The sequence below is a fragment of the Arachis stenosperma genome, chromosome 4, assembly GCF_014773155.1.
Source record: "Arachis stenosperma cultivar V10309 chromosome 4, arast.V10309.gnm1.PFL2, whole genome shotgun sequence".
Lineage (NCBI taxonomy): Eukaryota > Viridiplantae > Streptophyta > Magnoliopsida > Fabales > Fabaceae > Arachis > Arachis stenosperma.
The window spans coordinates 89,438,160-89,510,248 of record NC_080380.1 but is presented as its reverse complement, the minus strand read 5'-3'; the positions used below and the strand labels follow the sequence as shown (position 1 = coordinate 89,510,248).

Here is a 72,089-nt window from a genome sequence, read left to right as displayed (position 1 = left end):
TCTCTTTCCAAGTCAAAAATGCTCAAAATCTACTCTAAAGCCCAACCAAGCATTTTGTCAAACACTTGGAAGGCATAAAAGGAAAGCATCATAGAAGGGAAATAAAAATAAAATCTACTACTACCCAATGCAAGAAATCAACAATAATAACTCAAACAAGCATGAAAAGAACATAAAACCTCAAATTGCATTAAAGGAAATCAAAATTAACAAGAGTGTTCATAACATAAAAATGACATAAAACAGAAATTAACAAAAGGAACTAAGAGAACAAGGATGTAGAAACAAGAAATTGAAAAGAAAACTAGATGAAAACAAGAATTAAAACCTAAATCTAAGAGAGTTTGACCTAAATCTACCCTAATTCTAGAGAGAAAAGGGAGCTTCTCTCTCTAGAAAACTACCTAAAGCATGGTCCTAAGCTAATCTAATTGCTCCCTCCTTGTTCTCCCTTCAATTCTGCATCAAATAACTTTAGAAATGAGTTAGATTTGGGCCTGGATGGCTCAGAAATTGCCCTCAGCGTATTCACTTTCATGAGGTCACGTGACCAATGTCACGCGTGCGTGTCGCCTGGTAAAGTTCTTTTTCACGCGTACGCGTGGGTGACGCGTGTACGTTGATGGCAAATTATCTCCTTACGCGTACGCGTGGATGACATGTGCACATAGCCTTGAATCCTCCAAATGCTCATTTTTTCATGAATTCTCACTTTGCATGCTTTTTCTTCACTTCTTTGATGCCATTTTTGTCTTAAAAACCCTGAGATCACGCAACAAACATATCAAGACATCGAGTGGAATCAAAGTGGATTAAATTTAGCTATTTTAAGGCCTAAAAAGCATGTTTTAAACCATTAAGCACAATTAGAAAAAATTCACAAAATCATACTTTTTCATTGAATAAATGTGGGATAAGTTGATAAAAATCTCATAAATTCAATACAAGATAAATCACAAAATTAGGGTTTATCATGCATCATAAACATTCATGATTTAACCACATTTGTGATGAGTTTGTAATCATGGTATGCTTATATGGATGAAGCCCTTGGTTTGTATTAATTGATCATGGCATATTGTTTTGACGCTGGATGAAACTAGATCTTTATTGGACTATCTTTTATTGATTTATGAATTTATATGACTAAATTTAAATTGCATGTTTGAGCATGAGAGTTGAATACTTTAGAGACCTTAACACCCAATAAGTAAGCTCCCATATTCCTGTGCATGATGGTTATAGATCCGCTGAAATATTCGTAGTGCTGTATATTGAATATGAAATACAGCTAATAGTATTATTATTATTATTATTGAAATTATATTTCAAAAAGAAAATTAAATAGGCAAGAGTTATCAACTGATGGCCGACTTAATAATACTTCCTGCATGTTTAGGTTAGAATTCACATATGATCATACATGATAGACACTGAATGAATTAATAAAGCAACTCTAGTCACTATTGGCTCTAAAACCGAGGCCTGAACTATGTGCATGGTAGTTGTATCTATTGCATGTTCATCTATGTCATGTACAGTGACTACGTGAAAGAGAATAGATAGTAGTTATAATAATTATACAAGAGGTAAAGTGAAATAATTAATTCAATTACCATTCTTACTATTTTCATGCATTTGTTTCTAAGTTAAAATGGGTAGAATGATTGACTTGATTTCTATTTTTTGTCGCATTGTTTGTGATGGTTAGTGCGGTTTTATGTACATGATATTTACTAAGGATTTATGTTTTTTTTTTTTGGATTGTTGTGTTTATTTTGGAATTGTAGGCAACGCAACTGTTGGATGTTACTGAGGTTGGAAGTGAAGAGATGGATCTTGGTTACCAGGTTTGGACTCTAGTTTAATTTTGTGTAATTATGATCTGCATGTTTCATCCGAGCATTAATGGTATTGCATATTTTTTTTCAACTGATACGTAGTTACCGGATCATGGTTGCCTTTGGGAATATAAAATACCAAGAGTTGGAATGAGATTTTCACAGTTACAGCTAGCTCATGAATTCTATATTACATACCCAAAGAAAGTCGGTTTCGCAACTAAGATAAGGACGACAATATGTGACAAGATCATAAAGGAACCCGTTAACCAAGCAATCCATTGCAATCGGGATGGTCTTTGTGGGTCTCATGTCTAAGCACCAACACAGAAGAACATGATTTTAGCCACCGGATGCAAGGCAAGGATATATGTCAAATTTGATAAGGAGAGGCAATAGTTGGTTTTCTTTAAGGTAGAGTTGAGGCACTCGCACCCATGTTCAGCGAAGAAGGCGGTGCACTACCATGAGTATAAGGAGCTGACCATGCATGCGAAGTGCGTGATCGAGGATAATGATGAGGCTGGGATTCGAACTAACAAGACATTTCTACCATTGGCAAATGAGGCTAGGGGGCCGTCAAACCTTTGATTCTCATAAAAGGATTTAAGAAACTATATCACAGCAAGACTCCGAACCAGCAACGTTAATGCGGATGTTAGGAACATAATGAACTACTTCACGAGAATGAAGAACATCAATCCGAACTTCTTCTACATGGTGAATTTGGATGACAAGTGTAAATTTAGGAGTACAGTATGGGTGGATGCAAGGTGCAGGGCGTCGTATGAATATTACAGAGACGTCATGTCATTTGATAGCATGTATAGTACAAACAGGTATGACGTAGTTATTTTGTTTTTTTTTTCTTTTAATTTTTTATATTTGTACGGTCGTGACTGGGATTTCGTATCTGTGGTAGTTATTTCATGTAGGCATGGATTACCATTTGCGTCGTTTGTCAGCGTCAACCACCATGGTAAGTCGACCCTACTCAGTTGTGCTCTGCTGGGGAATGAGGAAACCCTAAATTATAAATGGATTTTCAGCCAATGGTTGAAGTGCATGGGAACTGCTCCACAGGAGATCATCACCAATCAATGTAGATCCATGTTCGGTGCAATTAGAAAGACCCTTCCTGATACACGCCACCGTTGGTGCATCTAGCACATTATGAAGAAGTTACCACACAAGCTTGGAGGTTATTACCGGTACAGAGAGTTGTATGCTGACCTCACCGGTATTGTGTTCAATTCTCAGACGGTCGAGTCATTTGAGGATAGCTGGGTTGACTTTATAGATGAGTACAACTTACATAACAACACATGGTTGTCAGGTTCGTTACTGTGAAGTTACATTAGGCGCTTTAATTGATAATTCTTTGGTTCTGGGCTTTATCTGTTTTATAATAATGAGTTCAGTTTAAGGTTTCCATACTAAATATAATTTTTTCTCTGCGGGCCTTTATGACGACTGACGTATGTGGGTCCCCGTATTTTTCAGGTGTGAATTTTGGGCTGCTATGAGGAGTACGCAAAGGAGTGAGAGCATGCACGCTTTCTATTGTGGAATCTTACACAGTAGGACAAGTTTGGTCCAATTTGTTCATGAATATAACAATGTGCTTGGAATCAAGGAGCAGAGGGAATTAGAGGATGATGCTGCAAACTCGAGGGGGGTTATCCCGTGTGCAACGAGCCACCTATGGAAAGACAGTTTCAACAGGAGTACATGACAAGCATGTTTAGGGATGTTCAAACTGAGTTTATGAAGAAGCCTGATTGTAGAGTTTCTGTTGTTGCTGAAGATGGTGCAACAGTATGCATGAAGGGGGAAGAGAAAAACCTAGTGAAGGATACTATTCCTTACATTCCATACGACGTCTAATTTGACCGTTCAACGCATGAGGTTCGTTGTGAGTGCAATCTATTTGAGAGTTCAGGTGTGTTATGTTGTCACTGTCTTTCAATTTTCCATTCGTACAAAGTGTATAAAGTACCTACCTGCTATGTTCTCCCTCGTTGGAGCAAGAACATAAAGTGCAAACATATTTATGTCAAGAGTAGTCATGATGTTAGTCGGTCGAATGAGAGTCATACTGCATTCAAGGGACTATGTGCAAACTTCTTCAACATTGCTTAGGAGTTTGTCAACGATGACGATGAAACAACCTTACTGCATGCTGCTCTAGAAGAAACAAGAGCCAAGCTAACCATGCACCGTGTCAAGAAGAGGTCAAAGGGGGTTTCGACAACCCACGATATCATTGGCTCACAGAGTTCGATCACGGTGGGTGTAGATGACATTCAAGACCCCTCAAAGGTCACCACAAAGGGTCGGGCAAAAAGTAAGAGACTTGACACTTCCTTGGAGAAGTCCTTCAAGAAATCTTCTCGGAGTAAGAATAAGAAGGTTGCCCCGGTATATGATTGTGTTAATCTTACATTGGATGATTACTTTTGTATATTACCGTGCAAGTCGTTGACTGGTGTCATCTCTGTGTTGTGTACCAGGTTGTTCGCTTGGATAGATCTGGAAATATAGAGTTTGGTGCTCAAGTTGGCCACAATGAGCCCCACCAATTTGGTGGGTTCGTGTCTTTATTAAGCTCCTTCGAAAATAGTTAGTTTCTGTTCGACATAACTTTCAGTACGTAATTCATGTATTAGATACTATAGTCAAAAACGGTATAGCGGTATGGAATGAGTGGGTTTATTTTACAAAACTATCGGTTTCATGATTCATTGTTATTGTTGCAAGGGATTTTGTAGTGATTATACTATTATTTATGCGCACAAATGTTGGATGTTCATTTCTATATATTACTGATGTTCACCGCTACTGTTAACATGGATGGTTGGTTTTAGGGGCTTCACCCTGCATTCACTTTAGCATGTAACAAAAATGAATAACGGGATCTAGACTCAAGGTTAAGGACCAATGTTTCGACACTTCACAAAGAATTCACCGAATCAAGACATAATAAGCGGATGTTCGTTCCAATTAGTATCTGGATGGTTATTTTATAAAATAAAATGGATAGTCATTTTGAGTATATGATCTCACTTATTGATTATTCGATTATCTCTATGCACAAATGTTGGATGTTCGTGTCTACATGTAACTGGATGTTCACAATCATTGTACACGTGGATGTTTGGTTTGGGGCTTCGCCCCATGATCACTTTGGCATCTGTTCAAAATAAATCACGAAAACTTGCCCCAAGGTCAAATTTCATAATGATTAACAAATTCAAGTCATTCTACTTTGGAAAACAAAACAAAAATACATGAATAAAGACACAATTAGGTGGATGTTTGTTTTGATAAGAATCTAGATGGTTACTTTCGCATACAGAATGGATGTTCACTTTCAATCAGTTGTTAGTATGTCATGACTGAGTGAATGAAGAGCCACACATTCATAAAAATAAATTCAGTTCGGGGCTTCACCCTATGATCACTCTAGCATCTATTCAAAATGAATCACGAAAACTTCCTCCAAAGTCAAATTTCATAAATACAATAATTAACAAATACAAGTCATTCTACTTTGAAAAACGAAACATAAAGCCTTGAGTAAAGACACAATTAGGCGGATGTTCGTTTTGATAAGAGCCTAGATGGTTACTTTCGCAGACAGAATGAATGTTCACTTTCAATCAGTTGTTAGTATGTCATGACTGAGTGAATGAAGAACCACACATTCATAAAAATAAATTCAGTTCGGGGCTTCACCCTGTGATCACTTTAGCATCTGTTCAAAACAAATCACGAAAACTTCCCCCAAGGTCAAATTTCATAAATACAATGATTAACAAATACAAGTCATTCTACTTTGGAAAACAAAACATAAAGCCCTAAGTAAAGACACAATTAGGCGGATGTTCATTTTGATAAGAATGTAGATGGTTACTTTCGCAGACAGAATGGATGTTCACTTTCAATCAGTTGTTAGTATGTCATGACTGAGTGAATAAAGAACCATGGTGCACGAAATTGCAATAACACTTTTGCAATCCCGCACAACTAACCAGCAAGTGCACTGGGTCGTCCAAGTAATACCTTGCGTGAGCAAGGGTCGATCCCACGGAGATTGTCGGCTTGAAGCAAGCTATGGTTACCTTGTAAATCTTAGTCAGGATATCAGAAATTATCAGGATTGATTGTAAAAAGCAAAAGAACATGAAAAAGGTACTTGTTTTGCAGTAGTGGAGAATAGGCTGAGGCTTTGGAGATGCTCCATCTTCCGAATCTCTGCTTTCCTACTGTCATCTTCATCAAACACGCAAGGCTCCTTCCATGGCAAGCTGTATGTAGGGTTTCACCGTTGTCAATGGCTACCTCCCATCCTCTCAGTGAAAATACGTCCCTGATGCTCTGTCACAGCATAGGCTAATCATCTGTCGGTTCTCAATCAGGCCGGAATAGAATCCAGTGATTCTTTTGCATCTGTCACTAACGCCCTGCCTTCAGGAGTTTGAAGCACGTCACAGTCATTCAATCATTGAGTCTTACTCAGAATACCACAGACAAGGTTTAGACCTTCCGGACTCTCTTGAATGCCGCCATCAGTTCTAGCTTATACCACGAAGATTCCGATTAAAGAATCCAAGAGACATCTACTTAATCTAAGATAGAACAGAGGTGGTTGTCAGGCACATGTTCATAGTTGAGAATGATGATGAGTGTCACAGATCATCACATTCATCCGGGTTAAGAGCAAGTGATATCTTAGAATGGAAACAAGCATGATTGAATAAGAAACAGTAGTAATTGCATTAATCCATCAAGACACAGCAGAGCTCCTCACCCCCAACCATGGGGTTTAGAGACTCATGCCGTGAAAGGTACAAGAAACGTGTAAAAAGTGTTATGAGGTCATAAGGTACCGATTACAATGTCAAAAGATCCTATAAATAGTAAACTAGTATCCTAAGGTTTACAGAAATGAGTAAATGACAGAAAAATCCACTTCCGGGCCCACTTGGTGTGTGCTTGGGCTGAGCATTGAAGCTTTTATGTGTAGAGACATTTTCTGGAGTTAAACGCCAGCTTTCATGCCAGTTTGGGCGTTTAACTCCAAGTTTTATGCCAGTTCCGGCGTTTAACGCTGGAATTTCTGATGCTGATTTGCCACGCCGGTTTGGGCCATCAAATCTTGGGCAAAGTATGGACTATCATATATTGCTGGAAAGCCCAGGATGTCTACTTTCCAATGCCGTTGAGAGCGCGCCAATTGGGCTTCTGTAGCTCCAGAAAATCCACTTCGAGTGCAGGGAGGTCAGAATCCAACAGCATCTGCAGTCCTTTTCAGTCTCTGAATCAGATTTTTGCTCAGAACCTTCAATTTCAGTCAGAAAATTCCTGAAATCACAGAAAAACACACAAACTCATAGTAAAGTCCAGAAAAGTGAATTTTAACTAAAAACTAATAAAAATATACTAAAAACTAATTAAAAGATACTAAAAACATACTAAAAACAATGCCAAAAAGCGTATAAATTATCCGCTCATCACAACACCAAACTTAAATTGTTGCTTGTCCCCAAGCAACTGAAAATCAAAATAGGATAAAAAGAAGAGAATATACTATAGACTTCAAAATATCAAAGAAACATAGTTCCAATTAGATGAGCGGGACTAGTAGCTTTTTGCCTCCGAACAGTTTTGGCATCTCACTCTATCCTTTGAAGTTCAGAATGATTAGCATCTATGATAACTCAGAACTCAGATAGTGTTATTGATTCTCCTAGTTAAGTATGATGATTCTTGAACATAGCTAGTGTATGAGTCTTGGCTGTGGCCCAAAGCACTCTGTCTTCCAGTATTACCACCGGATACATACATGCCACAGACACATAATTGGGTGAACCTTTTTAGATTGTGACTTAGCTTTGCTAGAGTCCCCAATTAGAGGTGTCCAAGGTTCTTAAGCACACTCTTTTTGCCTTGGTTTACAACTTTATTTCTTTCTTTTTCTTTTCTTCTTCTCTCTTTTTTTTCGAAAAAAAATTTTTTTTTTTGAATACTGCTTTTTCTTGCTTCAAGAATCAATTTGATGATTTTTCAGATCCTCAATAACAGTTCTCTTTCTCCTCATTCTTTCAAGAGCCAACAATTTTTAACATTCTTAAAACATCAAATTCAAGAGACATATGCACTGTTCAAGCATTCATTCAGAAAACAAAAAGTATTGTCACCACATCAAACTAATTCAACTAGTTTCAAGGATAAATTTCGAAATCCTGTACTTCTTGTTCTTTTGTGATTAAAGCATTTTTCTTTTAAGAGAGGTGAAGGATTCATAGGACATTCATAGCTTTAAGGCATAAACTTTAATTTTATTAATTATGAATTAAGAACAAGACTTAGAAAATAAATATAAGATGAAACTAGAAATAGAAAAACAAAATAAAATAAGAAAAACGAAAAAAATAGGTTCCTAATGATAGAGGTTTTCACAGAGTTAGGACTCAACAACCTTGATTTTGAGAAGTGGATGCTCCCTCAGCTTGGGAGGAGAGCTTTTGGCGTTTCATCTCTTGAATTTCACGCCCCTGCTTCTCTTGTTCCTTCAGCAATTTGCAGAGCATGCAGTTTTGATTCTGCTGTTCTTCCTTCAGTTGCTCCATAGTCTCTTGCAACTTGTTAATAGATGCTTCTAGGTTGGCCCAATAGCCAATTTCAGGGAATTCAGGGAGGAACTCATGCGCCCTCCTTTTGATAGAGTTGTCTTGCACTTGTCCTTCCATTGACTTCTTGGTGATTGGATGTTCAATGGGTATGAATTCATCTACTCCCATCTTCACCCCAGCCTCTTTACAGAGCAAGGAGATCAAGCTTGGGTAAGCCAATTTGGCTTCAGTGGAATTTTTATTTGCAATTGTGTAGATCTCACAAGCAATCACATGATGAACCTCCACTTCTTTTCCAAGCATAATGCAATGAATCATCACTGCTCTCTTGATGGTAACCTCAGAACGGTTGCTAGTGGGCAATATGGAACGCCCAATGAAGTCTAGCCACCCTCTTGCAATTGGTTTGAGGTCTCCTCTCTTGAGTTGGTTTGGGACACCTTTAGAATTGGTTATCCACTTAGTTCCAGGGAGGCATATGTCCTCTAGAACTTGATCCAACCCTTTGTCTACTCTCACCATCCTCCTATTAAAGGAGTCAGGATCATCTTGCAGTTGAGGCAACTTGAAGATTTCTCTTATTTTGTCCAGATGGAAGTACATAACTTTCCCTCTGACCATGGTTCTATAGGTATGGTAAGCGGTTCCAATCATTCTCTGCTTATCTGTCAGCCACAGATTTGAGTAGAATTCCTGAACCATGTTCCTTCCAACCTTTGTCTCAGGATTGGTTAGAACTTCCCAACCTCTGTTTCGAATTTGCTCTTGGATCCCCGGATATTCATCTTCTTTCAGATCAAATTTCACTTCCGGGATCACTGACCTCAGACCCATTATTTTGTGATAATGGTCTTCATGTTCTTTGGTTAAGAACTTCTCTTGATTCCAAAGATTCTTTGGATTAGTCTCTTTCTTTCCTCTTAAATTGGTTTGTTTTCCCTTAGGAGCCATGATCTTGATGAATCTTGGCTTAGTGATCACGGAAAAGCACACCAAACTTAGAGGTTTGCTTGTCCTCAAGCAAAAGAAAAGAGAGAAGAGAGGGGGAGGAAGAGGAAATTCGAATGGTGTGATGGAATGAGGGAGCCAAACGTGTATTTATAAGGTAGGGAGGGGAGTTTTCGAAAAAGAAGAGAGAAATTTGAAAGGAGATTTGAGAAGATATGGACAGAAATTGAGAAAAGGGTGAAATTTTTTAACAATGTTTGTAATTGATTTGAAATAAATTTGAAGAATGGTTTTGATTTTTGAAGATTTGAAAGTGAATGATGAATGATTGAAGTGTGATTTTGAAGAAAAGTATGGATGAGAAAAGGAAAGTTTGAAAAAATTTGAGTTGAAAACAAAAATGTGGTCCCCCCCACCTTTCTGGCGTTAAACGCCCAGAATGGCACCCATTCTGGCGTTTAACGCCCATTTACTACCCCTTTTGGGCGTTTAACGCCCAGCCAGGTGCCCTGGCTGGCGTTAAACGCCAGAAATCTTTTGTCACTGGGCGTTTTTCAGAACGCCCAGGATGCTGCACACCTGGCGTTAAACGCCCAGAATGGTGCCCATTCTGGCGTTTAACGCCCAAAATGGCACCATTCCTGGCGTTAAACGCCCAGAATGGTACCCATTCTGGCGTTTAACGCCCAAAATGCCCCTTACTGGCGTTTTTTCGCCAGTAAGCTCATTTTCTCTGCTTTTTGAGCTGAATCCTTCTGTAACTCTGTGAATTCCTTCATTTTTGATACTTGCCTCTGTAAGAACTAATCATATACCCTCCTAATGACTGGGTTGCCTCCCAGCAAGCGCTTCTTTACTGTCTTTAGCTGGACTTCTGCTAAGAATCACTCAAGTCTCAGTTTTGAGCATTCCTGCTCAAAATTTCCTTCAAGATAGTGCTTGATTCTCTGTCCATTAACAATGAACTTCTTGTTAGAATCAATATCCTGAAGCTCAACATATCCATATGGTGACACTCCTGTAATCACATACGGACCCCTCCACCGGGATTTGAGTTTTCCTGGAAACAATTTGAGCCTGGAGTTGAAGAGCAGAACTTTTTGTCCTGGCTCAAAGACTCTGGTTGACAATCTCTTGTCATGCCACTTCTTTGCCTTTTCCTTATAAATTTTTGCATTTTCAAAGGCATTGAGTCTGAACTCCTCTAGCTCATTTAGCTGGAGCAGTCTTTTCTCACCAGCTAACTGAGCATCCATGTTTAGGAATCTGGTTGCCCAATAGGCTTTATGTTCTAGTTCCACAGGCAAATGACAGGCCTTCCCATACACCAGTTGGTATGGAGAGGTTCCTATAGGAGTCTTGAATGCTGTTCTGTATGCCCACAGAGCATCATCCAAGCTCTTTGCCCAATCCTTTCTTCGGGCCATCACAGTCCGTTCTAGGATTCTTTTTAGTTCTCTGTTAGAGACTTCTGCTTGCCCATTTGTCTGTGGATGATACGGAGTTGCCACTTTATGGCTAATTCCATGTCTAACCATAGCAGAGTGTAGCAGTCTATTGCAGAAATGAGTGCCCCCATCACTGATTAGTACTCTGGGAACACCAAACCTGCTGAAGATGTGTTTCTGGAGGAATTTCAGCACGGTCTTGGTATCATTAGTGGGTGTAGCAATTGCTTCTACCCACTTAGATACATAGTCCACTGCCACCAGAATGTAAGTGTTTGAGTATGATGGTGGGAATGGCCCCATGAAGTCAATTCCCCATACATCAAACAATTCTATCTCTAATATCCCTTGTTGAGGCATGGCATATCCGTGAGGCAGGTTACCAGCTCTTTGGCAACTGTCACAGTTACGCACAAACTCTCGGAATCTTTATAGAGAGTAGGCCAGTAGAAGCCACACTGGAGGACTTTAGTGGCTGTTCGCTCACTTCCAAAATGTCCTCCATAATGTGATCCATGGCAATGCCATAAGATCTTTTGTGCTTCTTCTCTGGGTACACATCTGCGGATCACTCCGTCAGCACATCTCTTAAAGAGATATGGTTCATCCCAGAGGTAGTACTTTGCATCTGAAATTAATTTCTTTCTTTGCACATTGCTGTACTCCTTGGGTATGAACCTCACAGCTTTATAATTTGCAATATCTGCAAACCATGGAGCTTCCTGAATGGCAAAGAGTTGCTCATCTGGGAAAGTCTCAGAGATCTCAGTAGAAGGGAGGGACGCCCCAGCTACTGGTTCTATTTGGGACAGATGATCAGCCACTTGGTTTTCTGTCCCTTTTCTGTCTCTTATTTCTATATCAAACTCTTGCAGAAGCAACACCCATCTGATAAGCCTGGGTTTTGAATCCTGCTTTGTGAGTAAGTATTTAAGAGCAGCATGGTCAGTGTACACAATCACCTTTGATCCCACTAGGTAGGATCTAAACTTGTCAATGGCATAAACCACTGCAAGTAACTCTTTCTCTGTGGTTGTGTAGTTCTTTTGTGCGTCATTTAGAACACGGCTGGCATAATAAATGACGTGCAAAAGCTTGTTATGCCTCTGTCCCAACACTGCACCAATGGCATGATCACTGGCATCACACATTAATTCAAATGGCAATGTCCAATCTGGTGCAGAGATAACTGGTGCTGTGACCAGCTTAGCCTTCAGGGTCTCAAATGCCTGCAGACACTCATTATCAAAGATAAATGGAGTGTCAGCAGCTAGCAGATTACTTAGAGGTTTGGTAATTTTTGAAAAATCCTTTATAAACCTTCTGTAGAATCCTGCATGCCCAAGAAAGCTTCTGATTGCCTTAACATTGGCAGGTGGTGGTAATTTTTCAATTACCTCTACCTTTGCCTTATCCACCTCTATTCCCTTGCTTGAAATTTTGTGCCCAAGGACAATTCCTTCAGTCACCATAAAGTGACATTTCTCCCAGTTTAAAACCAGGTTAGTCTCTTGGCATCTTTTCAGGACAAGTGATAGGTGGTTAAGACAGGAGCTGAATGAGTCTCCATATACTGAAAAGTCATCCATTAAGACTTCCAGAAATTTCTCTACCATATCTGAGAAGATAGAGAGCATGCACCTCTGAAAGGTTGCAGGTGCATTGCACAGACCAAAAGGCATTCTCCTATAGGCAAACACGCCAGAAGGGCAAGTAAATGCTGTTTTCTCTTGGTCCTGGGGATCTACTGCAATCTGGTTGTAGCCTGAATAGCCATCCAAAAAGCAGTAATAGTCATGACCAGCTAGTCTTTCTAGCATTTGGTCTATGAATGGTAAAGGAAAATGATCCTTTCTGGTGGCTGTATTGAGCCTTCTGTAGTCAATACACATACGCCACCCTGTGACTGTCCTTGTAGGAACCAGTTCATTTTTTTCATTATGAACCACTGTCATGCCTCCCTTTTTGGGAACAACTTGGACAGGGCTCACCCAGGGGCTATCAGAAATAGGATAAATAATCCCAGCCTCCAGTAATTTAGTGACCTCTTTCTGCACCACCTCCTTCATGGCTGGATTTAGCCTCCTCTGTGGTTGAACCACTGGTTTGGCATTATCCTCCAACAGGATCTTGTGCATGCATCTTGCTGGGCTAATGCCCTTAAGATCACTTATGGACCACCCAAGAGCTGTCTTGTGTGTCCTTAGCACTTGAATTAGTGCCTCCTCTTCCTGTGGATTTAAAGCAGAGCTTATAATCACTGGAAAAGTGTCACCCTCTCCCAAAAATGCATATTTCAGGGATGGTGGTAGAGGTTTGAGTTCAGGTTTGGGAGGTTTATTCTCCTCCTGAGGAATTTTCGAAAATTCCTTTACTTCCTCTAGTTCTTCTTGATCAGGTTGGGTATCTTTGAAGATGTCCTCAAGCTCTGATTCTAGGCTTTCAGTCATATTGATCTCTTCTACCAGAGAGTCAATAATGTCAGCGCCCATGCAGTCATCTGGTGTGTCTGGATGCTGCATTGCTTTCACAGCATTCAACTTGAACTCATCCTCATTGACTCTCAGGGTTACTTCCCCTTTTTGTACATCAATGAGAGTTCGTCCAGTTGCTAGGAATGGTCTTCCTAGAATGAGAGTTGCACTTTTGTGCTCCTCCATTTCCAGCACCACAAAGTCAGTGGGAAAGGCAAATGGCCCAACCTTGACAATCATGTCCTCTATTATGCCTGATGGGTGTTTAATGGAGCCATCAGCAAGTTGGAGGCATATCCTGGTTGGTTTGACTTCTCCAGCCAACCCAAGCTTTCTGATAGTGGATGCAGGTATTAGATTGATGCTTGCTCCAAGATCACATAGGGCTGTCTTGGTGCAAGCGCCTTCTAATGTGCATGGTATTATAAAGCTTCCAGGATCTTGAAGCTTTTCTGGTAAGCTTTTTAGTATGACAGCACTGCATTCTTCAGTGAGAAACACTTTTTTAGTTTCTCTCCAATCCTTCTTATGACTTAAGATCTCTTTCATGAACTTAGCATAAGAAGGTATTTGCTCAAGTGCCTCTGCAAACGGAATCTTTATTTCAAGAGTCCTTAGATAGTCTGCAAAGCGGGCAAATTGCTTATCCTGTTTCGCTTTGCGGAGTTTCTGAGGATAAGGCATCTTGGCTTGATATTCCTCAACCTTAGATGCTGCAGGTTTATTCCTTACAGAAGTGGTTGAAGAAGCCTTGTTAGAGGGATAATTATCAGCACTCTCAGGTGCCTGATCCTCCTTGGGCGTTTGAACGCCAGGAATGGGTGAAGATTGGGCGTTAAACGCCAACTTCTCCCCCTTTTCTGGCGTTTGAACGCCAGAACTGGGCAAGGAATGGGCGTTTAACGCCAACTTTCCTTCCCTTTCTGGCGTTTGAACGCCAATAATATTCCTCTCTGGGCTCTTATTGTCCTCAGAGGGATTTTGAACAGTGGTTTGGTTATCCTCTGTCAATTGTTCTTTGTTTGGCTTCTTGCTCCTTTGAGCAGTGGTGTTCAGTGTTTTCCCACTCCTTAGTTGAACTGCTTGACATCCTTCTGTTATTTGTTTAGATATTTGCTGTTTTGCTTGATTCAACTGCAGTTCTATGTTCTTGTTAGCAACTTTAGTATCATGGAGCATTTCTTTAAATTCTGCTAACTGTTCTGTCATCAGGAGCAATTGTTGATTAAGCTCATTCATCTGTTCTTGAGGATTAGGATCAGTGACTAATGCCATGACCTCCTCTTTTGGAACGAACTCATTGCTAGAATATAAGTATTGGTTTCTAGCAACAGTGTCTATAAGCTCTTGAGCTTCTTCAATTGTCTTCCTCATGTGTATAGATCCACCAGCTGAGTGGTCTAAAGACATCTGAGCTTTTTCTGTGAGCCCATAGTAGAAGATGTCTAACTGTACCCACTTTGAGAACATTTCAGAGGGGCATTTTCTAAGCATACCTCTATACCTCTCCCAGGCATTATAAAGGGATTCATTATCCTCTTGTTTAAAGCCTTGGATGTCCAGCCTTAGCTGTGTCATCCTCTTTGGAGGGTAGAAATGATTCAGGAATTTGTCTGATAACTGTTTCCATGTCTTTATGCTTGCTGTAGGTTGGTTATTCAACCACCTTTTAGCTTGATCTTTTACAGCAAATGGAAACAGTAATAGTCTGTAGACATCCTGATCTACCTCTTTATCATGTACTGTGTCAGCAATTTGTAAAAATTGTGCCAGAAACTCAGTAGGTTCTTCCTGTGGAAGACCGGAATACTGGCAATTTTGCTGCACTATGATAATGAGTTGAGGGTTTAGCTCAAAGCTGCTTGCTTTGATGGGAGGTATACAGATGCTACTCCCATATGCAGCTGTAATGGGGTTAGCATATGACCCCAGAGTCCTCTTGGACTGATTAATTCCACTTAAGTCCATAATGGACAAAAGGGAAATGAGAATGATTGCAAAGAGATAAATTTTGTTTTTTTTTTTTTTTTTGAATTTTAAACGAAAAATTAAAATAAAACAAAAGGAAATAAAAAATAAATTCGAAAATCAAAAAGAAAATAAGATCAAAGCAAATTGAGAACTAAATCAATCAGTTAATTAAAAAGATTTTGAAAATAGCAATTAAAAAGATATGATTGAAAATTTTTATGAAAAAGATTTGATTCTTGAAAAGAGGAAAGAGAAAAACAACAAAAAGACACCAAACTTAAAATTTTTTATAAAATCAAACACTAAATTTTCGAAAATTTTAAAGGAAAAACACAAAGAGGACACCAAACTTAGAATTTTTATGAATCAAAAAGGGACTAAGAACATGCAATTTCGAAAAACTAGAAGAAAAAAAAAAACAAAAGCATGCAATGGACACCAAACTTAAAATATGAAACTAGACTTCAACTAAAAGACTCTAAACCAACAAAAATAAAACAGTCCTAATCTAAGCAACAAGATAAGCCGTCAGTTGTCCAAACTCGAACAATCCCCGGCAACGGCGCCAAAAACTTGGTGCACGAAATTGCAATAACACTTTTGCAATCCCGCACAACTAACCAGCAAGTGCACTGGGTCGTCCAAGTAATACCTTGCGTGAGCAAGGGTCGATCCCACGGAGATTGTCGGCTTGAAGCAAGCTATGGTTACCTTGTAAATCTTAGTCAGGATATCAGAAATTATCAGGATTGATTGTAAAAAGCAAAAGAACATGAAAAAGGTACTTGTTTGCAGTAGTGGAGAATAGGCTGAGGCTTTGGAGATGCTCCATCTTCCGAATCTCTGCTTTCCTACTGTCATCTTCATCAAACACGCAAGGCTCCTTCCATGGCAAGCTGTATGTAGGGTTTCACCGTTGTCAATGGCTACCTCCCATCCTCTCAGTGAAAATACGTCCCTGATGCTCTGTCACAGCATAGGCTAATCATCTGTCGGTTCTCAATCAGGCCGGAATAGAATCCAGTGATTCTTTTGCGTCTGTCACTAACGCCCCGCCTTCAGGAGTTTGAAGCACGTCACAGTCATTCAATCATTGAGTCTTACTCAGAATACCACAGACAAGGTTTAGACCTTCCGGACTCTCTTGAATGCCGCCATCAGTTCTAGCTTATACCACGAAGATTCCGATTAAAGAATCCAAGAGACATCTACTTAATCTAAGATAGAACAGAGGTGGTTGTCAGGCACATGTTCATAGTTGAGAATGATGATGAGTGTCACAGATCATCACATTCATCCGGGTTAAGAGCAAGTGATATCTTAGAATGGAAACAAGCATGATTGAATAAGAAACAGTAGTAATTGCATTAATCCATCAAGACACAGCAGAGCTCCTCACCCCCAACCATGGGGTTTAGAGACTCATGCCGTGGAAGGTACAAGAAACGTGTAAAAAGTGTTATGAGGTCATAAGGTACCGATTACAATGTCAAAAGATCCTATAAATAGTAAACTAGTATCCTAAGGTTTACAGAAATGAGTAAATGACAGAAAAATCCACTTCCGGGCCCACTTGGTATGTGCTTGGGCTGAGCATTGAAGCTTTTATGTGTAGAGACGTTTTCTGGAGTTAAACGCCAGCTTTCATGCCAGTTTGGGCGTTTAACTCCAAGTTTTATGCCAGTTCCGGCGTTTAACGCTGGAATTTCTGATGCTGATTTGCCACGCCGGTTTGGGCCATCAAATCTTGGGCAAAGTATGGACTATCATATATTGCTGGAAAGCGCAGGATGTCTACTTTCCAATGCCGTTGAGAGCGCGCCAATTGGGCTTCTGTAGCTCCAGAAAATCCACTTCGAGTGCAGGGAGGTCAGAATCCAACAGCATCTGCAGTCCTTTTCAGTCTCTGAATCAGATTTTTGCTCAGATCCTTCAATTTCAGTCAGAAAATTCCTGAAATCACAGAAAAACACACAAACTCATAGTAAAGTCCAGAAAAGTGAATTTTAACTAAAAACTAATAAAAATATACTAAAAACTAATTAAAAGATACTAAAAACATACTAAAAACAATGCCAAAAAGCGTATAAATTATCCGCTCATCAAACCACACATTCACAAAAATAAATTCACAAGACTATACACAGTATATAAGCCAAACAAGGATATCCGAAGTTACAATCTAGCATGAGTATACTACAATTTTTTTCCCTTGACCTTTTCCATAATTGGTGATCCTTCAGCCCGTCGTGTCAACGTCCTTGTGCTAGGGGCTGTGAATGGTGATTTCACTTCTTTTTTCTTGTATCGGGGTTGATTGTGCCATACGAGGTCAGCTTTGTCCTCCAATAATGTCAGCACCTTATCTACCAATACATTATGTGGCCCACAGACAATATCTAACATCAACTCTGACCTGCTTTCTCTAAGCATATCCTCGATGAAGATTTTCATAACGAGTTAGATGATACAGTTGTGACATTTTTTCACATTCTAAATTAGACAATGTATAAATTTAGAAGTAAGGCGAAGTCACCTCGTCCCACTCATTAAACTTATGCCCATCAGTCCAATTCTCTATGAACTTAATAACGAAGATGCCACAATCATAGCTACATATAACAAAAAAATTGGTTCAAGCAAGATAACATGAGTGTCACAGAAAGTAACCCACAATTAAAATAAAAAGACGTGTAGTTAATTCAACTCACTTGTTTGGCTGCTTTGGTATATTGGCATACGAATGAGACGGCCCATTTGTAGTCCGCACATATGTGGGGATAGTAACTCTAGCCATGTCCTCGATGAGTCTTCATAAACCACTATTTTGTTATTCATATTGTGTTTAATTGTGTGGTTTTATCAGGTCTTTGCCCACTTATTCATATGATTTGCATGTATTTATAATTCCTTCCTAAAAATATTCTATGATTGAAAACTTGCTTCCTAAAGACCTTTTAGTTGTATATTTTTATTTTTTTTCGTACCATTCGATGCCGTGATCTGTGTGTTAAGTGTTTCAGGCTTCATAGGGCAAGGATGGCATAAGAAATGAAGAGGAAGCGTGTAGAAATGGAAGGAACACAAGGAATTGAGGAGATGACCAGCGAGAAGTCACGCGGTCGCATGGCTCACGCGACCGCGCGAAATGAAAGAAATCAGAGTGACGTGTTCGCGTGCCTGACGCGACCGCGCGGATTGGAAGCTGCACGAACGACGCGAATGCGTAGACGACGCGCACGCGTGGTAAGAAAAATGCTGAGCGACGCGATCGCGTGGACGACGTGGCCGCGTGACGTGTGCGATCTACAGAATTACAAAAGTCGCAGGCAGAGATTCTGGGCAGCATTTCAACCCAGTTTTTGGCCCAGAAACACAGATTAAAGCCAGGAAACATGCAGAGATAGAGGAAGAATTCATTCCACACAATTTCAAGTTTTTAGATCTGAATTTACTCCTCCCCTAGGTTTCTCACTTGAACATTCATAAATTAGGATTTTGAAGAATTTTGGCTTTAGCTTTTGAGAAGAGTCTACCTCCGGTACTGGTCATCATAGTTTGTTATTTACTTTTCATTTACTCTTCCATATTCTTAATTCGTCCAGAGTTGACATTGGATTATTTTTCATAGTTTATTAATACAAGACTATTTCTACTTTTAATTAATCTCTTTCATTATTATTTATTATGTATTCTCTTATTTCTCCCATTGATTTTGTGAAGTCCACAATTACGATTATGGAGTAGTCCCCCAACTTGATTGGGAGATGATTAAAAGGAGAACCTTGAGTTAGAATACTCAAGAGTTCAATTATAATTGGTTCATTATTGGTTGGCTTGTTAGTCACTAACTCTAATCCTTCCCAAGGGAGAGGATTAGGACTTGTGAATAGAAGTTGACTTTTAATTTGACTTTCCTTCATTCGTTGAGAGTTAACTAAATGTAAACAATGACTCATTATTAATTGCTCTTGATAAAATTTTAACAAGGATAGAACTTTCAATTAATCTTCTCCCGGTAAAGATTTTATTTAAATCATATAAATTCTCTAATTTAATTTTCTATTCATCAAATTCAAAACCCCTTTTGAAAACCTCTGATTGATAAAATAGCACATCTTCCTGCAACTCGTTGGAAAACAACCTGGGACTCATACTCCTAGTATTTTATTTATAAAATTTGTGACAACCCTTTTCTAAATTGACGAATGGATTTTTGCCGATTAAGAACTGTACTTGCAATGCCATTTCGCTAATTAATTTTTAATCTGCCAATTTCTACTCACGTCAGCCAACAGCAGTTACAATCCTAACACATTCTGAAATGCATTGACAACAATAGAGGATATAAATCAAAATTCCTTGACAAACACAGTAGAAATCGTGCGTGAATCTTGATGACTGGGATTCATTGAAAGTGTATGATATCCATTGAATTATCTAAATGGTAAAGGATGCAAGAAGGAATTCAGGAGCAGTCACCATTTATTTATTTAACTTGCGTGTTTAAGTTCAATTACGTATCGTGCTATCAACTCAGTGATGCTTGAGCATCTTTCCTATCTTTTCCTAGTGAATTTGCATCTAATTTGTTGAGTTTAATAAAGAATTAATTATCTTTTAGTCAATATGGATGCAACTTTGAGTCTTTTGCAATTTTGTTTATTTTAGGTAGCCTTTGACTGGTTTTGATGGAGTTTTTGCAGCTCAAGAATTAAAGGAGAAACCAGTGAGGAGCGACGCGTACGCGTGAAAAGCAAAATTTCACAGCGACGCGTACGCGTGACTGACAGGTACACGTGATTTGAAGAATTTCACGGCGACGCGTGCGCGTGACCGACTCGTCTGCGTGACTTGCGAAGAAGACCGGCGACACGTGCGCGTGACCGACATGTCCGCGTGACTCGGAAAAATGACCATTGACGCGTACGTGTGACTGACGCGTACTCGTGACATGCGCCACGTGCAGAAAACGCAGAAAATACTGGGGGTGATTTCTGGGCCCCATTTTAGCACCCAAGTTAGGCGTGGATCCAGTGAAGTCAAGTGGTCCCCACGTTACAAGACGCAGAGTAGTTAATTAATTCTGATTTAAATTCAAATTTGAATTTGAAAATAGGAACAAATATTATCTTAATTTTAAATATTAGATTTTAAATTAATTAGGATTAGTTATAAAAAGGAGAGACTTCTCTTCTATTGGGAGGGTTCCATTAGGCGGATTCCATTAGGGAATTCTATAAAAATTTACATTCCACATTCCGTGAGCAACTAATACTCCATTGTTAAGGTTAGGAGCTCTGTCTATTTGTATGGATTGATTCATTTGATCTTTCAAATTTAATTCATGTTTTGATTTATATTTCAATAATTGTTTTCGTTCTTTATTTTATGAATTTGGGTGGAACGAAAGTATGACCCTCTTTCTATTTGAGTTCTTGTAAAACTTGGAAAAGCTCTTTACTTGAACAATAGCTTGAAAACATATTATCCTGAATTTCTAATTATTTGTATTTAACGGGATACGTGACATATAATCCCCTTATTTTTGGATAATTAGGATTCTTGTGGCATATAAACTGGAATTTGATCATCATCTTCTAATTGGAATTAATTGACTAAGGAATTGGCAGTTAATGAATTTTAGAGGAGACTAGGAAGGTCTAAGGAATTAGGGTCTAGTCACATATAGTTTGCCATGAATTAAATCTTGCATGATTAAAATAGTTAGTAAGAAAAATCAATCCGGAAAAATAGATAACTCTGAAGCCTTAACTATTTTCTCAATATTTTATTCCCAACTTATTTATTTTTCCTTTTGATATTTTGAGTTCAAACTTAAACCTTTTGAATATCTCAAAACCCTTTTCTTCTTGCCTAACTAAGCCAATCAATCAATCATTGTTGCTTGATCCATCAATCCTCGTGGGATCGACCCTTACTCACGTAAGGTATTACTTGGTACGACCCGATGCACTTGCCAGTTAGTTTGTGGGTTATAAAATACCGCACCACCCAGCAACGAGCTTCCAGCATCCATAGGTCCTTCTTGCGTAGCACTAGATGGTCCCAACCTTCGAAGGTTGCCAGAGGTTCTTCTTTTTCCAAGGACGAGTTCCGTATCCATCCAAGGATTTGTTTCTCCGTTTGCTCCGCCTTCTTAATTTTTCTAAGACTCTGATGAATCGACGGGGTCAGGGATGGGGATGGTGTCTTCTCACACTGATTCAATCCTAGTGAGAAACTGGATTTTTCCGGACTCGGAGTATGGTAGCGTGGCTTTTTTAGCATCACCATTTGAAGGGGCTCCATGATTATGGGCCTTGTGTTTCGCCCTTGTTCAACATTCGCCAGCATCTCTTCAAATTCTGGACACTACATTATGGAGACGTCAAATTTCACCTCAACGAGTGCAAACTAACCTTAGCTAAAACAATAGGCTATGCTTGGTAGGACAACTGTTCAATCCATAGGCACCAGAAATTGAGACAACCAAGTAAACCACACACAACTTGCCTGTCAAAGTTATACTCAGGAAGTTGGACAAGTGCAGAAGATGGGGTACGTGGAGGTGAATCAATTGGGCCATGATGATCTTCGTTACCCCCTTCATGCTTGAAATTGTCCTCGGTCTCTGCTCGGAAGTATTAACGAGGCGACCCCTTTTCATGTAATAGTCTACTCCTTCTTCTAGCAAGTGGCTCATTTTCTTACTCATCAGAGTCGGGGACAATCAAAGGTGTCCCCCCTTGCTTTGCGGGACAGACTCTCGTGGAATTGTTGTTTTCTTGTCACGGGAGGATCGACTTCTGTGAAGGGGCAACTTTCTCCTCGTACCAGGATCACATTTCTGTGATGTACACAATGCACGCAAAGATAAATGCAATCAAACCAGCACACTAGGTAAAACAAAAAACATAAAACAATGTATCATGTTGGAGAGCAATAACATGTATGACTTCAAAGGTTAAGACTATAATTCGCAGATCGAGATTGGCATAAACAGTTTTCAAACCAGTGGCAAACATACTAAACCGAACATCCAGCTTAATAATTCGAGAAGTAAATCTAAAAGGAAATTACCTTTTCCTCATCTTTATCTTGTTACGGAAGTTCGGTCCTGCTCCTGGTAGATAGACCTTGTTCTGAGTCCATGTGGGCCCATTTATTTTCGTCGCTGGCCTTGCTAGCATGATGGAGAGACCAACGAGATAACAACTACATTAACATCACACCAGGTTGCTAATCCCACACTAAAGACTGGAATAACAATATATTAACCATACTAGAAGCACTGATACCCTATCTTAATCCAATGCAAGTATGTATATACCTTGGGTGGTGTTGCAGATCTCTGCACACACTTGCTATTTCATTTTGCAGAAGGTGGATGCGAATGCCTTCGCCTTGCTTGGTCGTTATCTTATTTGCGTCTTGCTGCTTCCTTAGAATTTTTACCTTTTTTGTACTTGTACACGATGCAGCCTTGTGTGTTCAACGTGGAATAAAGTAGATACCAAAACTCAACTTAAATAACTGATTCCATTTTATTCAACTTGAGTTGAAATTTGGAGGCATTATGAGTTGTACCTGGGAGATAACATCGCTGGCCTTGTTATCCAGTTCAGCAACGGTCTATTCAGTAACCCATGGCTCCGGTGCTTGACATGAATCTAACAGACCATGCTTTAACAGCTGAAAGTATAGAACCTGGATACAAGTAATCCAAAATTTAGGAATTAAAACATAATAGGTACATGCAGGACAAAGATATTTGATCTAATTGCGATACCAGCAGGACGAACATGCATCTGCCGCATGTTTCCAGTTGATCTAATTGTTCTCCAACAACCAACATAAGCAACTTCAAATTATCCTATAAATATAATTAAACCTGAAATTTTTTAAATAGTAAAATAATCAATTGTTTGCGAATATGCACCACAGCCCAATGTGTCTCACCAGGAACAATCAAGATCTAACTCATGCTATAAGGTGCTTAATTTGTTGCAATTATGCCATAGACTAAAAGTGTTTTAACTAAGTAAATTTAATTAATTAATTTATTTTGGGGAAAAATACTAATTAGAATTGAAAAGAAATTTTATTAAGAAGTTATTAACAATGTTAAAAGCACAAAATGCGTGTACGTGTGTATATCTGCATAAGAGACTGAATATTTTTCTTTATTATTTTTTTAAAAATTAATAATAAAAAATTAAAATTAAATTAGAGCTACATGCATATGTAAAATTAAAATCAAATTTGGTAGTCAAGCACTGAATCTGAGTATAATCAAACTCGGTAGTCAAATATAGCACTGAAACTGAATATAATCAAACTCGATAAACATGATAATCAAACTTAGAAGTCAAATATAGCACTAAACTCCCACACATTCATAGAATTAGTATCATCATCTGATCTAAGCAAATGCATAAATTTTAAACATGCAAACTACCAATTTGACTCCAATCTAGGAGCTACACATTTTTCTCATCAAACAAATTTATAACATAAATTTTTCAGGATGTAATCACACAACTTACATGATGTAAAAGGACCTAAATGACATATTGAAGCCACATAATAGAAATATTTGCATAACTAGATAATCAACAAATTAAAATCAAATCAGGAATAAAACATGGATAATCGAAAAATTAAAATCAAATCAAGAATAAAAAATTAACATATGAAGTAAATTAAACCCAAACCTCATCATTCGAATTTGTGGATTCCATTAAATCAAAAGTTATAATCAAAACTCTTAGATAACAAGAACCAAAGACGGCGCTGAAAAGAGCTTTTGTGAACTGCGAGATTGAAGCAAAGCAGAGAGAAACGTTGAAAAGAGAAGAAAGCGAGGAGTGAGGTTGGTGCAACCGAAGAGAAGTATGGAGTGAGATTGGCGCGATTGAAGAGAAGAGAAGTGAAGTGCATGCAATGGAACCTTTTCTGCCAAGAAGAGAAAAAATCGCGATTGAAAGAGGAGATCTTTGGCGCGATGAAGAAACTCCTAACGCGTTGTATTAGCTATGTAACCGTATTTTCTACTGTATTTTAGTGAGAATGACTGAATTGGTGACTAAAAAGTAGTATACAAATAGTATTTTTCTTTATTTTTTGTATCTCAGTGTCTTACTAATTAAGTGGTACACAAATTTTGTGTCTCAATGTATATTTGTATGCAACTATGTCTTAAAAAATTTGTGTTTCAAATAAATAATGATAAATGCGCACTACTACATGCATATCTCCTATAGATTTGGATACTAACCAAATACAATATAATTTATTTTATCCTTATGCTTCTTCGATATTCATTAACAACCTAATTAACAACCTAAAAGTAGCTAAAGATACACATAATAATACGGTAAGCTATCAAATCGCATTCGAAGGTTCGTATCGTTGACAAAAATAATTCTTAAAGATATCAACAACACATAAGTTCCTAAATATTGAAAACGTGATAAAAATAACTAATAAATACTACATTTTTTATAAATAACAAAAAAATTTGTATTTAACAAATGACTTGTGTATTTGATCCAAATTTTTATGGAGACCTTTGAATAACTATTCAAAAGGTGCACAAAAATCAAAGCAGAATTCGATGTCTAAACCTATTTTATTTTTCCAAAATATTTGATCATTTACCATAAAAAATTTAAAAAAAATCACTTAGTATAAAATTATCAAATTTAAAAATGAAAAGAGTTGTTTTTTAAATAATGTTCGTAAAAAAATAGCATCAAAATTTGATCTCTAATTCTTTTTTTTAAATATTTAATATATAGTTATTTTTTCATGTTTTTAAATTTTATGATAATTTATTTGTTGTTCATATTTTTTGAAATTATTTTTGTTAGTGCTGTGAATTTTCAAATATCATTTTGGTATCACTAAGATCTTGGGGTAGATTGTGCTACTTCTGGACATATGAAAGTAGCCTTTTATTTTAGAGTAAACTATCATTTCTATCCATGAAAGTTGAAAACGCTGATATATCTATCCAAAAAAAGGAAATTATCATTTGTATCCATAAAACATGAATTCCATATAACAAAATTATCCAAACACTAAAAAATCACATAAAAACCCCAAATTACCCTTATTACATCATCCACCCCTCCTTCTCTCCTTCCCTATCTCACCTCGCCTGAGCCAAATTTTGAGTTCAAGGGTATTACTAGAGGTGTAAGTTATCGAACCGGACCGAAAATTATCGCACACCGAACCGAAAATTACAACAACCGATTTGAAAACCGAAAAAATTGATTTTTTTTCTAACAAAACCAATCGGTTCGATTTGGTTCGGTTTTCGATTGGCTCGATAGAAACCGAGCCGAACATATGCTTCCATTTCAATGTTTTAACCTTTTTAATCTTTAACCTAACAACAAAAATTCCCAACCCCTAACTCTTTCAATGTTTTACTCTTATTATTTTAGTTTATTGACTATTTTGAACCTCTAATTATTGTGATTCATATTTTTCTCATTAGAAATTAAAAACCAAAAACACCGTCCGAACCAAACCGATGTTGGTTCGGTTCGGTTCGGTTCGATTGTTGTAAAAGCAGCCAATCGAACGGTTGTGTGTCTGTAGAAACCGAATATATCGGTTCGGTTGGTTTTTGGTCCAAAACCGAACCAAACCGAACCGATACACCCCTAGGTATTACCACCTCATTTCCTTCATCACTACTACCACCACCACCACCATTATACCTCCATCATCATCTTCTTCATATAAAGCAACAACAACAATAGAAAAAGCAAAGAGAAAAAACAAAGAAGACAGTGACAGATCCACATAAGAAACAAATGCTATGAAATTGAGAAGGGAGAAATTTGTGGTTGTGGATTGGTTTCAAACGGCGAAGGAGTCACTTTCGTGGCCCAACTCATCCACGCCCTTCACCACTTTGAGTTCCCTGTTTTTTATTTTCTTCTTGCTCCTTTCCATAACTCAATCTTCAACCTTCTTAGGCGAAGACCCAAACTTTAGCTTCAGCTCCTGCTGCATAACAAAAGCATCAACTATAATGTTGCTGTTATTGCTTATATTAGTAGTAGTAGTAGTAGTAGTAGTAGTAGTAGTAGTAGTAGTAGTAGTAGTAGCAGCGGTAGTTTTGACTGGAAACCCTAATCTCCTGAGATCGTCGATTCCAATGTTGGAGTTGGGAATTGGGGTTAGGGTTTGGGGTACACCAAGAAAAGGGAAAAATGAATTATGAGTCAACCCAAAGAGATTTTGCAGGTAAAAGAGAGTGTGAGGGTAAAGAAGCTGAAGATGGTTCTGTTGTTGTTGATGATGGTGAAGCCCTTTTTCTGGGTTGAGAATTCGAAGAAGCAGAAGAGAGAGAGAGAAGCAAAACACAGAAGGGAAGCGAGAGAAAGAGAAAGAGGAAGGAGTTGGCAGAGTTGACGGACTATGGCGGCGGCGACGAGCTCAGAAAATGGAAGAAGAGAGAGAGGATGGTTAGTGGTGGTGGTGGTAGTGGGGAAAGATGATGCGGATGATGATAAGGGTAATTTGGGGTTTTATGTTATTTTTTAGTGTTTGGATAATTTTATTATATGAAACTCATATTTTATGAGTACAAATGGTAATTTCCTTTTTTTATGGGTAGATATGTAGTATTTTCAACTTTCATGGGTAGAAATGATAATTTACTCTTTATTTTGTCTTGGGCTATGTCCACTAACCCAACCTGAACCCAAACACCCAACCCGCCTGAATCCAGCATCCGATTCCCTATCCTTGCAACTAACACGAGCTCTCCCATGGTTGCAGAGACCAGATCATAATCCATCCCTTCCAGTGCACTTGCCTTACTTTGTCATTTATGTTCTATTTTGTCTAGGTAGACTTCTCATCTAGGCCAAAGTACATTCCGTTACATTTTGCTTCCAAAACGGTCTTTTTCAGCCATGGAAAAACTTCTAATTTTTCACCAATAGACTCATAGTTCTTACCTCGGTTTTTTTTTTTTAATTTCCTTATTGGAATGACATTGTTTTTAAGTCGCACTATTTCTTGCGGTTGGGAAACGGACGCCGCGGTCAAGATAGAAGCGATGGCATCCTCTCTTTTTCTGGGTGTTGTATCAATCTCAGAGATGCTTGTCCTAGATGATTACCCGTAGCAGTGTGGTTGGAAGTCGAACTAATTTGATAGACAATTCCAGGCGATTAGGAAAAGGGAATGGTCTTGGCGTTGGAGATGAATTTTCGTAGAGATTCGGCAACTTCTTGCTGGCGCGGTTGGATTTGTGAGAAGGGAGTTGCTACGGGTTGAATTCGGCTCGGGCGGATCTAGGATTGGGTTTTCTGTAGGGATGCCCATAGCCCATATCCAAAAATAGAAATCTCACTATTTCTTTTTCAGAGAGTTGAGAACCGGTCGAGTTTATCAAATAGCTCATTTTGCGGTTGGCAGTTAAACTTGTTGAAAATTTGGTCTGACATTTTAAAGAATCCATTTTGAAATAATTGAGCGAGTAAATCATTTATAAAATAATGCTAGATAACTCATTTTTTTTAGTAAATTTTTTTAAATTATTTATTTTACATTTTAAATCCTAAATCATAAGCTTTTAATTCTAAATTCTAAACCTAAACATTAAAATTGGCTAATGTTGACTACCTAGAATAGTTATTACTTTAAACCAACTATATTATAGATAAACCTCTTGTTTAGATACATTAACTTTTTAATGAACTCAAAATAAAAACAATACTTATTTTAAAACGAAAAGATAGTATCATATAAAAATTTAAAACAAATTACATATTACCACTGGAAGAACATATAACCTTATATAATGCCAAACAATATACTGATACTATGAAATTAATCTGCATAATATAATAAACGAGGTTTAACACTAGACTCGGTGGCAAAGCTTGAAACAATTTTTGGGAGAGGCAAAAAACTCTTGTCAAAGCCCATTCTAATATGTTACATTTGAACTAAAAGAAATTATGGACGACGTAAGAGTTGAATCTGGGATAACTAAGTTTTTAGTGCAAGACTTGCCCAACTTAACCAATTTCACTCCTTGAACAAAGTAATACTAATGTTTCTACAAAAAATTTGGAGGGACATGACTCACCATTGTCAAAGCTAAACTTCCCCACTCACTGGACTAAAATAACATCAATGAAATGCATATAAATTGAACTCAAACTTTTTTAAAATAAAATACACAGAATCCAAATCTTAGCAGACCATCCGTGAAATATTTAGACGCGAGGCTAGTCGATATGAGATAGTTAAAAAGTATTAACTATTAACCAACAAATAGCTTCTACGACAAAAATGGTATACCTGTAACAGAACAAATTACAACCTTTTCCTCTCACTAGTTAAGATGAAATCTAGATAAGACAAAAGATCCAAAAAAAAAAAAAACCTCCTCAACGAACCACCAAACCTTGGACTGCCTGGGACCCATCTTCGGTTACTTTGTTAGCCTGAATTGTATTGATTACATTCGAAATATTATCCTGGTAATTGGAAACAAAATATATCAAAACATAAAACATAATGCAATGCTTTTTACCTTGAACAGGTGCAATATAATCAAACATTATTACAGATTTGGATCCTCTAAAATAAGCAGAATTGTAAAGTGAAGTTCACTTGCAATGGAACCTTTAATTATTTGAATAACCATCTTTTTTATTATTGGGCAAAACTCACTCAAGCTATTGATCTCAGCATGGTGATCATCTTTTATCACTTCACAACTCAATTTAGGGAATCGAAAATCAAAATTTAGATGTTTTTGAATTCTTTCTTAAATAATGATTCTGATCATAATTTCAAGGTGGTTATTTATCGATATTCTTGTGGAACTTTTATTGGCTAACATTCATATTTGTAAAATAACAATGTAGATCATTTTCTGTCGGACTAAATTCAGGAATGCAATTATCAAACATATTTGTGTGATAATTCTGACATTTACAAGAGAGAATCTTTACCCTCCATGTCACTAGCTTTGTTCTCAGTGCTTGCCATTGGTGCTGACCAAACATACGATCGGTGTGATGACTGCAATAGAGAATTTGAATTAAATCCAACATAACAACCTGATCTCTTGAACATGTTAGGATATATTACCGTGCTAATAACAATAGCTATTTCCATGTGCCCAAATAAAAATGAAAACACAATCAAGCAAGGAGCAGGAATAACTGTGATATGGAGGCAGCAACGTACCTAACAACTACAACTTGATTCATTTGGTCCATCTTACAGTCAATCAACTTTGCAGTTATTGCCTTAACCACCCAGAGTTCTACCTCATCATCATTGATCTGAAAATTCATAGAAATTCAATTTTACTAACATGAATCCATATAAATTAAATTTAACTAGAATGCAAATACAAGTTTACCTTCAGTGTTTCTCTTATAAGTTCATACGGAATTTGGCCAGATCCATCAGAGCTAAGATCCACCAATGACATCAACCTCATTTTAGCAACGCATTCTTCATGCACAAGACCTAAAAATATCATTCCACAAAAAAAAATGTTTTTATGTACCCAAAGAAAAAGGTGCGCTCAAAATGGAATACTACTCCAAAAATGAAAAAATAATAATGGATTAGTCCATGAATAAAAGGTTTTACCATAGTTTTTCTCCAAGGCAGAATTTGCAGTATGATATTCTAAGTAAGCATCCAGCCTCTGAGTAAGAAAAATCTTGAGAAGCTGGTATAACACAGCATATTTGGCATCTTTCTCCAATTGCAAAACAGCAGGCATGTCTAATAAATCACACTACAACATGAAATACAACTTTAATGATACTCTTCCAGAAATTGCAACAGTCTATGCAAAAAGAGGATCAAAAAAATCTACTTGGATATCTAGAGTACCAAAAAAAAGTGAAAACCCATTTTGGTCCTCTAAAGATTTGAGTTGGTTAGGTCACTCAATTGATTATTCTTAATTCTAAACATCAAAATAGTCCAAAATTACTACCTACTAGAACTGAATTGATGTCATACAAATATACAATGGCCACAATTATTCACCTGAGGACCACTAAGATGCTGCTAATCTTTGGAGGATAAAATTGACATTCCAAAACTCTTTTAAGGATGATTTTAGTATTGTACTACTGATACAAGCATATTTGAACTACGCGAGATGGAAAAAACGTTCATTCATTCAAATTTCATAAATAAACACTCAAGGTACCTGGAATATATCAGGTGATTTCACAAAATCAATGATTGCATGCACAGCCTCCTCCTTTGCTTCACTCAATTCATGTGCATCTTCTCCATTAAAAGTTGCCAAATAATTTGTCAAGAACTTAAAAGAGTCTTTAGCCATGCTGGGATGAAACAAAAAATTATACTAATTACTATTTTTCATATAAATTCTGATGGAAAAAAAAAAGTCGAAAAGGAGAGGTGGGGTTGCCAAGTGGAGAGTAGATTGTCATAGTGATAGATAGAAACTTAATATATAATCCTACTACCAAGAGAGCAGGGAAAAAAGAAAACAAATCACAATCAACAGGAAACCACCACCTGCTATACCATATGTCTTCTTTCAAAATGTTAGATATAGTTAAAAATTGCTTCCACTATACCTTTTATTTTCTTTCAAAATCTTAGAGATAGTAAGAAAGAGCTCTCTCTGTTCTGATATCCCAATTTTCCAGTCTTTCAAAAAATTGTCAATATTTTTTAATGAAGGGATAATGTATTCAGTGACTTTCCCTTCAGCTGCTAAATTCAACGCTTTCATGTAGATGTAAAAGCGGCAGTATGGAGTCTCCACAAGATTGTACAGATTGATCAAACTGAAAAGAAAAATATGAAATTATATATATAATAATAATTAAAAAAGAAAAGAAGGGGGGGGAGAGAGAGAGAAAACAAAAAACAAGAAATAGCACCATGAAATGTCAATTTTAAAGCAAAATCAAGTAGCTGTAATATTACATCTTCAAGCGCACCGCAGGCTTTTCATTAGGTTGTTGAATTAATTTTGCTGATATAACTTTGATGATCTCCATTACTTCATCTGGATTCTCAGTCTTTGTAACAAGATTGCAGATAACAGTGAAGATGGACTCCACATCTGGTATAGAATGAATAAATAAATAACAGTTCCTCTTAAAATACTATACATTATGATCACCTGATAGAATATTAGATTTCAGCTAAAATCCGAGCATTCATGGCACATCCTATCCTAAGCAATTAGTTATGTATCATAAAATTGTAATCTATACAAGTATCAAAGCAGCAAAAATATTACATCAACAAACACAATCAGATAACAGTTCATCGTGCACGCACCATGTATAGTTAACCTATCGGGAAAAGACATAAGGGTGTGATGCCAGATGAGAATCAATGAACGATGTTATCATCATGCATGTACCACGATATGTCTTAGCATTTTAAGCAGTATATAACTTTATCAAGCAAAAAGAGTACTCTACCTTTTTCAGTAACCTTTGAGAAGATCAACTCAGCAGACGTAATCATCAATGATGCTAGTTCCAACCACTTCCCCATAGCAATGAACTCTTCAGCCTCCATGCATAGTCTATTAACTTGTGGCTCAGCAACCTGAAAACCAAAGATAGTATCAGGAAATTCATGAATAACAAATATGCTTAATTATGAGAAGAGCATAATGATGTGCTCACATATAAATATGGGATACAGGGAGATAAAGCCTTATTATTTTAACTTTCGTTTGTTTTCACTCGTTTAAAGGATTTTACCCCCCTTCCCCCTTCTCCTTGTATCATTCTTCTCATCTTAATTATAATCTTTCCTCAAAAAGGATAATGTTGTATAGCATGAAACAGAGTAAACTAATGCTACGTTTTCTTTTAACTTTTCTCAGCCCCTACCCTAAGCTCTATCAGTCATGCATCATTTGCCCTACCCAATCCACCATCCCCAATTCTAAGGAACTTCTACAGTGTAGAATCCCTATCACTTTCCAAACATCGAAGTGTATATCAGAAACTTGTAGAATGCAAAACCAATTGTAGAAAAATATCATCAAAAGTGCAATCAAGCCTAAAATTTTCGAACAAAATCAAACACCTAAAGTCATCATCAATTGTTATAGACTGAGATTCAACATCCAGAAGCATCTCAACTTAGGATACATACCAGCATCCTTAACAGTTAAACCTCTACAAGAATCATATTACCTCACCATATTCACTCGTTCGATTAAAACTAAAAAAGAGCCTCCAACAATTAGAACCAATCAAAAGAAAGAAAAACTGGATTTGATGAGAAAGAAAAAATGGAAGGGGAGAGTTACCTCGGGACCGGCGTCGGCCCAGGCGAGCTCGGACGCGAAACGGACGACGGAGAGAGCGGCATCTTCCTCGGAGGTAGGGACGAGAGTGGCCATTGTCGCTGCGAAGCTGTCTCTGCAACTGCGAGATTGGGAAACCCTAACGTGCTTCTTTGCTTGATTGCGCGGCAGAGAACAATGACAGCGAGCAAAAACCCTACTTGTCGATAATAAGGAATAGCCAAACGAACGCACGGTGTCTTTTTCTTTTTTACCCGATAATGCATAATAAAAAATAATTACTCTTGTAATCTTTAGGCTTGTTTGGGAGTTCTTTTTAAAAAAGATTTTTTTTAATAATATTTTTTTTAAAAATTTTTTATAAGAATAAAAATAATTTTATATTTGAATATTTTATATAAAAAAATTTTATTTATTTATTATATTCAGATAAAATAAGATAAAAAATTATTTTTTTATTTTTTTATTATGTAAAAAATATCTTTTTTTTTTAAAAAATCTTTTTAAAAAGATATAAATTATAGGTTTTCAAAAAAATATTTTTTTGAATTTTTTAGTGTTTTTATTTTTACTATTAAAAATTTATCAAATACACTAACAAATAAAAAAAATTATTTAAAAAAAATCTTTTTCATCAATTTAATAGTATCTTAACAAATATTTTGTTTGATTGGATAGAAATTATAAAAAAATAATAGAAATAAAATAAATGAAAACACAAAAATTTCTATTTTTTGGTTATAGAAAGAAAATAAAAGGGGAATAAACAATTATGAGTATGAGTTTTATATAAACATTTTTTGTTATCTAAATAATGAAAATAAAGAGAACATAAGACAAAAAAATTATATGCTTTTCTTTTTTTAATAAATAATTTCTCTTTTTATTAATTACTAATATTTTTATTCATAATAATAGAATTATAACTTTTTTTAATGCATTATATGTCAAATGAAAATGTATATGGAACCAACTCTTAACCAGCCAATAATTGAACAACTCAATTATTTATAATTATTTTAATTAATTTTATTCATTTATACTTTAAAATATTTGTTATTAATGGTTTTTAATGCCAAAATCAGGTTTGAAGGGATACGTTGAGAACCTCCGACAAGAATCACGCTAAAAGCCCACAATGCTTCCGAGTCTTCACTATTTCTCCCTCTCCACGGCTGCGATGCATCTGAGCTCTCATCCAAATAGCAAAGACACCAACCTCATCCATCCAAGGCATACTCACAGCGCTCCCTTATCGGTAACCATCAGTCTTTAACGCCATTAGCGGTGCTGCGATTGATCGTGGTGCAAGTCCTTCTCGAAAACGGTGTAATAATTCACTCTTCTTCTCATCAATTGCCTCCACCTTCTCCATCGAATCATTCAACCCGTGGCTCCCTCGTCATTCTCCCTGGTGTGCGTCGCCATTGGCCGTGACGTTTGTGAGCGTGGTTCTCCAGCAAAGACCATCACGCATAGCATTTTTCTGCACAAAGAAGTTGTCGTCGCGGTTCAAAGCTTCTGGAAAAGAGTAACGTCCATGGAGTTCTCAACTTCAGAAGGCTTATTGAATAGCACATTGATCAATTCAAACGAAGGAAATGAAGAATTGAGTGTGGGTGAAGTTGTTATTCAAGAGGGGTCTAAGGCATGTTGGATAGGTTGGTTCTGCATTGTATGAAATTTAACTACAATGTGTTATGTGAATGTTTATTATTCATGCTAATTAGATGTTTTTTACGATAAAGTATACTTGACTCCCATGTGTGTTTGCACTATTTTTTTATATGTTTTATTGGAGTGATTTATTATATAGTGATGATCTTAAGTTGATAAAAGTTTTTTCCAGTGCCTTTAATTAAAGGTTGACGAAATTACCGACGTCATTGTGATGAGAAAGGATGAGTTGGACTTGAGACACGAGGTTTGAATTATTCCTTATTATTTGTCATCGCGTTATAGTTACTGTGTTAATGCTAGTTTTAATTCGTATTTGGTTTTGTGAATTGACATTACAGTTGTCGGATCATAGTGTGATCAGTGAAGAGGAAATTTCAGTCATAGGAATGGGTTTTAATTCGTTGCTTTTGGCACAAAAATTTTATGCAAATTATACGAAGAAAGTTGGGTTCGTAACTAAAATCAAGAACACGAATTTCGACAAGACGCAGAAGGAATCAAAGATACCGGTTAATCAATCTATTCACTGCACGCGAGAAGGTTATCGAGAGTCTTGAGTGAAGGCAGTAACTCGGGAAAGCAGAATTACAGCCACGAGATACAGAGTAAGAATGTATGTCATGCTGGACAAGGAGAAGGAAAGTTGGGTTGTGTCTAGATTAAAATTGAGGCATTCTCACCCTTGTCGGCTAAGAAAGCTATCCACTATCATGAGTACAAGGAGTTAACCATACATTCTAAGTGCGTCATACGGATAACAACGAGGCTAGCATAAGACCCAACAAGACGTATCTAGCACTGGCAAACGAGGTTGGTAGGTCTTCAAACCTGAGTTATTCAGAAAAGGATGTCATAAATTACATCACAAGCAAACTCCGATATGCCGATGACAATGCAGACTTTAAGGAGATGATGAATTATTTCGCTCGAATGAAGAAGATCGATCCCAACTTCTTTTATGCCATAGATGTTGACGATGCTAATAAGTTCAAGAGCGCACTCTGGGTAGATGCAAGGTGCAGGGCTTCGTATGAATATTACGGAGATATAATGTCGTTCGACACCACTTACAGAAGAAACATGTCTATTTTTACTTATGGGTCAATCGCAAAAGCAGTCATTTTTTTAGTTTGTTATTGGGTCTGTCATTTGTTGTTGGTGTTTTCGCATGCATGGTCTATCGTTTGCATCCTTTGTTAGTGTAAACCACTATGGGAAGCCTACTCTTCTTGGTTGTGCTTTACTTGGGAGCGAGGAGATCCCTAGTTTTGAGTGGATGTTCACGCAATGGGTGAGATGCGTAGAGACTGTGCTAAGGGGGATCATCACTGACCAGTGCAAGGCCATGACCGATGCTATTATTAGGAAGGTCCTACCGGATACTGTTCACCGATGGTGCATCTGACACATAATGAAAAAGTTACAATTCAAGTTTGGAGGTTACGCTAGGTACGGAGAATTGAATGCTAAGATGAATCACATTGTGTGAAATTCTCCTTCTGCTGACTCTTTTGAAGCTGATTGGGTTGAATTCATCAAAGAATTCGACCTAGGTCAGAACAGATGCTTAACAGGTCCGTTATCGTTAACTTAACTCCCGTATATTGGTTTCATATTGCATATTTATTCATCATCACTGACCAGTGCAAGGCCATGACCGGTGCTATTATTAGGAAGGTCCTACCAGATACTGTTCACCGATGGTGCATCTGGCACATAATGAAGAAATCACAATTCAAGTTTGGAGGTTACGCTAGGTACGGAGAATTGAATGCTAAGATGAATCACATTGTGTGAAATTCTCCTTCTGCTGACTCTTTTGAAGCTAATTGGGCTGAATTCATAAAAGAATTTGACCTAGGTCAGAATAGATGCTTAACAGGTCTGTTATCGTTAACTTAACTCCCGTATATTGGTTGCATATTGCATATTTAATCACTATTGGTAATTCTTCCTGTTTGAATTGGTTGTTGTGTTTTTTTAGGAGTGTAGTCAATGTTTCCTTTTTACATAATCAGTGCATGTTCTTTTCAATATACAAACAGATGGTTTTTCTCTTACGAAACTGGATATTTTTGTATTTGTTTTATCAATTTTTTGGAAACGGTCACCATGTTGTGTCTAAGCGACACTCTTATGCTTTGTTTTCTTATATAGACCTTTACGCCAATCGACAGAAATGGGTGCCAATATTCTTCAAGAGTGAATTTTGGACCGCTATAAGGAGTACTCAGTGGAGTGAAAGTATGCATGCATTTTACGGGGGGTTTCTGTATTGTAAGAGTGGTTTGGTCCAGTTCATCCATGAATACGACAATGTGCTTGAAAACAAGGAGCAGAAGGAGCTGGAAGATGATGCTGCGGACTCAAAAGGAGTCATCCCATATATAGGGAGCACAGGCATTGAGAGATGATTTCAGCGGGAATACACCAGTAATATGTTCAGGGATGTTTAGCTGGAGGTAAAGAAAAAAAATAGATTGCGTGGTTCAGTCAAGTGAACAACAGGGTAATTCAATTTTTGTTAAAGTGGACGAGCAGAAGATAGTTTAGGAAAAGACTGTTTACCGTACTTTCACAGTAGATTTTGACCAATTGAGTCAAGAGGTTTGGTGCAAGTGCAACAAGTTTGAATCCACTGGTATACTGTAATGCCACACCCTTGCTGTGTGGTCATACTACAGAGTTGATAGAGTACCAAGCTACTATGTTCTTCCTCGATGGAGTAAGAACATCATGCGCAAGCACACCTACATTAAGAGTAGGTCATGATGTGGCTCGGACCAATGAAGGCCACAACCTGTTCAGGCGTTTGTGTTCAGAGTTTTATAACGTTGCTCAGGAGTTCGTTAACTGTGATGAGGAAGTAGCCATCTTGCGATCTGCCCTTTGGGACGCAAAGTCCAAGCTGACTGATTATCGTGCCAGCATGCGTTCGACTACTATTGCTACGACTCAGAATACCATGCCCACACAGAGCACGGGCGGTGTTGTTGTACATGACATACAAAGACCCTCAAGAATTAAAACTAAAGGATGGTAGAAAAGTAAGAGACTTGGAGTAGAGTTGGACAAGTCAGTTAAGAAATTAATGCAAAAAAGGAAGAGAAAATCGCATCTGGTATGATCTAGAAGTGAGGTCTATTTCAATTTTATTTTTTGGGATGGTGTTGTTGATTCATATAGGTTGTTTTTGTTTTTGTGTTGTGCATTTTGTAGGATGTTGATGATCTTAAGACAGATAATTATTATAATGGTTCTGTAGAGAGAGGATTTGAGGCCTATGATACTTGGAATGCATCGGAATGTGGCAGATTCATGTCACTGTTAAACTCTTTTGAGTATAGATAGTTATCCTTTCGTTTGGTTGTCCATTTTTTTCCGTGGGTGATTTCTCATACTTAGCTAGATTTTGTGGTTCTTTTGACACAAATTAATAACCTCTAACGATTTTCGCTTTGTCACTTGCATTGGTTCTGTTATGACACATTCAATAAAAGACATAAAAGGACAAATGTGGATATCTTTTATCTAATTATTAATTACTTTAGGTTGTGAGACTGTCATTGTTCTTAAGATCACGAAGTGCTACTTATTTTTTGTCAAAAACAAATAGATTACATCCGCTATGAAACCTGCTGAAGAATATTTAAGAAAATAAAAGCCATTCACTTCTCAATGAACTACACGCATTCGCGAATGAGTAACACATGAAACTCAAAAAATATATCCAGAACTATCCAATTTGTAATGAAAAGAAACATCCAAATGCCTATCAAAAGCACCATCCACTTAAAAACTTGATAAAGTCATCGGTGCCAACACAAAGGAACATGTCGAGTATACTGATTACAACAGAGGCCATGCAATGCTTAAAGTACCAGCAACTTCACAATTACATCAATAGAAAACAAGGATAAAAAAAATAAACTTCCATTTAGTTAACATCATGCCGCTTAATGAAATGAAGTGCCACCTAAATGCAGTCATAAACAAATGGGGTATTTAGACCAAGCAGAGTAGACTGAATAGCATAATAAGGCAATGCATTGCTTAATAAACTAAAGACATCCACAACGTGATAGGTAATTACTTGACTATCACAAATTCTTAACACATAAAACCTGTTGAGGAATATCTAAAAAAACAAAAGTCATTCACTTCTCAATGAAGTACATGCATCCACAAATGCATTGTACGTGACAACTCGAAAAATATATCTAGAACCATCCAATTCATAATGAAAAGAAACATCATATTACCTATCAGATGCACCATCCACTTAAAAGTTTTGGATAAAGTCACTAGCAACTTCACAATTTTAGCAACAGAAAATCATAAACCTGCAGTGAAACATGATTTCTCAAGCTCACACAAAACTGATGTAAGGCAGAAATAGCCATATAAACGTCCACAACTCTAACATAGGAAAATTATAGAAATAGTATGACAAGTGTACGTTTTCATGATTTTTACCTAGGTTGTCTTCTTCCGTTGTCTTCTCCCTTTGCTTGGCTTTCTCATGGGTAATCCTGCATGCTGCAGCATGGTTTTCGTGCTCGATGCTGTGAAGGGTGATCTCACTGTCTTAGTCTTGTTTATTGGCTAGTTGCGGCACATAAGATGTCTGTCTAATGCCTCTAGAGTCTTTCCAATGAGTGAATGAGGACCCATCACTATGTTTAGTATAATTTCCTTCCAGAACTCCTTCAGAATGCCCTAAATGGCAAAATCGTGTGTGAGCAGAAAATTTTAGAAGCGAGAAAGAAATAAATCGAAAAGAGGTGCAAGTTATTTGTGATAGGATTTTTAAAATCACCTTGTCCCAAAATTGCAAGGGTTTATTTAGACTCCAATACTGCATGAACTTGATCACGTATACACCACAATCACAGCTACATTTATAAATAGAAATATTATCTTTAACCATGAGACTAAGTATCATTATCAAGTGAATATCTAGTAAGATTATTGATAGGTGGCATTTCAACTTACCCGTTATGTTGTTTTAGGACGCTGGGATAGAAACAAGTCAGGTCGTTCTTTATGTGCTCGTATGCGGGCATCGACACTTTAGCTATGTCTTCAATAATTCTCCCTTGGAAACCAACTACACCTTAGGAATACTACATTTTTAATAACTAAGGATGTTGTTGCACTAATTGGGTGATATATTCTTACTACTAAAGCATGTATTTTCGACCTGTCATCATTATGCTATCCAGAATACATACTATCCAGTACCCATAACTTTTTTTGAGGAATCTCAAAGGCATACAGCAACCAATGATGATCGACACATACAAGAAAAAACCACTGCGTTGTAAACAAAAATATCAAAACAGTGACATACAAGCATTAGTTCATTCAATGGCATCAAACACCGAGAATAATAAGCAAGAACCATATAGTTTTTAGTATAGAAAGGCAATGCAATGCTTAATGAACCAGAGACATCAACAATTTCATAACTAAATACAGATAGTCGCAAAATTCTTAACACATGAAGCCTATTGTGGAATATCTAAGGAAATAAAAGCCAATCACATCTTAACTAAGTATACGCAATCCCAAGTGCTTAAGACATGAAAACTCAGAAACATATATAGAACCATTCAATTGGCAATAAAAAGAAACATCCTAATGCCTATCATAAGCAACATCCAAGTAAAAACCACTGCGATGTAAACAAAAATATCAAAACAGTAACATGCAAGCATTAGTTCGTTCAATGGCATCAAACACCTAGAATAAGAGGCAAGAACCATACGGTGTTTATTATAATAAGGAAATGCAATGCTTAATGAACCAAAGACATCCACAATTTCATCACTAATTATAGATAGTCGCAAAATTCTTAACACATGAAACCTGTTGCGGAATATCTAAGGAAACAAAAGTCAATCACATCTCAATTAAGTACACGCAATCACAAGTGCCTAAGACATAAAAACATAGAACATACACAGAACCATCCAACTGGCAATAAAAAGAAACATCCTAATGCCTATCATAAGCAATATTCAAGTAAAAACTACTGCGTGGTAAACAACCGTATCTAAACAGTAGCATGCACACAATAGTTTGTTCCTATTGCCGTAGAATAATAGGCAAGAACCATACAGTTTTTAGTTAGCTAGCGTACTGACTTACTCATTTTCTCATGGAAGCTGCTACCTTGTCAAAATATCTGGAATTAGCACCGAAGTGAGGACCCAGCCCCACATAACTCACGGTAGGGACCTCCCTGAAAGAATCCAGGTTCCTCTTTTACAACACAGTTTCCTGTTAAAATAGCACTATTTAGTTTCAGTACATAAATCCTAAATACTGAAAATCCACAAAATCATGCATACCAAAATTCCTAGAGGAATACAGTAGAAGTCATCCTTAAACCGTAATGATTCCGAGTCATTAAAGGTTAAACACATCCACTGAATGATCTACACGGTCAATTTTAATTGAGTTAGGGTCATCTTTATGAGAGATCTTATTTATTAAGAACTTTGTTCAATCTAGAAAAGTGTTAGTATATTTTACTTACGTTGCTGTTGACCCAGCGATGGGGTAGCAGTGTGCACAAGTCCTCTCGGAGCTGTACTAGACTTAGCCTTCCTTCGTACGATGCTATAGCCTACTCTTCCCCCAATGACGCATTGATTACCTATTTTCACACATGCTCCTCATCATCCTCGCCGAGCTTTCACCCCTTTAGCAACGGATGCACCTTTTTAGGAGTATACTGGGTATGTTCTTTTCCATCCGAGTCATTCCCGGTGAAATCCGGTAGCTCGGTGGACTAGGTGTCTTGCAAGACGGAGTGATTGGCATCACGGTTTATAGTGGCTCTGTGTACTGCAGTTGCTCAAGGTTTTTCCATATTCTTTCGCTCTCTGGGTCTCGCATTGACATGAAATCAGGATTACTGCGTCAAAATCAACCAATGTTAAAGAAAAGTAAATTTTGTATGCATACATTTCCTAATTCCCTAACGAGCAAAATAAACCCAAAATGAAAGAGTTTTGCTGAGGAAACTTGCTCGTTGAACTCCCATTCTTGATGTTGCACTAGTGCTACGGAGAGTGTGCCTGCATTAGAAACTCCGGAGTCAGTTGTTTCATGGGGTGTTTTCTTGATTAAGGTTGCTGTCGGGGGTCTCGTACTTGTTTTTTGTTGGTTAACTCCTCGGTGAAACAATCGGCGCCTCCTCTTAGCAAGAGGCTCATTGTCCTAATCATCATCTGTGTTCATTGAGAGATCATTTTCTTCAGATGATTTTGGGCTGGACCTACGTGATCGGTCCTTTTTAACCCCACCCTTTTTCTTGGTAGCTGTCCTGCTTAGCTGTTTTATGCAGATTGAATATGTTATTTAAAGAGACATCCAATTACATTGAAATCAACCTTCTAAAATTAGTTAAGCTAGTCCAGAGTTTAATCCATACACAACAATAAGCATATACTCACTTTTGGGCTAGTTTTTTATCTATCAGTCCACCGTGAACATTTTCTAGTTGGATGCGGATTTGTTGTGCTTCCAGTTGGTCGTCTTTTCATTGCTTCCTGCTCGCTTTCTCCACCGACGGGGCTTTCCTGTTTGTAAAAATAGCGTGAATCAAATTAACAATAACGAAGTCAATTCGTTAACATACTAAGTCATTAATACATGCTTATCCTTGGCGCTATCGAAGCTTTTCATCCACGCTTTTGTGGTGCTTTTTTGCTGCTTTTCTCCTTTCAACTTGAGGTGACCAGCCTTGTACGTCTTCACTTTTCCCCTTTCTAGTCAGGAGGCACCCCTGATTTAAGAAATGAAGAGAATAATTGATCTTAATCAAATGCCCAAGCATCACTAACACGAAAACCAGAAACACCAGAAAAAAGAAACCATTCACATCTTAAACACATAGAGTCATCACCAACTACCTTGCACATCTGAAATTTGAAAACATATTTAGAAACAACCATAAAGAAAAGAAAAGAAACATCATGATTCCTCTAAGAAGTAGCATCCACTGACATACTGGCATAAAGTAACCGATTACTAGAAAGAAATGAGTACCTCAGAAATAATATATTGCGCCTTCTTTTCTAGACTCTCTGAGGTCCACGCAGCGAGCCATGGCTCATGCCCATGACTGTTGTCGAGCTGACCGTATTGCAACCATTGAAAATAGAGTACCTATACAGAAGAAGGGTATAAGTTATGTTCTACATAAAAAAACGGCATGCTCAATTTACTAATAGTTATTGAATGCGTCCTACCAACATGATGAACATGCAGCCCTCACAAATTTTGTTCCCTTTGAGCTTATACTTCTCGACTGCTGTGTCAAACCACTTTAGAGTTTGCAACGGCCAGTTGATTCTTTTGGGATCAGAAAAATCCAAGACCGGGTAAATGTGACATGGCAAAATTACTCGTTGAGTTGTGGGGCACAGGAACATTTTCATTACCACCAGTAGGAAATATCTCTTAAACTCCATCCTATCTGAATCTGTTGCTATGGGACAGCTATAAACTAAATCCTGGAGTTCAGTTGTTGTCCGTCTGTGGAACCTCATTTTGATGGCCACGTGGGACGGATTTTGGTCATCCAGAGTTGGGAATCACCTACAATATGTCGATGCGTTAGTGCATGGTAATATATCTATACCCAAAGATATTTGCACGAATATGCCTACGGTACACTAAGTAATTCGGAGAGCGGAACTTACCTTGAGACTAAATGCCGAAAACCCTCTCGATTAACTCGGCATTGAAGTGGATGTTGCCAACGTCGAGTATAAAAGTTCTTGTTGTAACCTCATACGACTCGACCAGGTGAACAATGATAGCCTGCTTCACTGACCAATTTGGAACAAGCATCAAGAATCCGAATCTGATTTTATCAATCTCCGCAAGCTTCTCAATGGCATTGCTATGAATGTAGTTGGGCGAGCATCACAATTCTAATAATTTCTGTCAATGGCAATAATAGCTGTAAGTCACAAATAGGATCATGTAGAATGACACATCGATAACGGTAAATATGATTGTACATTTTTTTTCATCTTGATTGGCTTTTCGGTAATATAATCCTAGTGCGTATTCACAAGAAACAGGCCCAAATCCTTTAATAAAACCTGCATACGAAATCAGAAGCAACATCAAAAAAGTTATCAATTATACATTGTTGTTGCTGCTATACAAAGCCCAATCAATTAATACCATATAAAACCCAAATCAGAAGCAACATTTATACATTCCTTAATTATACTCAGATCAGAAGCAGCATCCAACAAGTTGGATCAATGCTACTCAAAGCCTACATCAATCAACACCCTTTATTCAACACTAATCAAGTATCATCCATTATTTTCTATTCACCCATCAAAAACATTTAAGTGTAAGTTGGATTTGGTTTCAAAAAAAAAAAGAATGAGAGAGGTAATGATTAATAAACCAGAACATGGCCATGTAAATGGTAAATAGAAAATTAGTTATCATCATAAAAAATCCTTTGAAGAACTCAGATAAAAACTAATCTCAACCTACGAATATATTCAATTTATAAAACTTACCTCAATGCTTATTATTTCATTTTGATTCATAAAAGAAATGTAAGACGTATATGATACTTTGCACTTTCTGTCTCTTATATTAATGTTTATTATTCCAAGTGGTCGATGCTACAAATGCTGTTGAATTCTTCCAATTGTGTGAGAGAGTTGAATCTAAAGTTTGCTATGAAGTACAAAACCATAACCTGAACTAAACTACCCATGTAAGAGTGCACATAGTTGATTAATAACCACACAAATTATTTGATCTTTAATTAAAAAAAAGACATCCCGCCAACAACAGCAAGGCGTTTTTGTTGAACAATTAGAAAAAGAACAATGCACCTACTTACTAGCCAGACATACCTTGCAAATCAGAAAACTACATAGACTTAAAGAGGTAATTAATGTATCCTGTGTTAATTTAATCACTGGGTGAATTAGATAGCACAATAAACAAAGAGTGACAGGGAATACTCGAGAACCAATTCACTCAAGATTCTTGTTTTTCAAAAGCATGATCGAACTCGTAGCATCTTTAAGGGACCCGAAAAATCATAAAAAACAATATAACAACATCATGTCGAAATCCTTTTATAAAAACATGCAGATTAAATTCAGAAGCAACATCTAACAATTCCTTAATTATACCCAAATCAAAGGCAACATCCAACAAGTATCATCCACGGTACTCAAATCCTACATCAATCAAAACCAATTATTAAATACTTACCAATTAGTTATATGAAGGGAGGTTTCGAGCCTGGAGCAAGGGACGTCCTACTACGTTCGGCAGAGCAGAGTAGGGAGGCTTCAACGACGCTGCCAACACTAACATGCAGCAGTAGCGGTGCGCCTTCGATAAGAAGGAGAAACACCTTGTTCCTCACACTTTGGTGGAACGACGTCACCACGACTGAGATTGAGGAAGCTCTGATTAACGCGACAAGAAGCACATCGTGGTAATGCGAACATCGTTCTGGAGCGGTCTATGGAGGTTGACTATTGCCCACACGTGATGGACGGAGGCGCGACGTCCGATGAAGGCGGAGAAGAAGTTTACCTGATGATCCTTATACTCTGGCGTAGCCGTGTATGATTTTTAAATTCTGCTGCAGTTAAACGGTGAAAGGAGAGGAGAGGGTTTGGTTAAGGTGAATTTTGTTTACTTCGGTGAATTTTTAGATATTTCTGAAGTGAGGTGGGCTTCGGGGTCCCGGCCCAAGAGGATTTGGCAGGTTTTTAGCTGGACCCCCTTTTGGTTCCCTACCATTATTGATAAAAAATTTATAATAATATTTAACTCTCTTATAATAAATATTTAAAAGTTTATCAAATTAGAGAAAAGAAAGTATATCATCATTATTAGTGTTAACCCTATGTTGGCTTGGTCATTTTCCGATAGATTATAATGTAAAAGACCAATAGGTCCAAGGGCCCACTTTATCAAAAAAATTGAAAGCTCACATCTAGGATTGGATGAATGGCAGTTAGTCTATATAGTCTAAAATCGTCTAGTAGTCCAAAATTGTCTAGTAATTAGCTAGGGTTTGGTAGGGCACTAGAGTGGGTCAACCATTGTCATTTAACAATCACCTAGGTCATTCCACTAGTGACTATTGACGATTGACAAATCGTTAGGTTAATTGGATATGTTGGTCGAGGTCAATTGATAGTTGGTGAGGGTAAGGTTGGGGTTGTTCGACGAAGGTCAATCCCTCTGCATTAATAGATAGTTGTTTAGAGTAATCTGACAATTCGTTGGTCGAGATAAGTCGGTGCTTGATAAGTCGAAGTATGTTTTTAGATAGTCGGTATGTCCATTAGTTGTCGAGTGCCCTATCGAATTAGGTTGGCAGGCGGTTAGAAGGTCGATCAACCAATGTCAACAAGTCAGGTAGGTTAGTCAGTCGAACAAATAGTAACAATTGGTCATAGGACAATTTGCTAACTGGTGGACGAAATTGTGATCCATGTTCTTTAAGTTGTACTCATTGTAAAATTATGGAATTTAAGAAATTGACACGGGTGAACACAACTCCGTTCAACTAACCAGCAAGTGTACTGGGTCGTCCAAGTAATAAACCTTACGTGAGTAAGGGTCGATCCCACAGAGATTGTTGGTATGAAGCAAGCTATGGCCACCTTGTAAATCTCAGTCAGGCAGATTAAATTTGTTTATGGTTTCGAAAATAGAAATAATAAAATAGAAATAATAAAAGGGATAGAATACTTATGCAGATTCATTGGTGGGAATTTCAGATAAGCATATGGAGATGCTGTATGGCTCAAGGACGCCTGCTCTCCTACTGCTTCGACTCAATCCTTCTTACTCCTTTCCATGGCAAGCTGTGTATAGGGGTTCACCGTTCGACGATGGCTACTTTCTATCCTCACGGGAAAATGGTCATCTGCGGCTGTCACTCGCATGGCTAATCGTCTGGAGGCATCGCCTGGCCGAAGGCTACATCCCATCCTCGCAGTGAAAACTACGCTCACGCGCTCTGTCACAGCACGGCTAATCACTGGTTGGTTCCCGTGCCTACTGGAATAGAATCCCTTGATTCTTTTGCGTTTGTCATCACGCCCAGCACTTGCGAGTCTGAAGCACGTCACAGTCATTCATTACCGGAATCCTACTCGGAATACCACAGACAAGGTTAGACTTTCCGGATTCCCAGGATCCTACTCGGAATACCACAGACAAGGTGAGACTTTCCGGATCCTCATAAATGCCGCCATCTATCTAGCTTATACCACGAAGATTTTGTTGGGGAATCTAAGAGATACACATTCAAGCTCGATTGCATGTAGAACGGAAGTGGTTGTCAATCACGCGCGTTCATAAGTGAGAATGATAATGAGGGTTATCTAATCATCACATTCATCATGTTCTTGGGTGCGAATGAATATCTTGGAATCAGAATAAGAGAGAATTGAATAAAAGAAAATAGAATTGCATTAATACTTGAGGTACAGCAGAGCTCCACACCCTTAATCTATGGTGTGCAGAAACTCCACCGTTTAAAAATACATAAGCAAAAGGTTCAGGCATGGCCGAAAGGCCAGCCCCCAAAACGTGATCACAAGATTCAAAATACAATCCAGGATGTGATTGTGATAGTAAAAAGTTCTATTTATAATAAACTAGCTCCTAGGGTTCACATGAGTAAGTAATTGATGCATAAATCCACTTCCGGGGCCCACTTGGTGTATGCTTGGGCTGAGCTTGATCAATCCACGAGCTGAGGCTTCTCTTGGAGTTGAACTCCGAGTTATGACGTGTTTTGGGCGTTCAACTCCGGATCATGACGTTTTTCTGGCGTTTAACTCCAGACAGCAGCATGAACTTGGCGTTCAACGCCAAGTTACGTCGTCAATTTCCGAATAAAGTGTGGACCATTATATATTGCTGGAAAGCCCTGGATGTCTACTTTCCAACGCCGTTGAGAGCGCGCCATTTGAGGTTCTGTAGCTCCAGAAATTCCATTTCGAGTGCAGGGAGGTCAGATTCCAACAGCATCAGCAGTCCTTTTGTCAGCCTTTTTCAGAGTTTTGCTCAAATCCCTCAATTTCAGCCAGAATTTACCTGAAATCACAGAAAAACACACAAACTCATAGTAAAGTCCAGAAATGTGAATTTAACATAAAAACTAAGGAAAACATCCCTAAAAGTAGCTTGAACTTACTAAAAACTACCTAAAAACAATGCCAAAAAGCGTATAAATTATCCGCTCATCACTAACCATCCGAGATAGGTCAACAGTTGATTAGCATACGGTCAATCTTGATAGTTGGGTAATCAGTCAATCGAGGTCCATAATAAGTGGACAGTTGGACGGTTAGGATAGACAACATTGGTCATAGGAGAGTCCATTAACTATTTGTGGTAGGTCGGTAAATAGTTGACAAGAGGTTAGGGTGGGTCGATGGATGGCTGGATGGTTAGGTCAATCAGGGTCAACCAACGAGCGATCTGTCAGTCTGAATTAAACTACAATTGGTCGGTTGGTAAATGGTAGCTTGGTTGGAATCTATCGATGGGCGAGGTCAATCACTTATCAAAATTAATACTATCAAAATTAACTGGCAGAGACCTTCAAGTATACCCATACGTTGAAGGCAAACAAGGAGAGATTTGTTGGCGAGCGGTCGGCGGCCCACTATGTGAGTTTAAATTAATACTAAATTTCAGCTTCATTTGGTTTAAAGTCAATTATTTAACTATTATCTTAATCATAACTAACATTTGTAACGCAGGAGGAGTATTAGCAGTGGTTGGAGGCCACAATACAGTAATCTCAGCCGTCTGGTGGAGCGGATGACGTCGGCTCCGAGACCTCAGTCGTGGATCCTAAAAGGATTTGGTGCGAGACCACCTCTGAACCACAAGAATCGTCATTTCGAGTTGTGATCTTTCTTTGCCAGTGGCCTCCACTCCTCCATGTTGGTGCTTTTTCTGTGATGTGGATTTGACACCACAATACTACCGGCAAGTACACCAAGTTGTACCAAGTAATAAACTCACGGTGAGTGAGTGTCGATCCCATGAGGATTAACAAATTAAGCAAGCAATGGTCAATCGATTAATCTAGTCAGACAATCCAAATTAGGTTTTTGAAAGGTTTGAACATAAATAGCAATATAACAAAAGCAAACAGTGAGTACTGAAAGATAATGTGATTTAAAAGAATTAAGGTTTTAAAGATGTTGAGACATCCAGATCAATAATTTTCACTTTCCACGTTGATTATGCAAAGATACATCCTTGGCAAATAATTAATAATTAAATTCCAATTCCTTGGTAATTCAATTTCTCTTTAACCTAATTAATTATTAATTCTTCAGTCAATTACTTAAGAAAAGAGTTAAGCACCTGTACTAATTTATAAGCCACACAATTCATAAGAATCTCCCTTAGTTGATTCAATGTCACTTATCAAATCTAGTTTCAAAACTTAAGAGTTGTGGGAATTGGTTTTCAAACTTAATTCAATTAATCAATTTTTCTCAGAAGTTAAAGGAATTCAAGTCAGAAAAAAATTGTTTCCCAACACATTCAAACCCTTTAGAATGAAGAACGAAAATCTTTTCTTAAGAAGATATCAATGCATAAATTAAAAGTAGGAAACACTAGTGTATTAATCCATAGAATCAACAGCGAGTTCCTAACTTTAACCAAGGAGAATTAGTTGCTTATGTTCTTTAGAGAAATCCTATAATTATGAAAAGTAAGAAGTGCCGAAGAAGAAAAGAAGATCCCCCCAAGTATCTGACTTCTCTCCTTAAATACTAACCCCTAATGAAATTCAAATTCAAACTAAAATAGAATCAAATTTAAAATAAAATAAAATCCAACTAATTAATGTTTTCCTCCAACCAAGCTTTCAATCTTTTCCGTTTGCAAAATTTCAATTAATTCTGTGATTGGTGGGCCTAAGTTGAGCCTTTGATTGACCACATGAATAATGAAGAATTGAATACTTAATGGCTTAGTTTAAGTCCCATGGAAAGTGTCCATAATCTTACGTCGCACGTGAAACTAAATCTTGATTCAAATTACTCTCCGTCTCTTCCATGTTGCACGTGAACAAACCCACGTTGAACATGGCCTTTATTTCCTTTAATTGTTGCCTCTGTTTGTTCCATTGTGTTGTACATAGAAAAACTCACATCTCACGCGAAAGTGTAATCATGCGTACTACGCATGGTTTATGCATACACACGATAGCCAACATCCCACATAAGAGCTTTCATGTCCCACATCTATTCTTCTATGTACCACGTTGAAATGGGGTCATGTGTACGCATGAATGAGCAAATTCCACCATTTGTACACATGGGTCATGCGTACACACGCCTCCTGTTTTGGCATTGCACACGAATGCTCCCACGTTGCACGTTGGAGTGTCTAGTGCTCCTGGGAGGGCATAATTGATTGGCGTGGAACACTTGCTCTCCCACGTTGCACGTGAAGGTTGCTTTCCAATACTTTGTGTCCAGTGAGCTTTCTATTTAATTCAAAAAGCTTTCTGTATTGCTTCTCTAATTTGTTCTTCATGCTCAAAGTGACTCTTGGCCTCTTTTTCTCTTTAATTATTTGCTAAATCTCTTCCAAATTCCCTGAAATCAATAAATACACACGAACTCAAAGTATTTCTCAATTAAACATGAAATCTTTGTCTAACTTACAATAATTTTTAATTTATCGAATGGAATTCTAAGAAAAAAATACTAAAGATGTGAATGCATTACTCTACCTTTGTCTCTACCACCAACACTAAAGAAGCTAACACAGGAGCTTCACCAGCAGCAGGAGCAATCTGAGAAGAGGTATCGAGAGATTCTTACACGCGTTGCCATCAGTTTAGACCTGAGGGAGAAGTTGGAGTAGCTCGAGGCTGCGACAACAGATGAAAGAGTACAACCAATAGATGCGCGCTGGAGGCATCGGTGTCGTTGCTTCCAACGATGCTACTGGTGGGCATTCGACGGTAGCACCTACTCCGCCGCCGCAGCAAGAGGACCGTAACACTGTCGCCGCCGCCACCAATGATGATTACCAGGATCTGTATGTGTTAGGTTTTTATGCATTTTTGTTTGTTTAGGGTACATTAGTTTACTTATGTCACATTTTATTGTATTCATAATATTTACTTTTAATAAAATAATTTGTTGATTTCTGCTAATTTTAGATTTCTAATAACGATTTGGTTAAACAAGAGTTTTAATTTGAATTGACTGTTACTTGTGGCTAGACTGTACCAAAAAACTAAAAAATAAAAATTCTACTGATGGATATGCTGTCAGAATTATTCGATGATAAATTTTGGCGCAAAATGGCACCAAAGTTACCATCAGATTAATTTGACTGTAATTATCAATCCAGGTTCGACAATTCATTGAAAATACTGACAAAAAATCTGTCAGTAATTAGCGTTGGACTGAAAAATTCGCCAGTAAGAGATTTTCGGCGCCCTTTATACCATCAACTATAGGACAACGGTAAATCCGACAATAATATACTTAGCGACAGATTTATTTGATTAACTCGATGATAAATTCTATGATAATGAGCATTTTTCTTGTAGTGTACATAATTTAATGCATTAAAAATTTAAATTTTGTATTTTTTTTATATAAATTTTTTTTTTATTAGTAACATTAACACGTATCTTTAGCACTGCATACAAAATATTTTGCGATTAATTTGAAAAACTACCATTATACTAGATAAATTATGACAACCAACCTAAAGTCCTTGGCTTTCGTGGTAAAAAAAAAAAAAAAAAAACAAGTAAAAACTAAACACAAAACTTATTATCATGATTTACGGATAAGAGTTATGCAAACCCATCTCAATATTGATCATTCAATTTGTTTATTATTGACAAATAAGAAAAAAAAAGTTGATACACAATCTATTGAAATCAAACTAGATTGACATACAAGTAAATTAATTATATTATATAACATGTTTTAATAAATATTATATTATTTAAAAATTGATTAGATAATATATAAACTAATGTTAAATTTAAATTATTTATATTAAAACTATTTACAAAATATTTATTTGATAATTTGTATATAATTCTATATAATTATTCAACTAAAAGTAATATAAATTAAAATATAATATATTAGTTTAAAATTTTGAATTTATTTATTTTCGAAAAAGTAGACATAGACATTTTATATTAGAGTTATATAAAACTATATATTCATTTGTTGCTTCTATTTAATATAATTTAAAATATAGTTTATTAGTTTAAAAATTTGAATAATTTGTTGCTTCTATTTGCTTTAGTTGTCATACTTTATTTTCTTATATGATGTTTTTTGTTTTGGAAATAATTAAAGAAAAAATTGAAAAAAAATTAATAAGAATGAGAAACACCAAAATGTAATATATTAATTTTATAATTATGATATATTTGAATATATCTAGTAACAAAATGTGACAAATTTAAACTTATTTTGGTCTAAAAAAATAAATAAGAATAAAAAGTACAAAAATATAATATAAAATTATGAATTAATTTTATAATCATAATATATTTGAATGTATTTAATAAAAAAATGTGTCAAATTTAAACTTACTTGAAAGAATACAATAGATATACTATTAACATATATAAATTGTAGAATTTTAATATTTGTAACTAAAATTTTTATAATTATAATTATTATTATGATATTTTTAATGTATATTTATTGTATTTAATTAGTATTTTATGTTTTAATGAATAATAACAAAATACGAATTTATTCTTTTAATTTTTTAAATTTTTTTTAAAAGATGATTAATTGATTTTTAAGTTTTGCCAAATCATTAAAATAATTGATATAGTATTATTAGAAGAGAAATACATAACTTTTTATTACAAAAGTTAGTGTTAACTTTTATATAATAAAAATAAATAGATGCGTCCTAATTTTAACGTTCGAACACAAGTGCATGACCTTGTTCACCTATGTTATTTTCACCTATTTCTTAGACATTTTTAAGTGTCCATTCATTGTTATATAAAAATTCTGACAAAAAGGACATACAAAGTATTTCTCAATGAACAAGATAGAGGCACCTAACGGTGTCCACCAAAATTATACTCAACTAACATCTTTTACCACCAAATTGCAAAGAAAAATCTTTTCTCTCGTTGTTGTAATTTGCATATAGCAAGTTTACTATATCAGCAAGACATAAGGAATGATAACAATAGTTGCCATTGGACTTGAAAATAGCCAAATAATAATATAGAAGTAGGAGAACAATTAGGGGATACTTTTTGCTGAGAAGAAGAAGAGTAACTTACGTTAAATGACATTCACAAAATTACACATAAGAACAAACCTATGAATTATCATAGTTAATGTCATTGGCTACTCCAACATTGTCAAGCAAACGGGTTTATTGTTGCAGAAGAAACAACTCGATGAGTCTATAAATAGGGGAAAAGTATCTATTTCACAAAAGTGTAGGTCGCATAAAAAGGTCTCAAATGAAAAGTGTTCTTCATGGTGACAATTTACTTGTTCTCAGGAGGAGGACCACCAAAGAGGTAATTCAAGGAAGACCCTCCACCTGGAGCGGCATGAACCTTTGTAGATGGTCGATCCTACAACAAAGGGAATCAACGATTAACAATAGATAAATTTTACTCAGCATGTCAAACACAAGCTTATAACCAAGGATCATAATGATTTGTTAGAAAAAGGATCATAATACTGGCAGATGTGAAAATATCAACTTTCACTCCTAAAATATAAAGATAATATAATGATGAGATGTAATATTATATTACTCATTTATCCTAGTACATCAAGCCAACCCACTCCTCCACCATTGGATGGAATGTGGGACCTATACCCATATAAGAGATAGAATAATTACACAACTTTTTTCGTGTATAATTTATTTGAGATGTTTAATAAATAAAAATAATTAGTAAAAATAATTATAATTTATTTTTTAATATTTATTAATTATTATAATAATTAATAAATATTAAATAAAACAAATTCTAACTTTTTTTATTTTTCTATCATTATCAATAATTTATTGTTTGAAATGAAGACGAAATTAATTAGAGACATGAAAATATAAAAAGACTTGTTGGGTAGTGCAAAAAATTATTACAAATGTTTTGGTCACATTGAAAACTGTAATTATAAATGTGTAATCAACACATTGACTAAAATGTTAATACACATTAAGTTGATATAGTGTCTTTAAGGTTAGAAGATCAAAATCATAGACAAATAATAAAATTTTATAGAAATGATAATATGATATACGATAGAGATCTTTTAAAATGAGAAATTTAGTAAAGTGATAAGTTAAAAAGTTAGTTACTTTTAAATTAAAATGATAGAATACATGTTTTATAAAAATTATAAAATTAATGTTGATTAATTTTTTATTTTATTATTTTATTAATTTCTTGATTTTAGAGGATCCAAATTCTACAAAAATTAGGATGTGAGATTGCTACACGTCACGACGAGCTACGAACATATATCACTAGCTAGCACAATAGAAAAAGTAAAAGGGTTGATACCGTGACGAAGTTACCACAGTTTTGTCCCTCAGCACGATGGTAATTGTTTTTAAGATAACCAGGAACATCTCCAGGTGGAACTTGCTTATCATCTGGTGATGTAACAGTAGTATTTTCTGTAGGGCTGCTACCATCTGCAGGCTGACCTTCACTGCTTGCAGCTGGAGCAATGTCTGCAGCTGGGACATTGTCTGCAGCCGGGGCATTGTTATTGGCAGCCTCATCAGTCACAAAGAGATAGTCCAAAGAACTCTGACCACCACCGGCACTCACACCGCGACCCATTTTCTGTCAGCTTAGAACTTGTGTGGCTAAACCTACATTGCAGCATTGCATGTTGCTTTAATGAAATAACATAAACATAACTTTAAATTCACTAACATTATGCAGTTAAAGGTAAATAAGTTAATTACCTCTTATTCATCTATGACGAATTGTGTACACGGGTAAATGTATGAAGAACAAAATAATGACATCAATGGAAGTTTTGCGGATGAACAAGTTCTTATTCATGTCTATAGTGATCACCATAAAACTTTAAAGGCTTTTCACTCTCGTTGTTGATTAGAAGAACATAAACATTAGGAAGTTCCTCTCCTAATAATAATTATCCTTATTTTATTCATGAATCTTTTGGGCAATTTCTGGAAATAACCTTTAAATATGTCACATGCTATATCAAGAGGTGGACACCGTTAAACTTGTTCTCCAAATATATCAAAATTTTATATCTTTTTGTTATTATCTTTAGACACTGCTTACAATACGGATCTAAAGAAAAGAAACAAAACAATTCCAGGCCCTGCAAACCACACCCACGCTCAAAGTGCATGGAATCAATAATAAAAGATAGCAAATGGAATAAAGCAACACATGCTGAATCTCACAGCAAGTGACCCCATCAACGAATCAAATATATAAGCATGTTCTTTTGTAAGTCAGGAACCAAAAACATAGAAAATAGTGATAACTTTGCAATGTAAGTTGAATAATTGATAATTTTCCAATCCCACCGTTATCTAATAAACAACCACTGATAGATCATAGCAAAAAGACAAAAGTTATGAACAATGTCTTTTAATTAAAAAAAGAAAAATGCTCATGAACTAGAAATTTACAACATATGTTTAAAAAAAACCAGCGACAGAAACAGAAATGTATCCTTTTATTTCAAAAACTGAAAAGAAAAAAATATTCAACGAGAAACTTCCCATCAAATTCAAGAAAACAAATAAGATTTCATAGACACATAAAACTACTAATGGGAATTAAGCTGTCCCACTGGGTAATGCATTGGATTGAAATGAGAAAGAGAAACAAGTGAGATTTGAGATTTGCTTACCTTTTCTTTCCTCTCAGAGATCAATAAATCGGAAAATGTCAACAAAGTCGGTGAGGATCAAGAACGAAGACACACACTATAAATAAAATACGATGGTAAAATGGAAGGAGAATTCTACGGTACAGAGCTTGTTTCACACAAATATTAGAGATTTTTTTTAACCATGAAATCGTGGACGGTGTCTAATGTGATGACCAAATGACACAAGCAATTTAGTCGGGTTAATTCTTCTATGAATTAAGAAAACACGTAAATGTTTTATGCTATATGCCCCTTAAAATCAACCACTAGTATAAAAATATGGATATATTATATATAATAATGTTATTTGTATGTATTTATATAAATATATGTGTAATTTAATTTATTTTTAATGTGTATTTATATTTTAACATATATTTTATATTGATAGCTGATTTTAATAGTTAATTTTTTGGTATATACCTACCATTACTCTACTATATAATATACAAAAGCTGAAAAATCAATTCTAGTCTCAATCCTAGATGCGCCCACACACGTTTCCTAAACCCAAAAACACTGATTCACACAATACGCAACGAAACGGCCTGAAACGGTTGCTATGATGGTGGAGGAAGAGAGTAGAAAAATCGAAAGCGACGTGTTGGTGGAGACTGCTACCGTTCAGTTCCCTAACGAACCAGATTCTGATGCAAAGGGGATGATTGGTGGTTTGGCTGACGTTTGCGGCAACAAGGTTGGGTTGGAGCTTACGTTAGGGCTTGAGCTAGTGTCACGTGAGCATCATGTAGTGGTGCCATTGAAGAAGAGGAGAATTGATTTGAAGGATTTTTGCGGCGGGATAACTGGTGATAATGGTGCGTGGATGATGGAGACGAGGCTTCAGTTTCAGGCTTTCAATGGTTCAATTTTGACTTGATTGATTAGCTTTAGTTTTCACTTTCATCATTTTTAAAAGTAGTTTCTAGCTCATTTTGTTCGATGTGTAGATTACATAAAGCATAATATTCTTGTTGAATATATTACCTTTATTTTTATTTTTACTATGTGCAGCTGAAAGACTCCACATTTTTGTTCATAGATTTTCATCTTCTGTATCCACATGATCCTATTGCATTTTAAAAAGGAAAAACAAGCTTTCACACCTCCAGTTGTACACTATTTATTGCAAAAAAATTTAAAAAAAAAGGCTCTTAAGCATGTTCTATTATATAACAAGATTTTGAAATATATTTGTTTATCAATATGAATATGTCTCATTATATAGCATGAAGTTAAACTTTGATTTTGATTTTGGTGTTTGATTATATTTAAATTTTTATTGTTATTACTCCTTTACTCTTATTAGTTTTAGCTTCTTTTAATTCATCTTTTTGGATTTTTAATTTGATTATTATCCAAAACGTGTTTGATTATAATCAAATTTTAAAGAATATTTGGTGTATGTTTGATTATAGTATGATTTTTGAACTTTGAATTTGATTATAATCGGATTTTGAAATATAATTTCAAACATGTTTGATTATTACCTTTAGTAATGTTTGATTATAATATAATTTTTTAACTTTGATTTAATTATAATCTTAAATACATTTGTTTATAACTAGATTTTAAAGTATGATTGGAGTATGTTTGATTATTACCTTTAGTAATGTTTGATTATATCGAGTTTTGAACTTTGGTTTGTATTTGGTATTTAATATTTATTCTTGATATATTAGTGCTTTTGATTAGAATACCGACCACATATAAGTACTCTTACTTTACATATAATTCTTGTTTTTTTTCAGTCTAATTACTTTAAATAGTTCTTAGCAGAGTAAGGGAAAGCACTAATCCAAAATTATCCTTTGATTAGTTTATGAGGGCCTTTGGACAAAAGAAAATGGGACATCCATAAAGATAAATAAAAGAATGTCAAAGTGATGATACAAAAGGTGGAATTTGATTTGAGAGGTAAATGAGTCTGCACTATTATATTTTTTTTTATGATGACTTTTTTTCTCACCCAACCCTTATAGTGGCTCTTCATCTTTTCCTTGGTGTGGAAACCGACCATCTTGTTCATTTTAAACACATCCTTTCCAACACTCTTTCTGGAAGCTCTTGAACCTTCATGGTCACTGTTTCAACCTGTATCAAATTCCCAAAATGATATTTTGCTTTTGCCAATGTCGAACACTTATTCTCCCCTTGCCACCTATATAACTGGCCTGTACTTCTTCTTCAGGCTCAGGACCCTCGCTCTAAACTACAGATCTCCACAGGCGAGTCAAAAGTGCTTGCAGTGATGATATTTTGTTTTTATTTTTGTTTTCAATTTTTATATTGACTTTTGCCTTAAATTCAACGATCTTTTGTTTACTGAAATGGAAAACCCTCTCGCCTTGAGGTTCTAAGATGAAACCGCAGTAACTACAGCAAAATTGTAAAGTGTGGTGTATTAAGAGCTACCCTAAACCTAGAAACCAAACTCAAACTTAATCAAAACCAAATCAAATCTAATCAAATCAAATCTTTTCTAATAACTCTTAATTAATTAGTAATCTTTCATGTATTTAAAATTCAAAAACTTAGTGTCTTAGTTGAAATCATGGGATTGAAACATAATCTTGGATCATCTAATTAAGTACTTGAAGAATTAAAGGTTAATAAAGGATTGGTGAAGGATTGGTGGCCCTAGGAGTGGCCCATTTGGTGCGTTGCACGCATAGCCTCAAGTACAACGCATAGTTTGATTTTGACAATATTGGTCCCTGTTTGATGTCCCAAGTGCAATGCACCAAGCCCCACATTGCACGCATGGCTTGTTTTGGCATGGTTGTTCTCTGTTTGCTCTTCACATTGCACACACCAACCCCCACGTCCAATGCATGGCACTTGGCAGCCTTGGAGTACTTTTTGTGGCTTGAGTGTGGCTACCTTAGATGCAAATAGACTATTATATATCATTGGATTTCCAACGTTTCTAGAACTACTTTATTTGAGCTTCTCTAATTTAAGTTATGCTCAAGTTACACATGAAGTTTCATATGTTACACGCATGAATTCATGGCAATCCTAGAGTGCTTTTTGTGGCTTGAGTGTGGCTGCCTTAGATGCATGACCACTGTAGACTATTATATATCATTAGAAGCTCTAGATGTCATCTTTCTAACACCGCTAAAATCGTATCATTTGGACTTCTCTAACTCAAGTAATATTTGTTGGAGCATGAAGAGCTCAAATGGGCGTTTGGCTTGTGCTTCAAGTGCAACGCATGGGCTCCCACGTTGCACGAATTATTTGATTTGGCACAATTGGCCTCTATTTGAGCTTCAACTGCAATGCATGGGATCCCATGTTGCACGCATGACTTTCTTTGGGAATTTCTTCTCCATGGAGCTCTCTGTTTGGTCCAGAGAGCTCTCAATTTGACTTTTCTTCCTCCTTGCTCCTAGTGCTTCTCTTGCTTGTTTCTTTTCATCCTTGTTCTTGCTTATTTTTAACACTTTCCTACACATACCAAAGCTCAAAGCAACTCCAAAAAATATTGATTAAAAGCATGAGAATCATAACAAAAACAAGAAAATCACTAACTTTATTCAAAGAAATAATAACTAAAAAAAACTAAAGTTTATCATGCATCACAATTAGTACACAATGTGCCCACGACCATGCAACATCCGAGTGATTTTGAAGATTGTATGAAGATTGACTTGATAGATCCCTTGGTATAAGAAGCATTGGAAGAGGAGGAGCTCAACAATTCTCTGGAGCCCCCTGTTGAAGGTGATATGGCTGAAATTGAAGATTGCTGATGAGCGATATTTTATACGCTTTTTGGGGGGTAATTTCATGTAGATTTTAGCATGTTTTAATTAGTTTTTAGTAGAATATTATTAGTTTTTAGGCAAAAATCATATTTCTGGACTTTACTATGAGTTTGTGTGTTTTTCTGTGATTTCAGGTATTTTCTGACTGAAATTGAGGGAGCTAAGCAAAAATCTGAGTTAGGCTGAAAAAGGACTGCTGATGCTGTTGGATTCTGACCTCCCTGCACTCGAAATGGATTTTCTGGAGCTACAGGAGTCCAATTGGCGCACTCTCAACGGCTTTGGAAAGTAGACATCCAGGGCTTTCCAGCAATATATAATAGTCCATACTTTGCGCGAAGATAGACGACGTAACATGGCGTTGAACGCCAAGTACATGCTGCTGTCTGGAGTTAAACGCCAGAAACACGTCATGATCCGGAGTTGAACGCCCAAAACACGTTATAACTTGGAGTTCAACTCCAAGAATAGCCTCAGCTCGTGGATAGCTTTAGTCTCAACCCCAGCACACACCAAGTGGGCCCCAGAAGTGGATTTATGCACCAATTATCTTAGTTTACTCATTTTCTGTAAACCTAGGTTACTAGTTTACTATTTAAACAACTTTTAGAGACTTATTTTGTACCTCATGACATTTTTAGATCTGAACTTTATACACTTTGACGGCATGAGTCTCTAAACTCCATTGTTGGGGGTGAGGAGCTCTGCAGCGTCTCGATGAATTAATGCAATTGTTTCTATTTCTCCACTCAAACGTTTGTATGCTCCTATCTAAGATGTTCATTCGCGCTTAATTATAGAGAAGGTGATGATCCGTGATACTCATCACCTTCCTCAACTCATGAACGCGTGCCTGACAAACACCTCTGTTCTACATCAGATTGAATGAGCTTCTCTTAGATTCTTTAATCAGAATCTTCGCGGTATAAGCTAGAATTGATGGCGGCCATTCTTGAGGATCCGGAAAGTCTAAACCTTGTCTGTGGTATTCCGAGTAGGATTCCGGGATTGAATGGCTGTGACGAGCTTCAAACTCGCGATTGCTGGGCGTGATGACAAACGCAAAAGGATCAATGGATCCTATTCCAACATGATCGAGAACCAACAGCTGATTAGCCGTGCTGTGACAGAGCATCTGGACCGTTTTCACTGAGAGGATGGGAGGTAGCCACTGACAATGGTGACACCCTACATACAGCTTGCCGTAGACGTGCTTTACAAACAATTGAGTTGAATATTACATTACAGAAATTTAGAGGACAAAGCATCTCCAAAACTCCAACATATTTCCCATTACTGCACAACAAGTAACGATTTTATTCTCTTTTATTTTTCCAATCTAATAATTCCAACTGATAATTTTAATTAATATCCTGACTAAGAATAATAAAATAAACATAGCTTGCTTCAAACCAATAATCTCCGTGGGATCGACCCTTACTCACGTAAGGTATTACTTAGACGACCCAGTGCACTTGCTGGTTAGTTGTACGGATTGCAAATTCGTGCACCAAGTTTTTGGCGCCGTTGCCGGGGATTATTCGAGTTTGAACAACTAAAGGTCTATTTTATTTCTTAGATTAGGAATAATTTATTTTTGTTGCTATAGAGTCATTAAATTCTGATAGGATAAATTCTTTTCAAATTTTTTTTTTAAAAATATTATTTTTCTTTATCAATTTTTAATTGTTTTTGTGAGTTTAGTGTCTTGTTCTAAGTTTGGTGTCAATTGCATATTTTATATTTTTTTTAAAATTTTCGACTTGTGTTCTTTGTTCTTCATTGATCTTCAAGTTGTTCTTGTTTATTTTTCTTGTTTGATCTTAAGTTTTTCTTGTTTTGTGTCTTTCCTTGTTTTTCTTGTGCTTTTTCAAGACATTAACTTTCAAAAATTATACTTTTACCCATAAAAATAATACATCTTTAAAATACGTTACATTTTTAGCTTAGTTGGTTATAGCGTGGGTTTATGTTCTTAGCAATTGGGCACCTTCTTTTTAAAATCCTTTTTCAAAAATAATTTTTCTTGATTTAATCTTGTGCCAAACTTTAAGTTTGGTGTTTTCTTGTTAATCTTTTCATAATTTTCGAAAATTTTATTAAAGTTTTCTAAAAATTTTAAGTTTGGTGTTCTTCCTTTTGTTCTTGGTGTTCTTGTGAATCTTCAAGGTGTTCTTGAGTTTTTTCTTGTGTCTTGATCTTAAAATTTTTAAGTTTGGTATTCCTTGGTGTTTTCCCTCCAAAATTTTCGAAAATAAGGAGCATTAGATCTAAAAATTTTAAGTCTTGTGTCTTTTATGTGTTTTTCTCTTTCATCATAAAATTCAAAATTCCAAAAAAAAAAAATCTTTTCTAACTAATTTTAAAACTACATTTTCGAAATTTTTATATAAAATTCAGATTTCAATTTCAAATTTTTTCGAAAAATTTTCACAAAATATTTTCAAATTTTTTTTATATATTCCGTTTTTATTTATTCCACTTCTATAAAATAAATAATATCAACATACATATCATCTCCCTTGTTCCATCATGGAATTAAGTGGAAATGAACAGTCCAAGAGGACTTTGGGGTCATATGCTAACCCCACTACTGCTTCATATGGGAATAGTATCTGTATACCCTCCATTGGAGTTAGTAGCTTTGAGTTGAATCCTCAGCTCATTATCATGGTGCAGCAAAACTGCTAGTATTCCGGTCTTCCACATGAAGAACCTACAGAGTTTCTGGCACAATTTTTACAAATTGCTGACACAGTACATGATAAGGAAGTAGATCAGGATGTCTACAGATTATTACTGTTTCCATTTGCTGTAAAAGATCAAGCTAAGAGGTGGTTAAATAACCAACCTAAGAACAGCATAAAGACATGGAAACAGCTGTCAGAAAAATTCCTGAATCACTATTTCCCTCCAAAACGGATGACACAGCTAAGGCTAAGCATCCAAGGCTTCAAACAAGGAGATAATGAATCCCTTTATGATGCCTGGGAGAGATACAGAAAGATGCTAAGAAAATGCCCCTCTGAAATGTTTTCAGAGTGGGTGCAATTAGACATCTTCTACTATGGGCTTACAGAAAAAGCTCAGATTTCTCTAGACCATTCAGCTGGTGGATCTATACATATGAGAAAAACAATTGAAGAAGCTCAAGAGCTTATTGATACAGTTGCCAGAAATCAGCATCTGTACCTAAGTAGTGAATCTTCTATGAAAGAAGAAGCTAAAACAGTAACTGCTGAACTCAGTCCTGTGGATCAGGCTAATGAATTCAATCAGCAATTAGACTTTCTAACCCAGCAACTAGCCGAATTCAAGGAAATACTACAGGAAACAAGAATGGCTAACAGGAATATGGAAGTACAGTTAAAGTAAACAGAAAAGCAACTGTCAAAACAAATAGCAGAAGAATGCCAAGCAGTTCAATTAAGAAGTGGGAAAACATTAAATACCTCACTTCAAAGCAGCAGGAAGCCAAGAACTGAACAATTGGCTACTCAAAATCCCTCTGAGGACAGTCAGAGCCCAGAGAGGAATAATGCTGGCGCTGAACGCCTAGACCATGCTCATTCCTGGCGTTCAACGCCAGAAACAAGCATGAATCCGGCGTTGAACGCCCAAAGGGAGCATAGTTCTGGCGTTCAGACGCCAGTAACAAATAAGGAGGTGGCGTCTAACGCCACTCCAGCTTCCACCCCTAGCATTCAAATGCAAGTGGGGGATCAGTCACATACAAGTGCTGATAACAACCCTTTTAAAAAGGCTTCCCAACCCACTTCTGTAGGTAATAAACCTACAGCAACTAAGGTTGAGGAATATAAAGCCAAAATGCCTTATCCTCAAAAACTCCGCCAAGCAGAACAGGATAAGCAATTTTTCCGCTTTGCAGACTATCTCAGGACTCTTGAAATAAAGATTCCGTTTGCAGAAGCACTTGAGCAAATACCCTCTTATGCTAAGTTCATGAAAGAGATCTTAAGTCATAAGAAGGATTGGAGAGAAACTGAAAAAGTTTACCTCACTGAAGAATGCAGTGCAGTCATTCTGAAAAGCTTACCTGAGAAGCTTAAAGACCCCGGGAGCTTTATGATACCATGCACATTAGAAGGTAATTGTACCAAGCAGGCTCTATGTGATCTTGGGGCAAGTATCAACCTGATACCCGCATCTATTATCACAAAGCTCGGTTTGACTGAAGAAGTCAAACCAACCCGGATATGTCTTCAACTTGCTGATGGCTCCATTAAATACCCATTAGGCGTGATTGAAGACATGATCGTCAAGGTTAGGCCATTTGCCTTTCCTACTGACTTTGTGGTGCTGGAATTGGAGGAGCACAAGAGTGCAACTCTCATTCTAGGAAGACCTTTCCTAGCAACTGGCCGAACCTTCATTGACGTCCAAAAAGGGGAAGTAACCTTGAGAATCAATGAGGAGGAGTTCAAGTTGAATATTGCCAAAGCCATGCAACATCCAAACACCCCAGATGACTGCATGAGTGTTGATATTATTGACTCCCTAGTAAGAGAGGTCAATATGGCTGAGAGTCTCGAAACAGAGCTAGAGGACATCTTTAAAGATGTTCAGCCTGATCTGGAGGAATCAGAGAGAATAGTAGAACCTCTGAAAACCCCTCAGGAAGAGGAGAAACACCCTAAACCCGAGCTCAAACCATTACCACCATCCCTGAAATATGCATTTCTGGGAGAAGGTGATACCTTTCCTGTAATCATAAGCTCTACCTTAGAGCCACAAGAAGAGGAAGCACTAATTCAAGTGCTAAGGACACACAAGACAGCTCTTGGGTGGTCCATCAGTGATCTCAAGGGCATTAGCCCAGCCAGATGCATGCACAAGATCCTACTAGAGGGTGACGCCAAGCCAGTGGTTCAACCACAAAGGCGGTTGAACCCAGCCATGAAGGAGGTGGTGCAGAAAGAGGTCACTAAGTTACTAGAGGCTGGAATTATTTATCCTATTTCTGATAGCCCCTGGGTAAGCCCTGTCCAGGTTGTCCCTAAGAAAGGTGGCATGACAGTGGTTCACAATGAAAAAAATGAACTGGTTCCTACAAGAACAGTTACAGGGTGGCGTATGTGTATTGATTACAGGAGGCTCAATACAGCCACCAGAAAGGATCACTTCCCTTTACCATTCATAGACCAGATGCTAGAAAGACTAGCAGGTCATGAATACTACTGCTTCCTGGATGGATATTCAGGTTATAATCAAATTGCAGTAGATCCCTAGGATCAGGAGAAAACGGCATTCACATGCCCATCTGGAGTATTTGCATACAGAAGGATGCCATTTGGCCTGTGCAATGCACCTGCAACCTTTCAGAGGTGCATGCTCTCAATTTTCTCTGATATGGTGGAAAAATTTTCGGAAGTCTTCATGGATGACTTTTTAGTGTTTGGAAACTCATTCAGCTCCTGCCTTAACCATGTAGCACTTGTTCTAAAGAGATGCCAAGAGACTAACCTGATTTTAAATTGGGAGAAGTGTCACTTTATGGTGACTGAAGGAATTGTCCTTGGACACAAAATCTCGAACAAGGGAATAGAGGTGGATCAAGCTAAAGTTGAAGTAATTGAAAAATTACCACCACCCGCCAATGTTAAGGCAATCAGAAGCTTTCTGGGGTATGCAGGATTCTATAGGAGGTTTATAAAGAATTTTTCAAAAATCGGCAAACCTCTAAGCAACCTGCTAGCTGCTGACACGCCATTTATCTTTGATAAAGAGTGTCTGCAGGCATTTGAGACCCTGAAAGCTAAATTGGTCTCAACACCAATCATCTCTGCACCAAACTGGGCATTGCCATTTGAACTAATATGTGATGCCAGTGACCATGCCATTGGTGCAGTGTTGGGACAAAGGCATGACAAGCTTCTGCACGTCATTTACTATGCGAGTCGTGTTCTAAATGACACACAGAAGACTTACACAACCACAGAAAAAGAGCTACTTGCAGTGGTTTACGCCATTGACAAATTCAGATCCTATTTAGTAGGATCAAAAGTGATTGTGTACACTGATCATGCTGCTCTTAAATATCTACTCACAAAGCAGGATTCAAAACCCAGACTTATAAGATGGGTGTTGCTTCTGCAAGAGTTTGATATAGAAATAAGAGACAGAAAAGGGACAGAGAATCAGGTAGCAGATCACCTGTCCCGAATAGAACCAGTAGAAGGGGCATCCCTCCCTCTTACTGAGATCTCTGAAAACTTTCCGGATGAGCAACTATTTGCCATCCAGGAAGTGCCATGGTTTGCAGACATTGCAAATTACAAGGCAGTGAGGTTCATACCTAAAGAGTACAGTAGGCAGCAATCAAAGAAATTGATCACAGATGCAAAGTACTATCTTTGGGATGAACCATATCTCTTCAAGAGATGTGCAGACGGAGTAATCCGTAGATGTGTGCCTAAGGAAGAAGCGCAGAAGATCCTATGGCACTGCCATGGATCACAGTATGGAGGACATTTTGGAAGTGAGCGAATAGCCACAAGAGTCCTCCAAAGTGGCTTCTACTGGCCTACTCTCTATAAAGATTCCCGAGTGTTTGTACTTAATTGTGACAGTTGCCAAAGATCTGGCAATCTGCCTCACAGTTATGCCATGCCTCAACAAGGGATCTTGGAGATTGAGTTGTTTGATGTATGGGGAATTGACTTCATGGGACCTTTCCCACCATCATACTCAAACACTTATATTCTGGTGGCAGTGGATTATGTATCCAAATGGGTGGAAGCTATTGCAACCCCCACTAATGACACTAAAACAGTGTTAAAATTCCTCCAGAAACACATCTTCAGTAGATTTGGTACCCCTAGAGTATTAATCAGTGATGGGGGCACTCATTTTTGCAATAAACATCTTTACTCTGCTTTGGTTCGTTATGGAGTTAGCCACAGGGTGGCTACTCCATATCATCCACAGACTAATGGGCAAGCTGAAGTCTCAAATAGAGAACTCAAAAGAATCCTGGAACGGACTGTAATTAACCGTAGAAGGGATTGGGCAAGAAGCTTGGATGATGCTCTGTGGGCATACAGAACAGCATTCAAGACCCCTATAGGGACCTCTCCATACCAGCTTGTGTATGCAAAGGCATGTCACTTGCCAGTGGAACTGGAACATAAGGCCTACTGGGCAACCAGATTCCTAAACCTTGATGCCAAGTTAGCTGGAGAAAAACGATTGCTTCAGTTAAATGAGCTAGAGGAATTTAGACTCAATGCTTTCGAGAATGCAAAAATTTACAAAGAGAAAGCAAAAAGATGGCATGATAAGAAATTATCATCCAGAGTCTTTGAGCCGGGGCAGAAAGTTCTGCTATTTAATTCCAGGCTCAAATTATTCCCCGGGAAATTAAAATCCCGGTGGAGAGGTCCATATGTGATTACAAGCGTATCACCATATGGATACGTAGAGCTTCAGGATAATGAATCCAACAAAAAGTTCATTGTTAATGGACAAAGAGTCAAACATTATCTTGAAGGCAATTTTGAGCAAGAATGCTCAAAACTGAGACTTGATTAAAAGCTCAGTAATAGTCCAGCTAACGACATTAAAGAAGCGCTTGCTGGGAGGCAACCCAGCCATTCACAAAATTTAATTTTATTTGTTTTTAATTAATTGATTTTTATAGGCATATGTCAAAGTATCTCCAAAAGGTAATATAGCAATTGATTGAATTTGCAGAGTTACAGGGAAATTTGGAAGCTCACTGGCATGAAAACGCCAGTAAGAAACGTTTTGGGCGTTGAACGCCCAAAAGAAGCACCCACTGGGCGTTCAACGCCAGTAAGGGTAGCCATCTGGGCGTTAAACGCCAGAAGGGAGCATCTTCTGGGTGTTGAACGCTAGAAAGAAGCACCTTCTGGGCGTTTAACGCCAGATTGTTAGCATCCTGGGCGTTCAGAAAAACGCCCAGTGACAAAGGACTTCCTGGCGTTCAACGCCAGAAAGAAGCATCAGCTGGGCGTTGAACGCCCAGGAGAAACAGCATTTGGGCGTTAAACGCCCAAAACATGCAGCATTTGGGCGTTTAACGCTAGGATGGTGGGGAGGAGGTAAAATTCGTTTTTTCTTACATTTTTTCTAAATTTTTATGTTTCAATCCATGATCTCTTGCATAAACATGTTTCAAAATGTCATCCTTCAAATCAAATTAGTTTTCTAAGAACCCTAATTTCTAAAATCCCTTTTTCAAAAATATCAAATATATCTTAATCCATAAAGACAAATTGTTTTCCAATCCAATCCAACTCTTTTAAGTTTGTTTTCAAAACTCAATTATCTTTTTTAAAATCTTTTTCAAAATTAAAAATTCAGGTTTATCTTTTTAAATATCATTCATATCTTTCTCTTTTTAAACTACATATTTTTCTTATCATATTTATCTTTTATAAATCATATCTTCTATCTTATCTTTTTTCTTATTTTCGAAATTTCCCACCCCCTCCCTATATATTGAATTCGGCGCCCCTCTCATCATCACCATTCCACACTTGCTCTCCTCCTATCCCTCTCCTTTCTTCTCTTTTGCTTGAGGACAAGCAAAACTCTAAGTTTGGTGTGTTTATCCGTGATCACAAAAACATACTCATTAAGATCATGGCTCCTAAAGGAAAACAACCCACCCCAAGAGGCAAGAAAGAGAATACTCCAAAGCCACTTTGGAATCAAGGGAAGTTCTTAACTAAAGAACATTCAGACCATTACTACAAAATAATGAGTCACAGATTAGTGATCCCGAAAGTCAAATTTGATCTGAAGGAAGATGAATATCCGGAGATCCAAGAGCAAATTCGAAACAGGAACTGGAAAATCCTAGCCAATCCTGAAATGAAAGTGGGAAGGAACATGGTTCAGGAGTTCTATGCTAATCTATGGCAGACAGACAGGCAAAGAATAATTGGAGCTGCTCTCTATGACCATCGGACCTTAGTCAGAGGAAAGATTGTTCATACCCATCCTGACAAAATCAGGGAAATCTTTAAGCTTCCTCAACTGAAAGATGACCCAGACTCCTTTAATAGGAGAATGATGAGGGTAAATAAAGGTATGGACAAGATTCTAGAGGATATATGTATCCCTGAAGTCAGGTGGACCACTAGCACGACTGGCAATCCAAATCAACTCAAAAGAAAAGATCTCAAACCAGTAGCAAGAGGCTGGCTGGATTTCATTGGGCGTTCCATATTGCCTACCAGCAACCGTTCTGAAGTTACCATTAAAAGAGCAGTAATGATTCACTGCATCATGTTGGGAAAAGAAGTAGAAGTCCATCAACTGATCTCGTGTGAACTATACAAAATAGCAAACAGGAATTCCAAGGATGCCAGATTGGCCTATCCAAGCTTAATCTCTATGCTCTGCAGAGATGCTGGAGTGAAGATGGGAATAACAGAGTATATCTCAGTTGAGAGGCCAATCACTAGAATATCAATGGACAGACAACAGCTGTAGGATGATCCAATCAAGAGGAGAGCACAGGAAGTCCTCCCAGAACTTCCTCAATTCGAATATTGGGAACATCTTGAGGCTTCTATTTCCAAATTGCAAGAAGCTATGGACCAAATAAAGGAAGAACAGAACAATCAAAGTAGCATGCTTTGCAAACTGCTTAAGGAACAAGAAGAGCAAGGGCGTGATCTAAGGGAGCTGAAGCGCCAGAAATTAATCCTTGAAAAGCACCCCATAGATTAGAGAAACATCTACTTCTCAAAACACAGGTTGTTGAGTTCTAATTTTAGCTTTAACTCTGTGATAGTGTTATTATAGAAATTTACCTTAGGAGATATATATATAGTAGTAGTAGTGGTAATTAGTATATCTATTCTGATTTTATTTCTAATTAAGTTATAATTTATTTTTCTCATCATCATCAGGCATGAATAAAATAGTACATAATTAGAAAAAAGAAGTAATTTATTTTTTCGAGTTTTTAATAATAAAAATTATAATTAACTATATGTGGTGGCAATACTTTTTGTTCTCTGAATGAATGCTTGAACAGTGCATAATTTTTATCTTGAATTTTATGAATATTGGCTCCTGAAAGAATGAGGAACATGAAAAATACTATTGATGATTTGAAAAATTATGAATTTGATTCTTGAAGCAAGAAAAAGCAGTGAAAAAAAATATTTTACAAGAAATCATTGGATTAAGAAGAGGATCCAAGGCTTTGAGCATCAGTGGATAGGAGGGCCCAAAGAAGTAGTTCCAGGCCTAAGCGGCTAAATCAAGCTGTCCCTAACCATGTGCTTGTGGCATGCAGGTCCAAGTGAAAAGCTTGAGACTGAGTGGTTAAAGTCGTGATCCAAAGCAAAGGAGTGTGCTTAAGAGCTCTGGACATCTCTAACTGGGGACTCTAGCAAAGCTGAGTCACAATCTGAAAAGGTTCACCCAGTCATGTGTCTGTGGCATTTATGTATCCGGTGGTAATACTGGAAAACAAAGTGCTTAGGGCCACGGCCAAGACTCATAAAAGCAGCTGTGTTCAAGAATCAACATACTTAACTAGGAAAATCAATAATATTATCTGAATTCTGAGTTCCTATGGATGCCAATCATTCTGAATTTCAAAGGATAAAGTGAGATGCCAAAACTGTTTGGAAGCAAAAAGCTACTAGCCCCGCTCATCTAATTAGAATCTGAGTTTCACTTAAAACTCTGAGATATTATTGCTTCTTGATTTCTTTTTATCCTCTTTTATTCATCTAGTTGCTTGGGGACAAGCAACAGTTTAAGTTTGGTGTTGTGATGAGCGGATATTTTATACACTTTTTGGGGGTAATTTCATGTAGATTTTAGCATGTTTTAATTAGTTTTTAGTAGAATATTATTAGTTTTTAGGCAAAAATCATATTTCTGGACTTTACTATGAGTTTGTGTGTTTTTCTGTGATTTCAGGTATTTTCTGACTGAAATTGAGGGAGCTGAGCAAAAATCTGAGTTAGGCTGAAAAAGGACTGCTGATGATGTTGGATTCTGACCTCCCTGCACTTGAAATGGATTTTTTGGAGCTACAGGAGTCCAATTGGCGCGCTCTCAACGGCGTTGGAATGTAGACATCCAGGGCTTTCCAGCAATATATAATAGTCCATACTTTGCACGAAGATAGACGACGTAACTTGGCGTTGAACGCCAAGTACATGCTGCTGTCTGGAGTTAAACGCCAGAAACACGTCATGATCCGGAGTTGAACGCCCAAAACACGTTATAACTTGGAGTTTGGTGCACGAAATACAATCTAACTCTTTGGCAATTCGCACAACTAACCAGCAAGTGCACTGGGTCGTCCAAGTAATACCTTACGTGAGTAAGGGTCGATCCCACGGAGATTATTGGTTTGAAGCAAGCTATATTTATTTTATTAATCTTAGTCAGGAGGCCAATAAGATTATTTGGAATTAATTGTAAGAAGTCAAAGTGTTTAAAATTATTAGAAAAATAAGAGAGAATCAAATCGTTACTTGGTGTGCAGTAATGAGAAATATGTTGGAGTTTTGGAGATGCTTTGTCCTTTGAATTTCTACTTTTCCTTGAAATCCTTTTCCACATGCAAAATCCCTTCTATGGCAAGCTTTATGTAGGGTGTCACCGTTGTCAATGGCTACTTCCCATCCTCTCAGTGAAAACGTTCCTATGCTCTGTCACAGCACGGCTAATCATCTGTCGGTTCTCAATCAGGTTGGAATAGAATTCATGGATTCTTTTGCGTCTGTCACTAACGCCCAGCCTTCAGGAGTTTGAAGCTCGTCACAGTCATTCAATCCCAGAATCCTACTCGGAATACCATAGACAAGGCTTAGACTTTCCGGATTCTCATGAATGCCGCCATCAATCCGGCTTATACCACGAAGATTCTGATTAAGGAATCTAAGAGATACTCATTCAATCTGATGTAGAACGGAGGTGGTTGTCAGGCACACGTTCATGGATTGAGGAAGGTGATAAGTGTCACGGATCATCACCCTCTCCATAATTAAGCGCGAATGAACATCTTAGATAAGAACAAGCGTGTTTGAATGGAAAACAAAAGTAATTGTATTAATTCATTGAGACGCTGCAGAGCTCCTCACCCCCAACAATGGAGTTTAGAGACTCATGCCGTCAAAAAGTATGTAATTCAGATCTGAAAATGTCATGAGGTACAAAATAAGTCTCTAAAAGTTGTTTAAATAGAAAACTAGTAACCTAGGTTTACAGAAAATGAGTAAACTAAGATAATTGGTGCATAAATCCACTTCTGGGGCCCACTTGGTGTGTGCTGGGGCTGAGACTAAAGCTATCCACGAGTAGAGGCTTTTCTTGGAGTTAAACTCCAAGTTATGACGTGTTTTGGGTGTTCAACTCCGGATCATGACGTGTTTCTGGCGTTTAACTCCAGACAGCAGCATGTACTTGGCGTTCAACGCCAAGTTACGTCGTCTATCTTCGCGCAAAGTATAAACTATTATATATTGCTGGAAAGCTCTGGATGTCTACTTTCCAACGCCGTTGAGAGCGCGCCAATTGGACTCCTGTAGCTCCAGAAAATTCATTTCGAGTGCAGGGAGGTCAGGATCCAACAGCATCAGCAGTCCTTTTTCAGCCTAAGTCAGATTTTTGCTCAGCTTCCTCAATTTCAGCCAGAAAATACCTGAAATCATAGAAAAATACACACACTCATAGTAAAGTCCAGAAATATGATTTTTGCCTAAAAACTAATAATATTTAACTAAAAACTAATTAAAACATGCTAAAATCTACATGAAATTACCCCCAAAAAGCGTATAAAATATCCGCTCATCACAACACCAAACTTAAACTGTTGCTTGTCCTCAAGTAACTAGATAAATAAAATAGGATGAAAAGAAATTAAGAAACAATAATATCTCAGAGTTTCAAGTGATGCTCAGATTCTAATTAGATGAGCGGGACTAGTAGCTTTTTGCTTCTGAACAGTTTTGGCATCTCACTTTATCCTTTGAAATTCAGAATGGTTGGCATC

At 37.0% G+C, this 72,089-nt stretch overlaps 2 protein-coding genes across 2 annotated transcripts; both read right to left on the bottom strand.

Moving 5' to 3' along the window:
* Window positions 1-28,480: 28,480 nt before the first annotated feature.
* Window positions 28,481-32,873, bottom strand: LOC130972941 (uncharacterized). Its single transcript, XM_057897288.1, has 10 exons — window positions 32,653-32,873; window positions 31,808-31,937; window positions 31,302-31,440; window positions 30,947-31,159; window positions 30,547-30,685; window positions 29,973-30,123; window positions 29,737-29,846; window positions 29,559-29,656; window positions 29,321-29,390; window positions 28,481-28,840 (listed from the first exon to the last, which is right to left on the bottom strand). The coding sequence occupies exons 1-10, from the start codon at window positions 32,743-32,745 to the stop codon at window positions 28,751-28,753; spliced, it is 1,233 nt and encodes a 410-aa protein (XP_057753271.1). The 5' UTR covers window positions 32,746-32,873; the 3' UTR covers window positions 28,481-28,750.
* A 20,030-nt stretch (window positions 32,874-52,903) lies between these two features.
* Window positions 52,904-54,220, bottom strand: LOC130973093 (protein SPIRAL1-like 1). Its single transcript, XM_057897493.1, has 2 exons — window positions 53,936-54,220; window positions 52,904-52,993 (listed from the first exon to the last, which is right to left on the bottom strand). The coding sequence occupies exons 1-2, from the start codon at window positions 54,218-54,220 to the stop codon at window positions 52,904-52,906; spliced, it is 375 nt and encodes a 124-aa protein (XP_057753476.1).
* Between the last annotated feature and the right edge of the window lie 17,869 nt (window positions 54,221-72,089).

Bases quoted from the DNA above. Each gene is read 5' to 3' on its own strand.
- LOC130972941 (XM_057897288.1), bottom strand. From the start codon at position 32,745: ATGGCCACTCTCGTCCCTACCTCCGAGGAAGATGCCGCTCTCTCCGTC. The intron at 29,391-29,558 runs GTACGTTGCTGC...TCTCTATTGCAG, and splicing joins AATCAAGTTGTAGTTGTTAG to TCATCACACCGATCGTATGT. The intron at 28,841-29,320 runs GTAAAGATTCTC...TCCAATTACCAG, and splicing joins CAAAGCTAGTGACATGGAGG to GATAATATTTCGAATGTAAT.
- LOC130973093 (XM_057897493.1), bottom strand. From the start codon at position 54,220: ATGGGTCGCGGTGTGAGTGCCGGTGGTGGTCAGAGTTCTTTGGACTAT. The intron at 52,994-53,935 runs GTATCAACCCTT...CCTTTGTTGTAG, and splicing joins ACTGTGGTAACTTCGTCACG to GATCGACCATCTACAAAGGT.